Source organism: Nycticebus coucang, chromosome 10 (assembly GCF_027406575.1).
Source record: "Nycticebus coucang isolate mNycCou1 chromosome 10, mNycCou1.pri, whole genome shotgun sequence".
Taxonomy (NCBI): domain Eukaryota; kingdom Metazoa; phylum Chordata; class Mammalia; order Primates; family Lorisidae; genus Nycticebus; species Nycticebus coucang.
Window position 1 is genome coordinate 119,810,604 of NC_069789.1, and position 53,032 is coordinate 119,863,635.

The 53,032-nt window shown below is 51.6% G+C and overlaps 3 protein-coding genes and 1 non-coding gene across 9 annotated transcripts; 2 read left to right on the plus strand and 2 right to left on the minus strand.

Annotated features, from left to right (window-relative positions):
* The first annotated feature begins 5,431 nt into the window (after positions 1 to 5,431).
* Positions 5,432 to 22,348, plus strand: ERCC2 (ERCC excision repair 2, TFIIH core complex helicase subunit). Of its 3 annotated transcripts, none has more exons than XM_053608262.1 (23): positions 5,432 to 5,553; positions 5,845 to 5,944; positions 6,880 to 6,957; positions 7,124 to 7,186; positions 7,375 to 7,488; positions 9,945 to 10,061; positions 10,154 to 10,270; positions 10,540 to 10,663; positions 10,759 to 10,855; positions 10,984 to 11,117; positions 11,191 to 11,359; positions 13,656 to 13,774; positions 15,965 to 16,034; positions 16,125 to 16,194; positions 16,306 to 16,407; positions 17,966 to 18,029; positions 18,500 to 18,621; positions 20,558 to 20,650; positions 20,749 to 20,821; positions 20,993 to 21,132; positions 21,293 to 21,436; positions 21,565 to 21,708; positions 22,211 to 22,348. In XM_053608262.1, the coding sequence occupies exons 1-23, from the start codon at positions 5,549 to 5,551 to the stop codon at positions 22,301 to 22,303; spliced, it is 2,352 nt and encodes a 783-aa protein (XP_053464237.1). In that variant the 5' UTR covers positions 5,432 to 5,548; the 3' UTR covers positions 22,304 to 22,348. The 3 variants fall into 3 exon arrangements, with proteins under 3 accessions (XP_053464237.1, XP_053464238.1, XP_053464236.1); XM_053608263.1 differs by having other exon boundaries at positions 21,062 to 21,132; XM_053608261.1 differs by having other exon boundaries at positions 20,749 to 21,132.
* A 187-nt stretch (positions 22,349 to 22,535) lies between these two features.
* Positions 22,536 to 31,097, minus strand: KLC3 (kinesin light chain 3). 4 transcript variants are annotated; one of them, XM_053608267.1, is made up of 13 exons: positions 31,029 to 31,097; positions 27,232 to 27,497; positions 26,568 to 26,798; positions 26,239 to 26,305; positions 25,611 to 25,830; positions 25,068 to 25,155; positions 24,890 to 24,991; positions 24,226 to 24,399; positions 23,478 to 23,568; positions 23,366 to 23,400; positions 23,172 to 23,278; positions 22,904 to 22,967; positions 22,536 to 22,669 (listed from the first exon to the last, which is right to left on the minus strand). In XM_053608267.1, exons 2-13 carry the CDS (start codon positions 27,487 to 27,489, stop codon positions 22,598 to 22,600), a joined length of 1,509 nt encoding a protein of 502 aa, XP_053464242.1. In that variant the 5' UTR covers positions 27,490 to 27,497; positions 31,029 to 31,097; the 3' UTR covers positions 22,536 to 22,597. The 4 variants fall into 4 exon arrangements, with proteins under 4 accessions (XP_053464242.1, XP_053464239.1, XP_053464240.1 ...); XM_053608264.1 differs by having other exon boundaries at positions 26,239 to 26,308; XM_053608265.1 differs by lacking the exon at positions 31,029 to 31,097 and adding an exon at positions 27,792 to 27,812 and having other exon boundaries at positions 26,239 to 26,308.
* A 3,300-nt stretch (positions 31,098 to 34,397) lies between these two features.
* Positions 34,398 to 34,460, minus strand: LOC128597936 (U7 small nuclear RNA). Its single transcript, XR_008383475.1, has one exon. It is a non-coding gene; the product is annotated as a U7 small nuclear RNA (small nuclear RNA).
* Positions 34,461 to 37,868: 3,408 nt separating this feature from the next.
* On the plus strand, positions 37,869 to 49,582 carry CKM (creatine kinase, M-type). Its single transcript, XM_053608268.1, has 8 exons — positions 37,869 to 38,022; positions 39,957 to 40,167; positions 41,421 to 41,575; positions 42,953 to 43,085; positions 45,871 to 46,042; positions 47,646 to 47,769; positions 48,116 to 48,305; positions 49,057 to 49,582. Exons 2-8 carry the CDS (start codon positions 39,975 to 39,977, stop codon positions 49,233 to 49,235), a joined length of 1,146 nt encoding a protein of 381 aa, XP_053464243.1. The 5' UTR covers positions 37,869 to 38,022; positions 39,957 to 39,974; the 3' UTR covers positions 49,236 to 49,582.
* Positions 49,583 to 53,032: the final 3,450 nt, after the last annotated feature.

Sequence of the window (53,032 nt, forward strand, 5' to 3'; positions counted from 1 at the left end):
ACTTCTGAAGCCTTTCATGTCTCTGGGTGATACAACCCTGGCTTGGGACACAGAAGATCTAGATTTATCACTAAGGGATCTTTTTTTTTTTTTTTTTGAGACAGAGTCTCACTTTGTTTCCCTCGGTAGAGTGTCGTGGCGTCACAGCTCACAGCAACCTCCAACTCTTGGGCTTAAGTGATTCTCTTGCCTCAGCCTCCCAAGTAGCTGGGACTACAGGCACCCGCCACAACACCCAGCTATTTTTTGGTTGTAGTTGTTGTTGTTTGGCAGGCCTGGGCTGGATTCGAACACACCAGCTCTGGTGTATGTGGTTGGCGCCCTAGCTGCTGAGCTACAGGCGCTGAGCCCACTAGGGAAAATTTTTTTTTTTTTTGTAGAGACAGAGTCTCACTTTACTGCCCTCGGTAGAGTGCCGTGGCGTCACATGGCTCACAGCAACCTCCAGCTCTTGGGCTTATGTGATTCTCTTGCCTCAGCTTCCCGAGCAGCTGGGACTACAGGCGCCCGCCACAACGCCCGGCTATTTTTTTGTTGTTGCAGTTTGGCCGGGGCTGGGTTTGAACCCACCACCCACGGCATATGGGGCCGGTGCCCTACTCACTGAGCCACAGGCACCGCCCCACTAGGGGAAATTTTGAAAGGTCCTCTGCTCTCGGGGTCTCAGTTTCCCTGTTTTAAGGAAATGGATCTTGGAAAATATTTTATGGAGTGCCATGAGTATTCTGTCATTCATTCCTATTTGTTGAGCAGGGACTGTGTACCAGGCTGGGGACACAGCAGTGAAAAGGAGACAAAAGTCCCTGCTCTCACGTTCAAACACTATCTGGGAGACCGAGTGCAGTGGCTCATGCCTGTAATCCTAGCACTCCAGAAAACAGTGGCAGAAAACTGCTCCTGAGCTCAGCAGTTCAAGACCAGCATGAGCAAGAGTGAGACCCCCTCTCTAAAAAATAGTTAGGTGTTGTGGCGGGTGCCTGTAGTCCCAGCTACTCAGGAGGTGGAGGCAAGGGAATCTCTTGAACCCAGGAATTTGAGGTTGCTGTGAGCTAGGATGCCACAGCACTCTACCCAGGGGGGAAAAGTGAGACTCTGTCTCAAAAAAAAAAAAAAAAAGAAAGAAATACGCTCTGAAACACTTCTGGATGAAATGATATCATGTCGGGGATAGGCTTCAACATAATCAACTAGTGGGAAGGAAGTGGTTGGTGGGTTGGGGAAGTGGGGATATAGACAAAGCCAGATCTACCCTGAGTAGACAATTGATGAAATTTAGCATGAGGATGTGAGCTTTCATTATACGTTTCTCTCACCTTTGTGTTTGTTGGAAATAGTTCATAATTCACAGTTACTGCTTTTGAAGAGCTGACTTACAGCGGAAAAGACAGGCAGTAAACTGCGTAATGAGCAAAACACCTAACAGATCAAATGGTCATCACGATTACTGAAAAAACTAAAGCAGGAGGGGGGCTGCTATCATTGCAGCTTGGGAGATGTATCAGTTGCCTGAGGCTGCTCTAACAAATGACTAGAAACTTGGTGGCTTCAAACACATATTTATTTCCTTACAGTTGTGAGGCCCAGAAGTCTGAAATCAAATGCACTGGGATGAAACCAGGGTATTGGTAGGGATGTGCTCCCTTGGGAGGAACAAAGGGAGAACCATTTCTTGCCTTTTTTAGCTTCTAGAGCTATGTTCTTTGCATTCCTTGCATTCCTTGACTCCTGGTCCCTTCCTCCACCTTTAAAACTGCTAGCTAGCATCTTGCTGGAGTGTCCCATGGCCTCATCTCTGTCCCACTGTCCAATCTCCCTCTTTTTTTTTTTTTTTGTAGAGACAGAGTCTCACTGTACCGCCCTCGGTAGAGTGCCATGACGTCACATGGCTCACAGCAACCTCCAGCTCTTGGGCTTCCACGATTCTCCTGCGTCAGCCTCCCGAGTAGCTGGGACTACAGGCGCCCGCCACAACTCCCGGCTATTTTTTCGTTGCAGTTCGGCCGGGGCTGGGTTTGAACCTGCCACCCTCGGTATATGGGGCCGGCACCCCACTCACTGAGCCACAGGTGCCACCCCAATCTCCCTCTTATAAGAACATTTGCATTTACATGTAGGCCTTGTCTAGAACCTTGAGGATAATCTTCCCATCTCAAGATCCTTAACTTCATCACACCTACAAAGTCCCTTTGCCATATAAGGCCACATTCAGAGGTTCCAGATATCAGGACCTAGATATTTTGGAGGATGATGATTCAATCCACCCACAGAGTGTTGCAATTTAAATAGGGTGGCCAGACCGGGCGTGGTGGCTCCTGTCTATAATCCTAGCACTGTGGGAGGATGAGGTGGGTGGATCACCTGAGCTCAGGAGTTTGAGACCAGCCTGAGCAACAGTGAGACCCCTGTCTCTACTAAAAGTAGAAAAACTGAGGCAAGAGTTGAAAAACTGGAGCCCAAGAATTTGAGGTTGCTGTGAGTTATGATGCCATAGCACTCTACCCAGAGTGAAAGAATGAGACTCTGTCTCAAAAATAGAAAATAAAAAACAAAAAAAGATATAGTTCATCAGGAAAGGCCTTTCTAAGAAGATGACTTTTGGGGGAACGCTTAAAGGAGGTGAGGGAGGAAGGCATGCAGAAATCTAGGGGAAGAACCTTCCAGATGGAGGAAACAGTCCCTGCAAAGGCCAGAAGGATGTAGTTGTCAATCATTCTTAGATGAGTCCAAATCCTCCCTGCCTCCTGGTATTCATGCCACTAATTCCCTTCCCTAATGGGCTGGATGTAGTCACATCTTCTGCGAAATAAAATATAGCAAAAGCAACAGACTGTCACTTCTTAGTTTATAAAAACTGCAACTTCCATCTTCCTTGCTTCTCTCTCTGGCTCTTCTAGCTTTCTTGCTTAGGTGAATCCAGCTGCCCTTGGGGCGGCGCCTGTGGCTCAAGGAGTAGGGTGCCGGTCCCATATGCCAGAGGTGGTGGGTTCAAACCTAGCCCCGGCCAAAAACCAAAAAAAAAAAAAAAAGAATCCAGCTGCCCTCAGGGAGACCCACGTGGCAGGAACAGTGGGGAACTGAATCCTGCCAGCAACTACTGGTGAGCTTGGCAGCGGATCATTTCCTAGTTGAGTCTTTAGATGACCACAGCCAAGTTCTGATCCCTGAGATAATAAATACTAGTGTTCAGCCATTACATTTTGGGGTAATTTGTTATGCACAAATAGCTGCCTAAGTCAGGCATGGTGCCTAGATGGGAGAGTGAGGGGACCAGGTGGAAAATGCCACACCCAGCTTTTTCTGTTTTTTTTTTTTTTTTTTGTAGAGATGGGTTCTCACTGCTGTTGATCAGGCTGGCATCAAACTTCTAAGCTCAAGGATGCCTTGTCCTCCCAGAGTGCTTGGATTACAGGCATGAACCACTGTGCCTGGCCTAGGGAAGACCTCACTGAGGTGACCTTTGAGCAAAGACTTGAAGGAGGCAGGGGAGGCAGCCTGATAGCCATTAGGCAGAGGGGACTGCAAGGGCAGTTCCTGTGGTGGTATGTGTCTGGTGAGTTTTGGAAAGAGCAAGGAATCTAGTGTGGCTGAAGCAGGATGAGGTGGGGGAGAGAAGAGGAGATTAGAAAGAGAGGTAAGGTGGGTTGGCTCAGGGGTGATAAGGGGAAAGGTAGTCAGAGAAAACTTAGTTGGCCACAGTAAAGAGTTTGGACCTGGCTCTGCCTGCACCTCTAGCTGTACTCTCTCTGCCCTCTGTTGTCGTCTCTGAACTCTAGCCACATAGCTTTTTTTCAGTGCTTGCAAGCTTTAGCTTTCTTCTGGTCCTAGAGCTTTTGTGTACGATGGTCTCTCTCCCTGCAATGCCTCTCTCACTTCTCTCATTCATCCCCTCATCTGGCTAGTTCCTTCTCCTTGTTCCTGGTTCTACTCAAACTTTACTTCCCAGAAGCCTTCATCTGGTTACTCAGCTGATACTCACAACCCACTGTTGACAGCAGGCTTCTTGTTATAAGCTTTTATGGTTTCCTAAAATTCTCATTCGCAGCATTTGTCACACTTATAATCATATTTTTATTTGTCTGTTTAATATCTCTTGTTTGAGGATAGGAACTGGAAATGTGATGGTCACCTTTGTGTTCCCAGAGTTCAGCACAGGGTCAAGGACATACAACTGTAGCAGATGCCCTATAGCTATTTGTTTGAACAAAAATAAATAAATGAATGAATAAAAGCTAGCATTTACTAATTGCTTAGTATGTGCTAAGTAGTTTTAACTGCTTTGTGTGGGTTAATTTAAGTGTCACCCACTTTGTAGATAGTCTCATTGTTACTGCTTTGCAGATAAGGAAGCGGAATCCCAGAATAGTTAAATCACACAGCTAATAGTGGAGCCTGGATTTGGATCTAGGAATTCTGGTTCCAAAGCCCACACCTTAGCCACTGAATTACAATTTTCATTCTATTACTACCTGATTATAAAGCCTAGCACAAGGACAGGCACAGTGGCTTACACCTATAATCCTAGCACTCTGGGAGGCGGAGGTGGGTGAGATGCTTGAGCTCAGGAGTTTGAAACCAGCCTGAGCAAGAGTGAGACCCCATCTCTACTAAAAATAGAAAAAATAGCTAGGTGTTGTGGCGGGCACCTGAAGTCCCAACTACGGGGGAGATTGAGGCAAGAGGATTGCTTGAACTTAGAAATTTGAGGTTGCTGTGAGCTATGATGACACAACGGTACTCTCCCCAAGGCGACAGGCTGAGACTCTATCTAAAAAAACAAAACAGCTGGCCGGCGCCTGTGGCTCAAGGAGTGGGGCGCCGTCCCCATATACTGGAGGTGGCAGGTTCATACCCGGCCCCGGCCAAAAACTGCAAAAAAAAAAAGAAAAAAACGCCTAAAAACAGTATATGGCGGGCGGCGCCTGTGGCTCAAGGAGTAGGGCGCCAGTCCCATATGCCGGAGGTGGCGGGTTCAAACCCAGCCCCGGCCAAAAAACCCACAAAAAACAAAAACAAAACAAACAAAAAAAAACAGTATATGGCAAACAGGCGGTGAATAAATGGGAGTAACTATAAGTTATTTATCCGACAGAAGTCGAGGATACAGCAGGTGTTTTTTAAGTGCATGTTTGTCATGTTTGTCTGCTGCAGTGAGGCCATTCCTAATTTGTAGGTCCCGAAGGTGTCCCCAATTTCTCTGTGATTCTCCACTAAGATTCTCTTTGCCGCTCTTACAATTGGGCAGGCGCAGAAAAACCTAGTCCACTTGAATGGGATGGATTCTCTCGTCTTCGCTTTGCGTTTAGTTCTCGGTTGGCCCTAGGCCATCCTCAGCCACGCCCCCAGAACCGCCTCTCTCTGGAGTCCGCCCTCGCTTCTCCCTGCGCAGGCGCAGAATCCGATTGGCGGTACCCTAACGGAGTGACGGGTGGGATTGGCCAATGGTGTAGTGACAAAGGTGGAGCGGACCCTCGAGGCTGCCCAGGACCCTGCCTCACTAAATATTCACGAGGGAGGCGGGTCGACGCCACCGCACGCCCGGGCCGGCGCCATGAAGTGAGAAGGGGGTCTCGGGTCGCTCCTTGGGAGCGGGCAGGGGGATCCGGAAGATGGGGGAACCTGTGGGGCGAGGGCTGGGTGAAGGGGTGAGGACAGCCGTGGGGACCTGCGAGTTGGTAACCGGGATAGTAGCGAGGAGATACCTAGGGGACCCAGAGGCTCCTGGGGAACTGGGGTGTATCGGGAGGTGCCTGGCGCGTAACCCCTCTGGGCCAGAGGATGGGGGAGCGTGGAGACAGGAGAGGGGCTGAGAGGACTGGGGACTGATCGAGCAACCCCTGCTGTCAGGCTCAACGTGGACGGGCTGCTGGTGTACTTCCCGTACGACTACATCTACCCGGAGCAGTTTTCCTACATGCGGGAGCTCAAACGCACGCTGGACGCCAAGGTAGTGGGTGGGCCCCGCCGCTGTCCTGTCACTTCTCACGCTTGGGCCTAAGACTGAGGTTGCAGGACGTCTAGATTTTAGAAATCCGAGATCCTTGGGAATCTAGGATTCCCAAAATCTTCTGTTACCCAAAGTAATAGTTAATAACTGCAGCAGCTGACGTTTATGCAAGGTTGAGTCGGCCAATGGTTGGGAATGTATCGACTTTGGACTCTACTGCCTGGGTTAGTGTCCTGGACCTGCAGGTTTCCCTCTGTGTGCCCTTGGGCAAATCATTTAGCCTCCTTGTTCCATGGTTTCCCCTTCTATAAAGGGGGGGATAGTATTAGTACCTACTTCATAGGTGTGGGAGGGTTATATGAGTTAATACATCTAAGGCAGCAATTCTCAACCACCCTGGAGGACATTTGGCAATGTCTGAAGACATTTCTAGTTGTCACAGCAGTGGAGGTGAGGTACTGCTATCTTTTAGTAGGTAGAGGCCGGGGATGCTGCCTATCATCCTACTGCACACAGGGCAGCCTCACCGAACCAAAACACCCCAAATGTTAGTAGCGCTGACATTGAGAAACCCTGATGAAGATGCTTAGAAACTTTTAAGAGCAGCATAAGTGTTGTGAAAAGTTTTACTAAACAAAAAGAAGGGTTCATCTATGTTAGATACTATGCTAAATATTTAGCCCACAATTTCTCACTAGTCCTCACAGTTACGCTACCAGGAAGGGCTTTATTATTAGGCCCGTTGTAGAGATGAGGATACCATGGCCCAGAGAACTGAAGGTACTTGAATAAGATTGCTCAGCAAATAAGTAGCAGAAGTGGGATCCAAACCCATTGCCCCTGTTGTGTTTCTAGATAGTGGTATTTATGGGCAGAGTTTGTGTCCCCGAGATTCTGACAGCCTGTGTCTTGTTCCTCCTGCTCCTAACATTCAGGGTCATGGAGTCCTGGAGATGCCCTCAGGCACTGGGAAGACAGTGTCCCTGTTGGCCTTGATCATAGCATACCAGCGGGTGAGGGACCCACTGAGCCTGTAAAGGGGGAAGAGGGTGGGGGCTAGACTAGTGGTTCTCAACCCTCCTAATGCTGCAATGTATTTTCATTGTTAAAAAGGGGTCGCGACCCGCAGGTTGAGAACCACTAGGCTAGACAGAAGTTGAGCCTAATTGTTATTGGCAGGCATATCCGCTGGAGGTGACCAAACTCATCTACTGCTCAAGGACTGTGCCAGAGATTGAGAAGGTGAGCCAGGCTGATACTGGTGCTTTTCCCTACTCTTCCCTTAGCCTCAATGGTCCTCTGGGGTCACCCTCTCCAGTCTTAGGGGGTGTTTAGGAAAACAGGGAAGAGAGACTGGGGCCTAGCAGGGACTTGTGCTTTCAACAATGAGCACAAGCTCCCGCTCACCCCTACCTGCCATTTTGGAGCAGGTGATTGAAGAGCTTCGCAAATTGCTCAACTTCTACGAGAAGCAGGAGGGCGAGAAGCTGCCATTTTTGGGTCTGGCTCTGAGCTCCCGCAAAAACCTGTGTGTTCACCCTGAGGTAAGCCTCCATTCCTTCCCTTTGCTCCAAGCACTAGGGTTGAGGAAACTCTTCCATCTAACCATGGTTCTTAGGTTCCTAGGCTAGACCCAGGATATAAGGGCCACACACAGAATTCTTTTCTCACTTGTTAAATTCTGATTCATTCTTCATGGCCCAGGCAAGCACACCTTCTCCAGGTAGCCTTCCCACTTTCCCCAGGCCTTAGAGAAGTTAAAAAGGCAGCTCTTGGAATCTGGTGCACCTGGTTTCCTGGCTCTGAAACTTAACAAGCTGTGTACTTTTGGCTAGGTGATTTCTGTTGTCTAGGCCTCGGTCTTCCCTTCTGTAAAATGGGAATAATTAAGCACATGTCTCTTGAGGTTGTTGATGATAAGATTAGGTGAGATGATGCAGCTAAAGCCTTTAGCATGCAAAAAAGCTAAAAGAATATTAGAAATCATGATGGGCGGTGCCTGTGGCTCAGTGAGTAGGGCGCTGGCCCCATATACCAAGGGTGGCAAGTTTGAACCTTAAGGTAGGCAGCCTTAAGTCATCCCTTTGGTTAAGGAAAAGGCTTTGTTCTTTGGAAAGACAGTCATGGCCTCTGACAGTGTCATCAGTGAAGCCTTAGAGAATTCAAAGCAGGTCAAGGGTGAATTGAGTTCTCAGACTGTGTGAGTGGAACCTCTGATTCTTTTTTTTTTTTGTAGAGACAGAGTCTCACTGTACCGCCCTCGGGTAGAGTGCCGTGGCATCACACTGCTCACAGCAACCTCTAACTCTTGGGCTTATGCGATTCTCTTGCCTCAGCCTCCTGAGCAGCTGGGACTACAGGCGCCTGCCACAATGCCCAGCTATTTTTTTGTTGTTGTTGTTGCAGTTTGGCCGGGGCTGGGTTTGAATCCGCCACCCTCAGCATATGGGGCCGGCGCCCTAGTCACTGAGCCACAGGCACCGCCCGGAACCTCTGATTCTTTTTTTTTTTTTTTGTAGAGACAGAGTTTCACTTTATTGCCCTCGGTAGAATGCCGTGGTGTCACACAGCTCACAGCAACCTCCAACTCCTGGGCTTAGGCGATTCTCCTGCCTCAGCCTCCCGACTACAGGCGCCCGCCACAATGCCCGGCTATTTTTTTTTTTGTTGTTGCAGTTTGGCCGGGGCCGGGTTTGAACCCGCCACCCTCGGTATATGGGGCCGGCGCCCTGCTCACTGAGCCACAGGCGCCGCCCGGAACCTCTGATTCTTAAACTACACCAAGCTTCTATGTGTTTTCGCATTTCAACTGATAAAGTAGTTATCTTCAACCTACTAAAGATCCTTCAAGAATTAAAGTTTTAAAAATAATAGCGTTTTTGGGCGGCGCCTGTGGCTCAGTGAGTAGGGCGCCGGCCCCATATGCCGAGGGTGGCGGGTTCAAACCCAGCCCCGGCCGAACTGCAACAAAAAAATGGCCGGGCGTTGTGGCGGGCACCTGTGGTCCCAGTTGCTTGGGAGGCTGAGGCAGGAGAATCGCGTAAGCCCAAGAGTTGGAGGTTGCTGTGAGCCGTGTGACGCCATGGCACTCTACCGAGGGCGGTGCAGTGAGACTCTGTCTCTACAAAAAAAATAAAAAAAATAAAAAAATAATAGCGTTTTTTATTGTTGTTGTTGCAGTTTTTTTTTTGGCCAGGGCCAGGTTTGAACCTGCCACCTCCAGCATATGGGGCCGGCGCCTGCCCTACTTGTTGAGCCACAGGCACCGCCCAGCGTTTTGTTTTTTTTTTTTGAGACAGAATCTCACTTTATCACCCTTGGTAGAGTGCTATGGCGTCACAGCTCACAGCAACCTCCAACTCCTGGGCTTAGGTGATTCTCTTGCGTCAGCCTCCTGAGTAGCTGGGACCATAGGTGCCTGCCACAACACTCGGCTATTCTTTTGTTGCAGTTTGGCTGGGGCTGGGTTTGAATCCACCACCCTTGGTATATGGGGCCTGTGTCTTACCCACTGAGCCACAGGCACTGCGCTGCCCAAAAATAATAGTTTTAAGAATGTAACAATTTTACCACTCTTTGATCCTTGCAGTAAGTTCCCAGGTTTCTCTCTTTCTTTTTTTTTTTTTGAGACAGAGCCTCAAGCTATCACCCTGAGTAGAGTGCTGTGGCATCACAGCTCACAGCAACCTCCAATGCCTGGGCTCAAGCGATTCTCCTGCCTCTGCCTCCCAAATGGCTGGGACTACAGGCACCCACCACAATGCCCGGCTATGTTTTGGTTGCAGCCATCATTGTTGGTTGGCAGGCCGAGCTGGATTCGAACCCACCAGCTCAGGTGTATGTGGCTGGTGCCTTAGCCGCTTGAGCCACAGGTGTCTAGCTAGTTCCCACGTTTCTTAATTGCTAATAAAAGGAGATTCACATTGTCCAAAAATGCCAGCCAGCTGGGAGGTGCGGAGGCCCAGGTTCAGAGTGGTCAGGCTTTCTTTGCTCCCCTTAGGTGACACCCTTGCGCTTTGGGAAGGATGTTGATGGGAAATGCCACAGCCTCACAGCCTCCTACGTGCGAGCACAGTACCAGCAGGATGCTAGCCTGCCCCACTGCCGCTTCTATGAGGTGCCTGGGGTACAGGGCTTAGAAAGGGAGAGCTGAGATGCTTGGGGTAGCCAGCTTCCCTGACCGTCTGGCACTCTCTCTCCCTATCCCAGGAATTCGATGCCCATGGGCGTCAGGTGCCCCTCTCTGCTGGCATCTACAACCTGGATGACCTGAAGACCCTGGGGCGACGCCAGGGCTGGTGCCCATACTTTCTGGCCCGATACTCGGTGAGGAGGCAGGTGGTGTGTGGCAGAGGGGTGTGAACGGGGCGGTGGGCTGCCTCAGTCTGGCTGTCTGGTTCTGTGTGTCTCTGTCTGCTTACATCTTTCTGCTGGTCAGTACCTCTATTTGTCTGTCAGTCTATTTCTGTCATCCGTTTGTGACTTGCCTGTGCCTGCCTTTTGTTGCCTCTGTGGGCTTGTGTGGAAGTAGCGGGCAAGTATGGTGCAGGTTGGGGTGGCAGGGCCTGTATAATTCTGCCCCTCTTGTCCCCTAGATCCTGCATGCCAACGTGGTGGTTTATAGCTACCACTACCTCTTGGACCCCAAGATTGCAGACCTGGTGTCCAAGGAACTGGCCCGCAAGGCTGTTGTGGTCTTTGATGAGGCCCACAACATCGGTGAGGAGGGAGCCAGAGTGCTAAAGGGATGCCAGGTACCCAGACCACTGCCCCGTACTGGTCTGCCTTAGCTCTGCCCTCTGCCCCTTCCCCAGACAATGTCTGCATCGACTCCATGAGTGTTAACCTCACACGCAGGATCCTCGATCGGTGCCAGGGCAACCTGGAGACCCTGCAGAAGACAGTACTCAGGTAGGGGCCGGCTGTGTAGTAACTCTTGGGGCCTGTCCTGTTCCCAGCCAGCCTTGCACCTCTCCTGGGCCCCTGATCTCTGCCTGACTTGGCCCCAGAATGCCAGCCCCTACCTGGTCTTCTCCCAGGATCAAGGAGACGGATGAGCAGCGTCTGCGGGACGAGTACCGGCGCCTTGTGGAGGGACTGCGAGAGGCCAGTGCTGCTCGGGAGACCGATGCCCACCTGGCCAACCCTGTGCTACCTGATGAGGTGCTACAGGGTGAGTCACTGCCCCTGTGGTCTCCCACTCCCTGTCCCACATCCCCATAGCTGCTGACCCCTTCTCTCTGCAGAGGCTGTGCCTGGCTCCATTCGCACAGCTGAGCACTTCCTGGGCTTCCTACGGCGGCTACTAGAGTATGTCAAGTGGCGGCTGCGCGTGCAGCACGTGGTGCAGGAGAGCCCACCTGCCTTCCTGAGTGGCCTGGCCCAGCGCGTGTGCATCCAGCGCAAGCCCCTTAGGTACGGCCTGGGATAGCAGGGGACTTGGGTTGGAGCTAGTCCTCAGTCTAGCTGTTGGGCAGGGGCTTGACAGGCTGCACATGGCTGGATCACAGCGGTTACCTGAAGAGAGTTTCGTGGAGGGATCATTGGAAGAGGGTTCAGGCTGGGTGGAGGATCCAAGAAGGGTGAGAGGTCCCTGGGAACTCGGAAGAGCTTGGAACTATTTAAACCCCAGGCCGCAGGGGCCAGGAAGGGAGTGATGTTGAGTCAGCTGGACAGGGCCTGGAGAGGCCCCGGAGAGGAGCTGAGACCATGACACAGCAGGATGGGAGGCTCAGGGGGGATGGGAGCTGGGCACCTTCACCATGTTCTTTCTTGCCAGTGCTTCTCATAGTCCAAGCCTGAGGACAAGGGCATCCCCATAGTGCGGTCTGGGTGCATTTGTTGTGGGTGGGGTGGGGTTTTAAATTTCAGTTTTCTGGGGCACAGAGTAGGCAGGGAATGGACCTAGGCATAGGAGGGGGGCTTCTTATATTTTCCCTTTGCTGTTTGGGATAAGTCATTGGTCTTCTCTGAACCTCAGTTTCCTCCTTGGGTAAAGTGGAGGGGGAATCATTTTTACTCCACAGGTTTCTGTGATGGTTAGGTGAGAAGGCAGCGGAGCCCTTATGAAGACCTATACCCGTTATGTATCTCAGTTGCATCCCCTGTGTAGTGTCCCGAGCTGCAAAGGAGGAGGCTGGGGCTCCAAGAGGGGAAGCCATTGCCCAGTGTCACACAGCATAGTTTCAAGAGTTGTGACTTGAAACCTGTGGCTGCTGTGCCTCTGAGGGGTAGACAGCCATCAGAGTGGCTTTGCCTGTCTCCCCCACATTTGGGAATTGTGAGGGCAGAGAGAGGAACTCAGTCATTCAACACAAGCGCCTGCTCTGTGCAGGGGACACCAGTAAAGACTGAGACAGCCTAGGGCTGCCGACATGGGGCCTGTGGCCCAGTGGAAGAGACAGGCTCGTTCCCAGATAGCAATGACCCAGGATAGGCAGGCTAGGATGGGGGATCCCAGAAGGCTGGGGGAACCCCAAAAAGAGCCCTGTCCTAGCCTGGGCATTAAAGACATGGAAAAACTATAGTTGGGGAGGCAGGTTTTATTTTTTATTTTATTTTTTTATTTTTGAGACAGAGTCTCACTATGTCACCCTTGGTAGAGTGCCTGACATCACAGCTCACAGCAACCTCAAACTCATGGGCTTAAGCGATTCTCTTGACTCAGCCTCCCAGGTTGCTGGGACTACAGGCACCCGCCACAATACCGAGCTATTTTTTTGTTGTACTTGTTGTTGTTTACTTGGCCCGGGCCAGGTTCGAACCCGCCAACCCAGGGATATGTGGCCGACACCCTAACCTCTGAGCTACGGTCACCAAGCTGGTAGGTATGTTTTAAAGTCTGACCGCCCACCTGGCACCAAAGCTGGGTGCTCCTGCTCTATAAACAGCCCCTAAGGGGTGAGAGTCCCAGGCCTACCTATTTGCAGGTATGGCTGGGTGGCCCTGCACATGCACCCCTGCTGTTGACCTGGTCTGTGAGCATGTGGGATTCGTACCTAAGAGACAGCGCGAAAAGTTCTGCATGTCTTTGTGTAACTGTGAAGTAACGCAGGATTAATGCAGTTGACTGTGGCCCCGTGCAGTGGCTCACAACTGTAATCCTAGCACTGTGGGAGGCTAAGGCAGGTGGATTACTTTAGCTCAAGAGTTGGAGACCAGCCTGAGCAAGAGTAAGACCCCATCTCTACTAAAAACAGAAAAGAAAAACTAGCTGGGTTCAGTGGCGGGTGCCTATAGTCCCAGCTATTCAGGAGACTGAGGCAGGAGGATCACTTAAGCCTATGAGACTGAGGTTGCTGTGAGTGATGATGACACCTTAGTACTCTACTCAAGGCAACAGAGTGAGACTGTCTCAAAAAAAAAAAAACAAAAATGCAGTGACTGTGGGCTTTTGGGTGTAGTTGTGGGTCTCTTGACAAGAACTTATATATGAGGTCATGTGAGTACATGTGACAAGTGACCACCTGACTCTGTAGTATATGATTATTGCTCTATATGTGCCATCATGCAGTGGTAGCTTCGCATGACATGCACATGTGCAGTGTGGGGACATGGAAGTTTTTAGAGCAGTCCCAGTCCCTGCCCTCAGGGAGCACCCAGTTACCAGGGAAGACAGACATGTGACCACATGCTCTGATGGCAGAGGAGGGGCTGCTTGCTGGTCTCATTTCTGCATCCCTGTATCCCTGACCTATCAACTCCTCACCAGATTCTGTGCTGAACGCCTCCGCTCCCTCCTGCACACCTTGGAGATCACCGACCTTGCTGACTTCTCCCCCCTCACCCTCCTTGCTAACTTTGCCACCCTTGTCAGCACCTACGCTAAGGGTAAGCCCTCCTCTTTCTGCCCCGGATGGGCCTCCTGGCAGAGTCTAGAGGGTTGTCAGCAGTAACTTGGTCTTGAGTTCTAGTTTGAAGTCACTGGCAAGCAGCAGACAGTTGTTGAGTGAGCCTTATGCTCAGATTTGTATTTCCAAAGGCTCCCCCTGTCTGCAGAGCAGGGAGGGATAGTGGTGGGCAGGGGTCTGGGATGGGGTCAGAGAAGTTCTGTAGTTTCAGGTCATGCTATAGGCATGATAAGCAGTTGGCCCAAGGGCTCTGCAGAGCTATAGCAGGTTCTGAGGTGCTGTGACAGATTTTTACTTTAGGAAGGTTCTGAGCTGGGCATGGCAGCTCACGCCTGCAATCCTCAGGAGGCTGAGGCAGGAGGATTACTTGAGGCCAGGAGTTTGAAATAAGCCCAGGCAATAGCAAGGCCTCATCTCTGCAAAAAATTTTTAAAAATTCAAAAAATGAAGATTCTTCTTTCAGGGAAGGGGTCAGGGACCTGAGCAGGAGAGGAGGACCCTGGGCCAAGGCAAGGCTGTGGGGACAAAGGGATGGTTTGGTGAGAGATGTGAGTGGACAAGGCTGTGATGTGGGGATCAGAGTGCCTGGGTTTGAGCACCCAGGGGAGAGGAGCTGAGGACAGTGCTCAGATTTTCAGCTGTAGGGAGAGAGGAAATATTCCAGAGGCTTCATCAGTCAGTGTTCCCACCCCTTCCTCAGCTTTAAGCTGGCCAAGGGCTCAGTCTGATCCCTGGGGATTACTATTCTATCCAGGAAACCAGGTCAGGCCTGCCATCCTACAGCTGGGCCTGGGCAGAGGGCCAGAGACCTGGTCCCCCTCACCCCCAGGGTGGATGAGCAGTGAATCCTGAAGGATGCTGCTTTTGTGTCCATCCCTCTGTCCCGCTCCATCTTCCCTCTCAGCCTTTGTTGTTCTCTCGCCCCCATTTTCCCATCTGTGAACTCCCTATGTTCTTTTACCTGGGATGTCCTTCTCCTTCTTCCTCATCCCTTCACTACCTCCCCCTCATCCTTCAGTTCTATGCTCAGTAGAGATGTCTCCTCCTCCAAGAAGCCCTCCCTGACCCCCAGGCTGGGTCACGGCCCTCCTCTGGGCTCTTCCGTCCCAGCCCTGCCCATTCTGAATCATCACTGTCTGGGGACAGGTCTGGCTTTCCTCCTGGATTGCGAGTCCATGTAGTGCAGGGTCAAGGCTGTCTTGGCCACCAATTATGTCTTCAGCATAGAAAACTTGATTTTTTTCTACTGAGTGAAACTGAATGTATTCATTCATTCATTTGTTCAACAAACAAGACAGCCCCAGCATGGTAGAAGCAGAAGGAACCAAAAAAGACCTCATTCCTAATCTCTTGGAACTTATATTCTGGGGGGAAAACCAGTAGCAAAGATGCATATAAGTAAATAAAAAGATAATTCCAGAAGGTGATAGTTGTCATGAAAAAAATACATTACAGTGTCGAAACATGGCTACAGTAGAAAAGTGGCCAGGGAAGGCCTCTGTGATGTATTGACTTTTGAGCAAAGTCTCAACCAAATGGAGCCACCTTGAGAAGTTTTCCTGGCAATGAATGGGACCAGCAAGTGCGAAGGCCCTGGGCGGGGGAGTAAGGCTGCTGATGCTTGAAGATCCGGCAGGAGGCCAGTAAGCAAGGAGGGAGTGGGGTCTGTGACTGGTCCCACAGGTGATTGTGGATGCTAGGAGAAGCAGAGGCCTTGGGAGGCTTCTGCGCAGCAAGGACATGACCTGACTCAGGATTCTGTGCAGCAAGCAGGGGATGGGCCCAGTGAGAAGGGGATGGCCCAGGTGGCATTGTGGGGAGGTGGTCAGATCACAGTAGGAGGCAGAGCTGCCCAGCTTGCTGGTGGCTTAGGTTAGGAAGGAGACTCTGGCTCCTGGCTTTAGCTTGGGTGCTGGGCAGGCCTTTTTGGCGCTGGAAGAGTGTGAAGAATAAAGCTTTGGTGTTCTTTGTTTGAGATCCTCCATGAATGTTGGCATAAATCTGGGTCTTGTAGAGAAATGGGCAAGTTGGGGTGTATCTTGGGTGCCTGGACTTTGGGCTTGGGCAGCTGGTGTTTGGTTCCATTTACTTGTGGGGTAATGAAGGGAACGGGTCAGTGTGCAGTGTGACCATCGTGAGGGATTCTCACTCGCCTTTGTCTGTCCCGTAGGCTTTACCATCATCATCGAGCCCTTTGACGATAGGACTCCAACCATTGCCAACCCCATATTGCACTTCAGGTGGGACTCTACCTTGGTGGGAGTATGAACATACCACGGGTCAGGGGCCCCAGCCTGCCTGGCCCTCACCACCCTCTTCTCTCTGTCCAGCTGCATGGACGCCTCACTGGCCATCAAACCTGTGTTTGAGCGCTTCCAGTCTGTCATCATCACATCGGGGGTGAGGACCCTTCTTCCTCGCCTCCCAGTTCCCAACCCTCTGTCGTGTGGCTCCTGGTTCCTCCTCAGGCCTGCTAAGATCCCTCCCACTATTCTGCTATCCCTGTTATAGACACTGTCCCCACTGGACATCTACCCCAAGATCTTGGACTTCCACCCTGTCACCATGGCAACTTTTACCATGACGCTGGCCCGTGTCTGCCTCTGCCCCATGGTGAGTGAGTGGGGGTAGGGCTGCCTCCCCACACCCCACCCCCAGCTGTTTAGGCAGGAAGGCTTTACAGCTCTGAGCTGGGGTTCAGGATTCAGACAGACTGGGGCTTGATTCTGCTTTTCCCTGTGGGCATGATTCCCCAAGCTTGTTTTCTCATCTGTAAAATGAGAATGTGTCCTCCCTGATCTCCTGGGGCTGTTTAGAGGATTTACAGAGATAACAGATGTAAAAGTCTTGTGTAGTTCAAGGCCTGGTACAAGGTAGGTAGGTACTTATTCCACATCTTCATTAATGTGGCTGTGCCCGGTATGTCATCTGGCTGTGACCTGGGTAAATGATCCTCCTTCTCTGCCTGTCTTCTCTATAACATGGGCATCTTAACATGGGCCTTATCTGAAGTCCTGGAGTGCAAAGTGTTTGGGTAGAGTACCCTGGCATCCATCATAGCTCACAGCAACCTCCAACTCTTGGGCTCAAGAGATCCTCTTGCCTCAGTTTTTCTATTTTCAGTAGAGACAGGGTTTCACTTTTGCTCAGGCTGATCTCAAACCCTTGAGCTCAGGCAATCCACCCACCTCAGCCTCCCAAAGTGCTAGGATTACAGGCATAAGCCACTGCGCCCAGCCTTTGGCCTGTAGTTTTTTGAGACAGAATCTCACTCTGTGCCCTAGGTACAGTGCTATGGCATCATAGCTCACAGCAACCTCAAACTTTTGGGCTCAAGAGATCCTTTTGCCTCCGCCTCCTGAGTGATTGGGACTGCAGGCACCTGCCACAATGCCCACCTAGTTTTTCTATTTTTTCATTAGAGACAGGGTTTCACTCTTGCTCAGGCTGGTCTCAAACTCTTGAGCTCAACAATCTGCCTGCCTCAGCCTCTCAGAGTGCTAGCCGTGACCCACCATGCCCAGGCCCCAATGTATTATGGAATTCAAAACTTTCCAGACTTTAGAAATGAGGCATATGCTGTGTAGTGTATAACTGCCCCAGCAGTACTGGGCAATTGTCTCCAAACTGCTTTTATTTCAGCAGCAAAAGGTTTTGAGGTGTCACATAAGGGAATAAGTCAAGCATTTGAATAGGCTCAGGTCAGGACAGGTTTTGCTAATTAATGAGTTTGTGCCAGACTTTAAAAAAAATTGGAGCTTTCAGAGGTTTTTTGGCTTTTGGAATTTCCTTCAGAGGTTGTGAACTGGTAATGACCACATAGTGGTTTTGTGAGTGTCATGGGGGGATACACTGTGGTAGGGAGAAGTGTCCTCCTGCAGTTGACTGGTCTGGAGGCTGGGGCTGGAGGGTAGCTGCTGGTCAGACTCAATTCCTTCTCTGCCGTTTATTTGCTTTGGGCAAGTGACTCACCTTCTTTGAGCCCAAGTCATTTGTCCTTGCAATGCAGATAACTGAGTAGCTGAGGGGTCATTAATGACATTGTGTTTATAAAAAGCTTAGTACAGCACCAAGAGGTGATTGGCACTCACACATCAGCAGTTGTAGCTGCTCTGCCTTTTTTTTTTGCTCTGCTTATTATACTTATAATGACTTCTGTTGCTCACTTCAGATCATCGGCCGTGGCAATGACCAGGTGGCTATCAGCTCCAAATTTGAGACCAGGGAAGATATTGGTATGCTGCCTGTGGGGTTGGTTTCCATGGGTTTGGGGAGAGAAGGTGTATCAGTCAGATGGGCTGAGTCCTGCTGCTGTAACAAATATCCCCCAATCTCAGTCCCTTAACACAGAGGTTACTTTTTGCCCATGGCATATGTCCATGGGGCTGACCCTGTGTCTCCTCACTTGGGCACCTCCACCTTCGGGTGCATCAGTATGATGACAGGCGAGATCACAGCGATCGTGGTGAATTGTGCACATGGCCACTTTGACACTAACTTCATTGGTCATGGAAAATCATATGACCTTGCCTGACTTCAGGGGATTGGAGGGACAGTCCTCCCAGGGGCCTGGAAGGAGGAGAAGTGGAGTTATGTGAATAGCTCTACAGATGACTTCAGTGGGGCTTCTGGGAACCCCAAGTTAAAGATGGTGAGGGGAGGAGGACCCAGGCCAAGAGAGGATCGAACCTCTGACCCCTCACAGCGGTGATCCGGAACTACGGAAACCTTCTTCTGGAGATGTCTGCAGTGGTCCCTGATGGCATTGTGGCCTTCTTCACCAGTTACCAGTACATGGAGAGCACTGTGGCCTCTTGGTATGAGCAGGTAGGCCCAGCCACCCAGGCCACCCATTCTCTGGAAAGGTCTTTCAGCTCTTGGAGCTGCACCTGTGTGCTGGCTTCATTCCTCTTGTGTTTGCAGTGGTGTCATTTGTCACATCAGTATGTCTGAGCAGTGTGTGGCATAAACAGCATGCAGCCCAGAGCCCTGCCTCCATCACATCAGGTTAAGAACTCGGACCTGTTATTAAATTTTAAGCCTTTTTAATTCTGTGAAGGCAAAAAGTGGAAACCTAATAAACACATGTATATGTTAAAAAAAAAAAACTTCTAAATAATTAGGATTATAGTAGCAATATTCGTAACTGGACTGCGTAATGAGTGGAAGTGTAGAATATGAAAGAAAGGCGTAATGTTGATAATTATTGAAGCTGTATGATGGTTACATGGAGGTTCATTATAATATTCTGTTTACTTTTTAGCTTGAAATTTATATAATAAAAAAGGTTTTGAATTATATATATATATATATATATATATATATATAAAGAACTCAGACTTGAGCAGCCTCTTGGGCTCCACCCTCAAAGGCAGACCCCATTGCAGAGGTTACCACACTCACACTTTCTGGGCTTCTTGCCCACCCCTCCCTGTATCCCTCTATCTATAGGCCCAGTGGGCATATATGGCTGTTAGAGGAAGGTTCTGGAAAATTAAGGCTAGGCTGAAGCCTGGGCAAAGCCTCAAGAGTCTGTAGGAGCTCCTTCTGGGAAGTGGGTGCAGAGGTCTTGGGACATTCTGGAAACAGGGCTGACCACCGCAGCTAGGCACTGGGTGACAGGCAGGATGTGGTTGGGAGAGAGGACTGCTCTGTGCTTTTTGCCTCTGAGCACAGCCCAGCTCTCAGGAATGGGTTAAAGCAAGGCCTTCTCTGGGGTGAGATGAATTTCAATTTGGCTAATCCAAGTTATCAGGGAATGGTGGGGGCATTCCACCAAGACAGCCAAGATGTTGGTCTTTTCCACATAGTGGAAAGATGGCTGCTGGCCACTTGATCCTCACACCCTGGGTGTCTTTTGTGTCCTATTTAAGAGAGCCTTGCCTATCCCAATGTCACAGATAGGCTCCTATGTTCTTTTCTTTTCTTTTTTTTGAGACAGAGCCTCAAGCTCTCGCCCTGGGGAGAGTGCCGTGGCATCATAGCTCACAGCAACCTCCAACTTCTGGGCTCAAGTGATTCTCCTGCCTCTACCTCCCAAGTAGCTGGGACTATAGGCGCCCGCCACAATGCCCGGCTATTTTTTGGTTGCAGCTGTCATTGTCGTTTGGCAGGCTCAAGCTGGATTCGAACCCACCAGCTCAGGTGTATGTAGCTGGTGCCTTAGCCGCTTGAGCCACAGGCGCTGAGCCCTATGTTCTTTTCTTGAAGCTTTGTGGTTTTAGTTTTCATGTCTAAATTTATGAGGTACCTCAAATTCATCTTTTCATGGTGTGAAGTAGGGGTCAAGGTTCCTTTTATTTTCCCCAATATAGAATTCACTTACTCCAGTAGCATTTACTGAAAAGAGCTCTCTCCACTGAATTGCACATGTAACTATGTGTGGAGGGTGTTTCTGGTGTCCCACCGGTCTCTGTGTCTGTCCTAACACCTCAGCACCACACTGTTTCTATTACAGTGTCCTAGCTGAAATCTCAGGGCAGCTGCTCCCTAGGCCGCAGTCATTCTCTCTACCAGTCGCTGTCCTGATTGGCCACATGCCTGCCTTACTTGTCCAGTAGTGATTGGCTTCCCACCTGAATCACAAAAGAAGTGAACTTGGCCAATCCACCTCTTCCCTCCCATGTCTCAAGGAGGACAAGCTGAGGCCCAGAGAGAGACTTCTTGTTTAGGAGTCTGTGGCAGGATTGTGTAACCAGGACAGTTGTCCCCTGGATCCACCTTCAGCCAATTCCAACCCTGACCCCCTGGTGTCTGTCCCTAGGGCATCCTTGAAAATATCCAAAGGAACAAGCTGTTGTTTATTGAGACCCAAGATGGGGCTGAGACCAGCGTCGCCCTGGAGAAGTACCAGGAAGTGAGTGTGGGGGTTGCTGGGAGACCAGTGTGGAGAGGGGCAGGGCTGAGGGGGCAGCTCTGAGTGACACAGCATGTATCTTGGCCTACCCTCCCCAGGCCTGTGAGAATGGACGTGGGGCCATCCTGCTGTCAGTGGCCCGGGGCAAAGTGTCTGAGGGAATTGACTTTGGTGAGTGGACCAGGCTCTCCCCTCCCCAAGCACCGACATGGAACTCTGTGGAGCAATGCCCACCATGCTGCCTGCTCCCTTGGGGGACCACCCACCCACAGCTGGGCATGCTGAGGCTTCCCCTGCCCTCTGCCTGTGGGCACCCGGTGGGCACCCTCTCTCCCTATTCAGCATGTGAGGTCTCAGGCCTTCCCTCTCTGACCAGCCAGACCTCCCCTTCTCCCTCCTCTGCCCACCCAGTGCACCACTACGGGCGGGCTGTCATCATGTTTGGCGTCCCCTATGTCTACACACAGAGCCGCATTCTAAAGGTGAGTAGTGCCTCAGCTCAGGGAGTCCGAGAAACAGACTGTGAAGTTAGGGTGTTGGGGCCGTCTCCCTTTTGTGGTATGTGGAAGGGTTGTTTCTGGAAGGGGCAGGCACACCAGGAAGGGAAGCTCCCCCATCTTCCTGACTCCTCTTCCCCTGCAGGCCCGGCTGGAGTACCTGCGGGACCAGTTCCAGATCCGAGAGAATGACTTCCTCACCTTTGACGCCATGCGCCACGCAGCCCAGTGTGTGGGTCGTGCCATCAGGGGCAAGACAGACTATGGCCTTATGGTCTTTGCTGACAAGGTATGTCTTTAGGGGGCCCCTGTGCCCCTACCTCAGCCTCTGAGAACTAGTCTGTTTCCCCGTTTTCCAGATGGGGCGGTGGCCTGGGCTCCCTCAAGTGACACCTTCTCCCTCCATTCTGCTCAAAGCGTTTTGCCCGGGTGGACAAGCGGGGGAAGCTGCCCCGCTGGATCCAGGAGCACCTCACAGATGCCAACCTCAACCTGACTGTCGACGAGGGGGTCCAGGTCGCCAAGTACTTTCTGAGGCAGATGGCACAGCCATTCCATCGGGTGAGCCCTGCACTTACTTCCCTTCACCCTCCCAGTCTAAGCGCCTCCTCTAGGAAGAACCCTTGGATTTCTCTCCACTCTCCAGCCAGCCTCCCCTTAACCATGAGTCAGACCCTGGAGTGGGGCGTGAAAGGGGCCACGGATGCCAGTGGTGGTTACAGTTATCCACGTGGTTGCTTGGGCAGCCCAGAGGAGGAAGGGTGAGAGAATTTGGGGTGAGGAGGCATCGGACACTTTCTGAAGAGGCTTTTGCTGGCTTTGGGAAAGCTGATCCTTCTTGGGCACGACACTCTGGCTCCCTCCCTCCCTCAGGCTTGTTCAAGGACAGCACACTCTAGATCATACTGATGTTTCCAGATTCAAACATCCTGTCCCAAAGTCCTCTTGTCCCTACTGGCCCTCGAGTCTTGGACCCCACGTCTCTGTCAGGGGCACTAGGGGAAGTGTAGCAGCTGTCTTGCCCTTGTGACTCCTCCTTCTTTCTGTCTCCTCTTTCCCCTAGGAGGATCAGCTGGGCCTATCCCTGCTCAGCCTGGAGCAGCTGGAGTCAGAGGAGACTCTGCAGAGGATAGAGCAGATTGCTCAGCAGCTATGAGCATGGGGGCAGGGCAGGGCCATAAAAGGTGTTCTGTTAACTCCTAAGTTGTGCCTGGCCCTGGGTCCCAAGGGCTAGAGTTGTCTGAGGTCCATGAAGGTCTTCACAGGAAACCTCAGGCAGTTGTTACTCAGTGTCAAACCTACAGCCTTTAATCACAGGGGAGAGTGACAGGAAGCCCCATCCACTTGTACCCCCGAGAGGTTGGGGGAGTCAAGGAGACGAGCAGAACCCCCCTGCCCACCCCTCCCCTGCTCTTCCTGAGAAGCTGTGGCCTACACAGTCCAGGCGACTTTAGTGGGGGCTCAGGTCCTGGGTGCTGGTGCTGAGGGTCCGAGGGGCCTCTCCCAGGCGTCGGTTGGGAAACTGGGGATGTTGGAGGGTAGGTGAGAAGCAGGCACAGCTCTGTCACAGTTGCCACTGTGGCCCAACCTGACATTAATTTCTCTATCCCCCTGCCTCTACCCTAAGTGGAACCCATCCATTATCCTGTCTTAGGATCCCTTCCGACACCAGCTCCTTCTCCTGACTTCCGATGCCAGCCTGGCTGCCCTGCCTTCATGGGCCCCACTCCATCCTTGACCAAGGTGTCCCTCTTACCCGAGTCCCGATGACCCTTGTGCCATCTGTGTTCAGCATGTTGAGTGACATGGCTCTTTTCATTCTGCAAAAGAGGTGGGCAGGGAGGGAATGAATGAATCCAGGAATGTCTGGCTCCCACTCTGGAAAGGATCTTTCCAGCACAGAATTTGATCTCTATGTGCCATGGGAGATGGGAGCCAAGGAAGGTTCTTGATCAAGGCAGGGAGTGGTGGGCTGTGGAATCTGCCCATGTCAGGGTTCTTTGCTGACCAGATCTGACACTCACCCGGCTGCCCCTGACACCCCCTCGCCTCGGAAACGGGAGACTAGCTTCTCACTTCCACGCCGGATAGACTCACGGAGCTTGGAGAATGAGCTGCTGCGACGAAGGGTCTGGGGAGAACATGGGGACACTGATCAGTCCTGAACCCATCCAGTCCCCATCTCTGCCCCAAGAGCTGAAGCAACACCCCTTCTCACCTGTTGTTCTACACGACTACCTGTGTTGGGGCCTCCTAGGAGAATAGATGGGGACAGTGAGGTGGGGACATTGAGAAGGCACTTAGAAGGGAGGGCAGGGGCTGGGGCTCACCAAGAGGGGCAGGCAGGTCCTCTCTGCTGAGGATTTCCTTGTACAGCTCTTCTGCTTGCTGGTACTTGTTCTGCTTCAGGTAGGCTGAGGCCTGTGGGGAGGGCACGTCTTGAGTGATCCCGCCCTGGTCTAGGAACTTTTTAGGACCCCAAGTTCCTCCAGTCCCCAACACAGCACTCTATCCTCTTTTCTAAAGTACAGACCTGACTCTCTCCTGTGTAAAGCCTTATCCTAGAGCAGAGTAGGTTGGGAGCCCAGCCCTACTTCTGCTTATCCCTGAGCCTGTTTCCTATTCCTGCCTTAGGCCAGTGACACCACCTTTTTGTGCCTCAGTCTCCTCATGTGCACAATGGGGTGACAGCAGTTCCTACCTCACCGGGTCATTGTAAAAACTAGGTGGCATAGAACAAGGCTAAGCAGGGACTTGCCCATCATAAGCTCAATAAATAGCTGATACTGCTATGTGGCCCTGGCCAGTCTTGCCCCTTTCCTTTCAGTGGAACTGCTCTCCAGCTGCCATGGACTTGTGTATTTTCTGATGTTTCCACGTTCTCTGTGCTCAGTGACCTCCTCATGGGTAGGACAGCTGGGAGGTGGGGTGTGGTGAGACATCTTCCCCAGGGGCCTGGCAGAGGGGGGCTCTTGGCCTTGAAATGCCCCACCCTCAGCATTCATCCTGTCCCCAGCCAATGGGGGTCCCCCAAGGGCAGAAGTCTGTCAGCCTTCCCTGAGCCCTGCAGGGCCTTACCAGGTTATTCTTAGTCTTGGCCACATTGGGGTCATGGGGCCCTCCTAGGGCCTCATAAATGCTCAGGGCACGGGCATAATACCGTTCCACATCCTCGAACTTGCCCTGGTTCTGGCACAGCAGGGCCAGGTTGTTGAGCTGCTTGGCTACGTCTGGGTGGTCAGCGCCTAGGACCTGGGGGTCAGGGGTCACAAGTCAGTGAGGTCATAGAATTGATGGGCCACATGACATCACTGCCGTAGTGAGGGTCACAAGAGATTATAGGATCAGAGTGGAGGGGTCTATGATATCAGGGGCTGGAGGGCCCAAATTGTACACTTAAACTGGGGGATTACCAAGGTTAGAGGTCTTGGTTCAGAAACTTGGAGGGTATGGGGCCAAATGGATAGATCAAGTGTGGGGATTGTGCTGGTGGCCATGTGGGGTTGGAGGACATACAAGAAGTCAGTCAAGAGTTAGGATCAGACTAGAAGGTCACAGAGGGCCACAGTGGTAGGTCATGGGATTAGTGATCTAGTCTCAAACTGGAGCCTCATGATATCAAATGCAAGGGGCACCAGAAGACACAGGAATGTATGAAGGCACTCCAGGCTTAGGGCGAAATATAGGTGCTCCAGAATCAATGGGAAAGGCAACACAGGACAAGGAGGGGTGGGGTCAGGACCTTCTCACGGATCTCCAGGGCCCGCTGGCACAGGGGCTCTGCCTCCCGGTAACGCCCACGCTTCCCATAGAGGACCGCCAAGTTGTTGAGGGTGGCAGCCACCTGTGGGGGAGGGAAGGTCCACGTTAGGGGCAGGCACAGCCCCACAGTGCCTTCTTCCTCCCTGGGGCCCACTCACCGCGGGGTGCTCTGGACCCAGCGTCTGCTCCCGGATCTGCAGGGCATCATGAAGAAGATCTGTGGCCTCTTTGTACTTGTTCTGGTCCCTGTGGGGCAGCCACAGGGATGGAGTGGGTTGGGGCAGCGGAGGCCAAAGGCCCTGGGCTGATCCTGACAGGCCCAGGGGTCTAGGTGAACTCAGCATGGGTGGCACCTTTGGGGGTGCTTTGGGGATCTCCCACACTTCCAAAGTTTAGCAGTAGGTCCTTACACCCCCAGATCTCTGCCAACCTTCTGGCAGGTCTCATCCTTCCTCTATGCTTGGGGTCTGTTCCTCTTTGTCTGGTTCTCAGTGACCTCCCCAGATCTCTGTCCCCCTGGCTCTCTCCCTAGTTCTGTCCTCTCACAGGAGGATCCCTCCCTCCCTCATCCATTCTGGCCCCGCCCTACTGCTACCCCAGGTGCTCCATGTTGGCAGAGGGGGGCACCAGTCTTTCCACTTGTATCCAAAACAAGTTCCTGCCCTTCCTGCCCCCTTCAGCCATGGCTGGCTGCAGCCTACCGATACACCAGTGCCAGGATGTTGAGCATGGTGGCCACATCAGGGTGGCAGTGGCCTGAGCTCCGTTCCAGATCCTCTAAAGCCTGACGGCACAGAGGCACAGCAACCTCATAGCGGCCCTGCCCTGCATACTGGATCACAAGGTTGTGTAGGGTTCGGAGGCGGGCAGGGATCTCATAGCCGCCCTGCTGAGCCGCTGCTGCCCCTGCTACCTCAGGACCTAGGGAGGCAGGGTCTGGGTCACTGTGGTCCTCCTTCCCCTCCAGTCCCACAAAGGGACACATACACCCCAGAACTGCCTTGCTGTTCAGCTGGCCCCTGGGACTATGGACCTATGCATTGACTTCTGAGATTGGGATTGGGCATCTAACTGGCTGGTGGGATGTGTCCTGGCTTGGGGACATGAATGGGGCTGCCTTCTGCCCCACAGGATTGTGAGTACTGGAGACTGTCTGGCTCTGGGGGGTGTGGCCATTATGGCTTGCCTGCTTTCATGGCCACCTCCTTCATCCTCCGGACCCTTCTCCGACCTTCCCACCCTCTGCTCGGAGACCCTGGGGTCCAGCAAATCAAAGCCCTTTCCCCAGACTAGGCTTTCGTCCTCAGGGGCTGTACTCCCCACACCCACCTCTCCTCTCCTCGTCCTCGCTGGGGAACAGGGAGGCCAGGCTGTCTCGGCGAGGGGGCGACTCAGGCTGCTGTGGGGAGGGCAGGAAAGTGGGGAGTCATGAGGCTTGGGGGCTTTGAATCTATCTCAGGGTTTGAGGGGTGACCAGGAGCTTCAAGGGCCTCCTAGGGAACTGAGGAGGATCTGGGAGCTTTGTGGAGCAGCTGGGGAGGCTTCTGCATAAGTTCTGGTGGGTTTGGGGAATTAGGACTCCACAGAGGGATGGGTCTGGTGTACTTCAAAGCTCTGTGCAGGGCCCAGTGGCCAGGCCTCGCCCTGTCCCATGGCACCTGGCTCTCTGTGGGTGGGTCATACTGCCGCAGCTGCCCCAGGAACTCAAGATGGCTCTTCTCCTCCTCCAGCTGGGCCACAGCCTCCTCACTGGCCCGCAGCCTGCGCTGTGTCTCCTCCAGCTCCTCCCGCAGCCACACATTCTCCTGTGCCAGCCGCCGGGCCTGTGCTCGCAACCGCTGCTTCTCAGCCTCTAGTGCACCCACATGCGCCGACAGGGCCAGCAGCACCTGTCCAGGTGGCCCAAGTCAGTGGGGGTGGTTTCTACCTGCCACACAGCCCCTGATCCAACCCAGGCCTCCAACCAGGCCAGAGTGCCCCCATTCTATCCTTGATACTCCAGATTCCCCCTGTCAATGTGGCTCCAGGGACACTCAGAAGCTCCCAGGGACTCCTGATTTTACCTAAGCTCAGGGACACTTCATATTCTGTCTGTGCAACCCGAAAGTCTCCTCAGACTCCTTGTTTACTGAAGGAGCCTACCAGGCTCAGGGGTCCTTGTCACACACAAAGACCCCCTAATGCTGTCCAGAGCCCCCCTTCCCAGGGCCTCCCCATCTGCAATATGGGACCCCTATGCCTGCCCCCTGCACATCTGTCTCTCTCATACCCGCCCCTCAACATCTGAGCCTCACCCCCCAATCCCGGTCAGCCCCCTCATACCTGGGCCTCACCCAGCCCCAGCTCGATGGCCTCCAGCGAGTGCCTCACCACCTGCTGTTTTTCTTCCAGCAGCTCCCAGCCAGCCACTGGGCCCTGTCCTGCCAGGGCCTCTGCCAGGTGCCCAGCCAAGCCACGGTGCTCTGCCCGCAGGGCCTCCAGCCCCTGCACCACTTGCCGAGTCTGCTGCACCAGCTCCTCAGGGCTCAGGCGCTCTGGGCCCAGCCCTGCGCTCCCTGGGGCTGCCACCTGCACAGACATCACTGCTCCTGTAGGGAGCAGGGGTTGGGGAATCACTGCCAGTTCAGGTTAACCAGCCCCCAGCCTCTACACCCATTCTGGCCATCTGCAGGACCCCCACCTTTTCCCTATGCACCTATCCCAGCCAGCCCTAATAGAGAACCCTAGACTACCTTTGTCTGTCCTCTGGACCCAGGGCTCTACCCTGAGGTCAACTCCAAAATCTTACTATGTAATTAACAAAGAGAAGAGAAACAGCTGGCTGTGGTCCCCCATCTGCTCTTAGCTCACTTGGCCACCCCCCTCACCCCTGGCTACCCTACCCCAGAGCTCCTGGTTGGGCGTGTGACCTGGGACCAGAGGCCCTCCTCTACTGGGTGTGTGGGGCGGGGCATGTGGAGGCGTCAGCCTCTCTGTGAGCTCATTCTTAGGGTGTTTTGTTGGGAACCAGTCAGACCACTAGGGGTGGGGTGAGGCGGGAGGAGAGCGCTGAGGGGCTGGGGCCCGGGAAGCAGATGAGGCCTCTTGAGGAGGGGGCTCATATGTCAGCTCCTGGGCCAATAGACCCCGAGGGAACAGGGGCTCCACCCTGTATTACAGACAGGCTCAGCCAGCACAAGGCCTGTTGGGGCACATGTGTGACAGGAGTGGCCCAGGGATGTTACACTGGCCATGTGACAGCTGAGGGTCTGAAACCCAGCTCATAATGGTGGGGATCCCACATATGGGACTTCATATGGGTTGTATATATTGATGACAAGGTCACAGAACTTAGCTGTTTTTACATGTCTCTGGGTTCTGACAAATACACACAAACCCACTCCTCAGAAACATACCTCGCACACACACCCTCCCTTCTTTTTTTTTTTTTTTTTGTAGAGACAGAGTTTCACTTTATTGCCCTCGGTAGAGTGCCGTGGCGTCACACAGCTCACAGCAACCTCCAACTCCTGGGCTTAGGTGATTCTCCTGCCTCAGCCTCCCCAGCATCTGGGACTACAGGCGCCCGCCACAACACCCGGCTTTTTTTTTTGTTGCAGTTTGGCAGTGGCTGGGCTTGAACCCGCCACCCTCGGTATATGGGGCCAGCGCCCTGCTCACTGAGCCACAGGCGCCGCCCCACACCCTCCCTTCTTAAAGATACAATGCAACACACATATTGTCTCAGAAATACAATTCATCATACACACAAACCCTTCTTTCCAATACAACATGACACACACAAACTCAAAAATACAGCTCAACATATGTGCACACTTCCTCATCAGAAATACAACTTTCTCCCTTTAGAAATACAACACACACACACAAACAGAAATACAACACACACACACTCTCCTACTAAAAACAGAACTCAGCACACACACACACCCTACATTTTGTTTTCAGCAATACAACCAAACTTAACACAGTAACTCAGGTGCACACACACACACACACACAACTTTTCTTTTAGAAACAACACATAGACACTCGCTTCTCGGAAAACCAATGCAGCACACAGGTACATTCCCTCAGATAAAAAGCCAAAATGAGCGGCACCTGTGGCTCAGTGGGTAGGGCACCGGCCCCATACGCCGAGGGTGGCGGGTTTGAACTGGCCCTGGCCAAACTGCAACAAAAACATAGTTGTGGCGGACACTTATAGTCCCAGTTACTCAGGAGGCTGAATCAAGAAAATCGCCTAAACCCAGGAGTTGGAGGTTGCTGTGAGCTATGACGTCACAGCACTCTATGGAGGGCAATAAAGTGAGACTCTGTCTCTAAAAAAAACAAAGAAAGAAAGAAAAGAAAAGCCAACAGATGGAGAAACTAACACTGTCTATCTCTCTCACCCCCCAAATCCCATTCAGACTGTCCCCTTGCACTTATCTATGACACTCGATCTCTCTCCCATCTCCCAAGTAGCCAGCTCCCCATTACATGCCCAGCACCCCTCAAAATCCACACATTTCCAAGATTCACTGTGGACCACCCCCAGCTTCCCCACTTCCTCTGGCACCCTTCACCTCCTGGCCTGGCCCGTAGGCACTCAGGTGCTTACACACCAACCACACACAAATGCACAGAGAGGGCTGCACAGACATATGTGCAAAGGGCCCTGAACTCAGTTATCCTGTTGGCAGTGGGTGCCCACTGGACAGCTGTGGATACATGCAGAGGGAGTCCTGGGTTTCCACACACACCCTCTCAGGTCTACTTTACTGTGTCCACCATACACATATCACATCTCACATAAATGGTCCAACTTACAACCGCACATTTCATCAAGAGCCATCTTGACAACCACAACCATATCCACACAATTTTGCCAGCGTAACGAAGTCTTGTCCCACCAAAGCTTCAGACACAACCTCATACATCCCGCCCCAAAGCCAGACTGACAACCACATTCATCATTCAACCTATTTCCTAGACACACACTGGCCCACGTGCACAGCCATACATCTGACAGATGGTGTTATGATCAGTCACAGCCCATTATCAGTCCCTAACATAGACCCCTCTGTTACCCTGGAGAGAATCCCAACCACACATTAAATTGCCCTGGAGAGAATCCCAACCACACATTACTTAAATTGCCCCCTTCCCCACCAGCATGTCCCACTCTTAGCCCCACAAGCTCTGTATCATACACTACAGCCAGCTCTCAGTAGCTATGGGCCACACCCCCACTGTCTCCCCTCACACACCTCCACAACTCTCCTGCAGCCCCACAGCACACCCCACAGCACAGTCTCCATGCACCATCACAGTGACACACAAACAGAAAGTCAGCCACAGTCACACTGTCACTGACCTCAGTCCCACACAATGCCCACCTCCCTGCCATACACACATACCACCCCTATCCTACAGCCACGCAGTCTCTTGGGCCACGCTCGCACCTAGTCCTACGAACACTTCCACTCCCTGCCATATACACAGCCACACACACACATCAGCCACAAGCAGAAAGCTAACCACAGTCCCACAATCGCTCGTTCACATACATGAAGTACTACTGACAATCCAATTAACACACACACAGCATTACAGACGCTCAACATTTTCACATTATTGAACAGTCCCATGTCATTCACAAAGTCCCTGCGTCCCATCACAGGGCTACACGGAGAACCAGTCCATCTCTATCTCATCACCTCCTTACCCACAATCTGACAAGATCCTCATACATCACCTCCCTTACACGAAAGCAGTCAGAAGGTTTCCAGCGTGGTCCAGCACCCCAAATCACACCACCTTACCCCAGGTCAGCTCCGCGCACCCGCACTGGCACCTGGCTTCGCCGCCGTCACAAGGACCCCCTCCTTCCTCCTAGGCCCCGCCCCATCCTTGCTCCTGTTTACCTGCGCCCGGGGGAGGGGGCGCGGCCCTAGCCGGGCCTCCGGACCCTGGAGAGCCCCAGGGATTGGCAGGGGCCGTCCCGGGGCCCCAAGGCCGATCCCTCTCGCCAGGCGAGCAGGCCTCGGGGTGCGCCATCCCCGGTCCTCACCTTCCACCCCTTGTCCCATCATCATGGCTCCCCGGGACTCCCGCGCCCCACTCCCAGCGCCCACCTGGCCGCGAAGAACTCCAGGACCCGCTTCGCAACGCTGCGCACTGTCGCGTCCCGCAAGCCCAGCCTCGCCCCGGGTCTCGGGCCGAGGGCGTCTCCTTCGAGGGGGCGGGGCTGGAGGTGCCCCGCCCCCGCAGGTGAGCCGGCTCCGCCCACCGCCCGCGAGAAGTTCTGCCCAGCAGCTCAGCCGGGCTGGAATCACAGAACCTCGCTAGTGGATCCCGTAACTTCTAAAGCACGACGAACCCGAGGATGATTTCGGCACGCTGGAAGCCCATAAGGGAAGCCTCGACGAAGCAAAAATCTTGGAAACTTTGGATACCAGACCGACGGCTTTCTTGCAGTGCCTGCCGCCAAGCTTTTGCCTTGGTTGTGCTGCCTGCTTTGACCGCTCTTCCCACGTATCTCGTTGTTGGTCAGGTCTCTTCTCAAAGACAGCCTCCTTCAATAGAACTTCCTTGATCACCCCTTCTTTTTTGAGAGAGGGTCCAGCTCTGTCTTTCAGGCTAGAGTGCAGTGACGTCAGCATAGCTCACAGCAACCTCAAACTCCTGGGCTCAAGCGATCCTCCTGCCTCAGCCTCCCAAAGTGCTGGGACTACTGGTGTGAACCACCCAACTGTCCTTGACAGCCCCTTCTAAATAGCACCCTCCCACCAAAACATTATCTCATTTTCCCTCTTAATTTTGTTCACAAAATTTTTCAGAGCCTAAAATTATTTTACATATCATATCATTATATTACATATCATACATTACATTATTGGCAAGGGAATGCGATGGCTAAGAATTGGGATCTGGGTTCAGATTTGATCCACCACTTACTGGTTATGTTGGCCTTGATCAAGTAACTTATCCTCTCTGTGCCTCGGTTTTCCTAATCCATAAAATGGGCATACTAAAAGACTTTGAGTGTTGAATAAGTTAATATATATGGACAGTACTCTTATCAGGGCCTGGCATATAGAAAGGACTTAGCAAATGTTAGCTACTGATTGTATAATGTGTATATATAACTGGTTCTTTTTTTTTCTTCTAGAATGTCAGTTCTTAGGGCAGGGCTCTGCATTGTTAGCACTGTATTTTTAGCACTAGAACGGAATCTGGCGCATACAAGATGCTCAATAAATATCTGTTGGGTGACTGACTTAATGAATCAAGTCCTAGAATAGTAAAATGGCCAAAGCTGGGCACATTCTAGCATTCTACAATTTGGTTCCGCTAGAGCTATTCCAACCCCCTTCTCTACCCCGGCCACTGCGCTAGTAGATGCTTCCAGCAGAGGGCGCTGCCGGCCCGCGGATCAGGCCCCAGACTTCAGCATAACTCTGCATCCCAATTCAGAACCTCAACAAACCTAGCTTCTATTTCTCTGTTTTCTGGGCCCCAGTGCAGATACTTCTTCCTCCAGGAAGCCCTCTCTGACTGCTCTCCCCCATACACACACCAGGCTTGCGGCCTTTTGTATCCAGCGCATTCTAGCTCTGTCAACTCGGAGTCATCACTGTCGGGTAAGGCGTCTGTCTCTCACACTGGACTGTGAGCCCCAGGAGGAAAGGACAGGGCCAGAGCTATGCCAGTCAGTCACTATTGTGTCCCCAGTACCAGCCAGCATGAGCTCAATACACAGAGAAGGCATTTGGGAGAATGGGTCAACGTTGATTGAGTCATGGAAAAGAAAACTCAAACTCACATCCTAACTCCCCCAGGTATTTCTAGGGAACAGGATTGAAGGGGGCAGGTGAGCCCTCCCCCTCATTGTTTTGGCCCCCGGACACTGGACATTGATTCTGGATCTTCCACACACTTGCCATGAGGCAGGGTAAGGACTGGAGTCAGGCGGCTCAGGTGCAAATCCTAGCTCAGCCATGTAACTGGCTGTGTGACCTGGAGTCAAAAAGTCACCTTTTGGGGCCTCAGGTTTCTGGTGTGTAGAATGAGACTCACAGGGTACCCTACTTTGTGAGCTATTGTGAGGATTAATGAGTAATCCCCATAAAAGGCTTAGAACATGGTAGCACAAGGTAGACAGGGGGAAGGGAACAGGAGGTGCAGAGGGAGGGAGAGGGAGAGGGAGGAGGAGGGAGAGGGACAGGGAGTGGGATCAACACACAGATCTGGGTTTATATCCTGGTCTTTCCATCTCCTTTTCACATAACCAGGGGCAAACAATGATCTCTTGCTAAGCTTCTGTTTTCTCATCTGTAAAACAGGGATGACCACACTCACCACACATCATTGTGGTGAGGATCAAGTGAGATAAAGATTGAAAGAAGAAATTATTAACTAAGCTAAACATTTCTTTAAGCTGGCCCTTTTCCAAATACCTTTGCACAACCCCAACAAGGACTGGTATTTCTGAGTTCTTACTGGGGCAAAACCTATATGCAAATTAACTTGGTTAATCCTCACCACAGTGCTATGATTTTCTACAGGTGAAAAACATGAGGCACAGAGTGGTTGAGTGACTAAGTCTAAGGTTAAGGCGTAGCAGAGACCCTGAATCCTTATAGCTGCCTGCTGAGGTAACCACTATTACCAGCTCCATCTAAAAATGAGGAAAACGAGGCTCAGAGAGGGGAAATTGCTTGCCCAAGACCACAGCCAAGAAGGCCTTCAGCAAACACCCCCTCCTATTCCTTAAGCCCCGCCCTCCCCCGTTTGCCTTGTCCGGAGAGTGTAGAAGTTGGGAGCTTTTCTTTTCTAACCTCTTGACCATGGTTTGTTTTTTTTTTTAATTTAAAAAGTAATGCATGATCAGAAAAAATGTTCACAGAGAATAAAAGACTACAGAGTGAAAAGTAGGTCTTGTTGTCCTTGAGACCCAGACACTCTTCTCACAAGTACACGTGACTACCAGTTTCCAACATCCATCCAGAGATATTCCGTGGACATGGATCATGTGTGGATGTACCGGTATGAGTGCCCATTTAAAAAAACAAGCAAATGAATAATCCTTAGCTGTGGAGGTAGACGGAATGATTGGTCTTGACTTTGGGTGTGGCCGTGTGACTTGCTTTGGCCAATGGCAGAGGGGCACCAATGACAGTCATCATGCCAGTTCTGACCTTGGATCTGAAGAGATCTTCAGCATTTCCTTTGCATCTCAGCACTGCCCAGTGAAGGGTTTCACCGGAGCAGTTCCTTCGCCTTCAGCCTGCATATGGAACAGGATCAGTCAGCCCCACAATCCAATTTTAAGCTATTGCATTTTGGGGAAGTGTGTTTCACAGCATTTTTTTTTTGGCACTAGGTATAGCTTTATTATTTTTTTCTATTTAGCAATATATCTTGGCAATTGTTCCAAAGCAGTCAAAGCAGTGTATATAAATTAGCCTGATTTATTTTATTTTGTTTTATATTTGCACAGGGTGGGTGTTTCTGGTAGAGACTGGAAAAGCTGCTAGACAAATTCTAAAAGAGCTGTAACATTAGCTTGTGTTAGTAACATTAGATGCAGTGTATTCATTAGGTGATATCTTTATCTATGAATAAAAAAATATATTTTTGAGACTGAGTCTCACTCTGTCACTGTGGGTAGAGTGCCATGGCATCATAGCTCACAGCAACCTCAAACTTGGGCAGATGTGCTCCTCTTGCCTCAGCCTCCTAGGTAGCTGGGGCTATAGGCATCCCCCATAACACCCGGCCAGTTCTTCCATTTTTAGTAAAGACAGTGTTTTGCTCTTGCTTATGCTGGTCTTGAACTCCTGAGCTCAAGGAATCCACCTGCCTCAGCCTCCTAAAGTGCTAGTATTACAAGGCATGAGCCACCACACTTGGCTATGAAAAAAAAAATTTTTTTTGTTTTTGAGACAGACTCTCACTTTGTTGCCCTCGGTAAAGTGCAGTGGCGTCACAGCTCACAGCAACCTCAAACTCTTGGGCTTAAGCAATTCTCTTGCCTCAGCCTTCCAAGTAGCTGGGACTACAGCCGCCCACCAAAACACTTGGCTAATTTTTGTTGCAGCTGTCATTGTTGTTCAGCAGGCCTGGGTAGGGTTCGAACCCACCACCCTTGGTGTATGTGGCTGGCGATATTTTTAAAAGGCCAGGCGAGGTGGCTCACACTTGTAATCCTAGCACTCTGGGAGGCAGAGACCAATGGATTATAACCAGCCTGAGCAAAAATGAGACCCCTGTCTCTACTAAAATAGAAAAACTGAGGCAAGAGGATCGCTTGAGCCCAAGAGTTGGAGGTTGCTGTGAGCTATGACGCCATAGCACTCTACCCAGAGCAACAGCTTGAGACTCTGTCTCAAAAACAAAACAAACAAACAAAAAAGATATTTTTAAAAAACATAAGACAAAGAAATTATAACAGTAATTAGAAAATATTTAGAAGTGACTGATAATCAGAATACCACATAATGAAATCTGTTAAGAATAATCTATTGCTGCATGTGATGATATGGATGAATCTCAACAGACGGAATGCTGAGCAAAAGAAATCAGACCAAGAACATCCTATATTTATATGAAGTCCAACAACAGGAGTCAGGAGACATTGACTGGGTGGCGGTGTGAGAAACCCTTTTGGGGTGCTGGAAATAGTTTCTAGCTTGAAATTGGTGGTGGCCACTCAGGTGTACAATATAAAAAAGTTCATTGCAAGGATTCTGAGAAACTGAATTTCTGGCATTTTTGGCCTCTCCAAAGCAGGAAGGCTTAGGGTGGGGGATTCCCCAAACATAAAAAGGGTATCTGGCACTGTGTGGCTAAAAAGAATGTCAAGGCCAGGTGAGGTGGCTCATGCCTGGAATCCCAGCACAAGGGGAGGCTGAGGTGGGTGGATCCCTTGAGCTCAGGAGTCTCTACTAAAAACAGAAAGACTAGCCAGGCACAAGTGAGCACAGGTATGTAGGCCCAGCTACTTGGGAGACTGAGGCAAGAGGATCACTTGAGCTATGATGCCCTGGTACTCTACCCAGTGTGACAGAGTGACATTCTGTCTCACCAATAAATAAAAATAAAAGTCAAATGTTCCCACAAGGGGTGGCTCAGGTGTGCCACCCACCAGCTGTGTGAGGTAGATGCTGCCTCTTCCCTGCTCATAACCCTCAGTGGCTCCCATCTAACTCACAGTGGGATTGAAACTCCTCCCACTGCCCAGGGACCTATGGATCTGCTCCTGTCCCCCCACCCCCACCTTATCATCTTCCTCCCACTCTCTCCTTGGCCCCATCTGCTCCAGACTCCTGGCCTCCTGCCTGGGTGCCAATGTAGCCAGCCACTCCCCACCTCAGGGCCTTCACACCTGCTCTTCCCCCCACATCCCCCCACAACTGGCTCACTCTTCCTCTCAGGTTTCTGCTCAGATGTCACCTCCTCCGAGAGGACTTCCTCGACCTCCCCTGCTGTGCCACTGCTCTAATCTGTTATCCTTTTTTATTTTCCTTCAAAGCCCTTACTGAATATCACCTCCATGAGGTCAGGGGTTTTGGTTGTTTTCTGCTATGTCCTCCATAAGTGCTCCATAGATAATTGTTTCTAGACCAGTTCCTTTTTAGTTCTCTGGGCTTCAGTTTCCCTTTCCGTGAAGGAGACCTTTGCCAATCTGACCTTGCCTGGAAGAGGTTGGGCCCCAAGGAAAAGTATTTTAAGCAACCCTCTCGCCCTAAGGGATCAGGAGTTTGGGGAGAAGCAAAGAGACTCCCTTCTCCCTAAGACAGTCTGCACCTTCCTGGGAAGAAATAGGGGAAGGTCAGAAAAGGTGGCGACCCGGGAGGAGGGAGGAACCCGGCCGAAAGAATGGCTCCTCTTTGTTGCAATCCTGGGAGTTCCCTGGAGGAGGCGCCTCCATCGGCTCGCAGCCTTGGCGCCTCCTAGGAAAGTAGCTTCCTCTATGCGGTCCTCATTCCACAGAATCCCCTCCTCAGCCCTTGAGGTCCGGGGTCACAGCGGAGGCGCCATAGAGCTCCTCCGGGGTCTGGCGTCCGTGCTCTGAACCGTGTCGCTGCCCAGCCCCCTTCCTCTGGGCGTGGATGCGGGCCTGCGGCTGCCCTTGTAAGGAGGCGAGGCTTGGGGATACCCGAGATGCCTGGTTATAATTAACTCGGACACGTGGCGACCCCCCCCAGCACCTGCCCCCACTCCCCCCCTCATCCAGTGCCTCCCGTCTCGGCCTTCACAGAGAGCGCAGCGCCCTCTAAAAATAACTCTTCCTGGCTGCAGAGACCCTCCCTGTCCCCTCCACAGCGGAAATCTCCCAGTGACACGGAGCAGGCTGCGGGGCTAGGTGGAGGGAGAGTGACCGCCGCCTCCAACGCCAGCCCTGAATTTGAATATTCCCAATTCAGCCAGCCTCAGTTTCCCTCCCACTCTGTCCCAAGGAGGAAGGAGGGTCCAATGGCAGGTTTCTGGGTTTAGACTGCCTAAGTTTCCCAGCTGGGCTTTGGTTATAATTTCCCTATAGCTGGGTGGCAGCAGGCAAGTCACACAGCCTCTCTGGGCCTCTGTTTCTTCCTCTGGCTAACTGGATACCTGACCTTCTGGGAGTCATTGCACGTTTCCTCAGGTGCTGGTACAGACAGTAATGAGGGCCCAGGATCCACTGGGGTCAAGGGCTGTGGAGGGGCTAAGGATCACAGGAGGGAGCTGGTGGCTGCAGCAGGCTGAGGCCAGGGGAGGGTGGCCGGAGACATTCCCAGCCACTGTCCCGTGTTCCTGGCGGGGGGCCAGCTGTCCCCACTGTCAGCTCACTCAGCATTTGGTCAGGGGATCAGCTTGGTAGGGGGGCCCAGGCCCAGCCCCTGGGGCAGCCCATACAAGGCCATGGGGCTGGGTGCAAGGCATGCCTGGGTTCAGGGTGGGCATGGTGCCCTGGCGGTAAGGTGAGAGGCTCAGCTGCCCTCCAGTCCTCCTCCCTGGGGACAGCCCCTCCCAGCCAATAGCACAGCTTAGGTCCCCCTATATAAGGCCAGGACTGCGGATTCTTCCTTTGGGTCAGTGTCGCCTCCAGGATACAGACAGCCCCTTTCAGCACAGCCCTGCCAGGTACTGCCTGGGGTGGGAATCTGGTGGGGTCCAGATAGGGGTCTCCAAGGGTGTCACAGGATGACCTGACTCTGGAAGGGACCTTGTCAACCCCAACATCTTCCGGCACACAAGGCAGGTCAGCGTGTGGGAAGGTTGACCTTGTGTGTCTGGGAGTCTCCTCCACCCTAGAGCCGGCCTGGTCCCCCTTTGTGACTTTTTATTTCTGCAGCACGAGTCTTGGGTCATGAGGAGGGATCCCAGAGGCAAAAGGGGTCTTGACAGTTACCAACTGTCACCTTGCAAGGGGCTGTTGGGTCAGGCCTGTGTTCATTACAGATTATTACCAGCCCTGGGTGCCCCAAGCAGTGGGAAGTATGTCTATGTGTCACCTGTCAGTCTGCAAGAGCAGGTGTTTGGGGCTCTGTGTTTGCTATCGTGTGGGCCCCTGTGACCTTGTGTCTGTGCTGTGGCTCCCACGAGAGAACCCCTATCTTGGGTATGTCCCTGAGCTTGGACGTGTGACTGTGTGACTCAGTTTACAATGTGATCTGGGCAGTCTGTGGTGATATAGGTGTGTGGCTCTGGGCAATTTCTGGTGTGTCTCTTGGGATCACTCACCTTGCCTCGGTACCCTCTACGAGGGTGTCCTTGGCAGGGGTGGGGGGCATCCTCTGAAGGGAGGGGGTTGGGACTAGAAGCCCAGGATGTCCTTGAGAGCCAGGGCCTGGATGCATGTCCTCCTGGCCACCCTGGCCCACCTGTCCTGGGGCTGCTGACACGGTGCAAGCCGAGCCCGGAATGTGGGGGTGGAGAAGCAGGAGTCTGCCAGATTCTAAAAATAACCACCCTGGACAGCAGCTCTAAAGGTTTTTGGCGGGTCTTCTCTCCTCCTCCCCCAGCCCTCAGCTCATCATGGTCCAGATTTCCTTCCCATAATTCCATCAGGTTCCCAGCCTTGGAGCTGGGCATGGGTGTCATCCACAGGCCAACCATGGGAGGGTCCCTCCTCCTTTCTGGCTGTAGTGAATAAAGAAATAATAACAATAATAACAGCCACCAAGTTTCCAGGTCCTGGGCCTATGGCAACCTTATGGGGAAGTTTCACTTTATAGGAGATAGAGATTCAGAGAGTGCTGGTGACTGGCCTGGGGTCACACAGCAGAGAAATGGCATAGGTAGGATTTGAACCTGGCTCCACCACAGAGGCTGAGCTTTTTTTCCTCAACTGAGTCGTACAGCAGAGTTGTCAGCAGGCAGAGGTGGGGGCAGCTACCCCCTGCCCCTCATCCTGTGATTGAACATACAAGAACCTTTGTAGAGAGAATGTCCCTTCCCTGCGCACATGCTCACTCCCAGCAACACCCTCACCTACACCTTTATACCAGCTCCTCACACGGACCTTTATAACAACACTGCCAACAATGATAATAATAGCTAAGTAAAACAATGCTTACTGTGTGCCAGGCACTGTTCCAAGTGTGTACCTGCATTAACCCATTTAATCCTTTCACCCCTCCCATGTGGTGTGTACTGTTAAGTTTCCCATTTTAAGATGAGTAAACTGAGGCAAGAGAGGTCAGGCAACTTGCCCAAAGCCACACAACTAGTTGTAAGTACCAGAGCTGGGACTCAAACTCAGGCTGATTCCTGAACCTACACCCTTACCAGACCACAATACTTGTCCAACCTGGGAGTTCCCCTCCATTTTCCAGCTGGAGAAAGTGAGCCTGCACCTAGGTGTCCTGGTCCAGGCTTATTCAGCCATAACATGGCAAAGCCAGGACCCTGACTCAAGACGCCTGATGCTTCCTGTCAAGACGCAGGGGCTCAGAGAGGCGTGTTCTCTTGCTCCAAGTCACACAGCCTGCCTGAACCCAAAGCCTCGCTAGGTTCCCTTGCTGCTCTTTGCTGGATATAAGCTAACTTTCCCCCACTCTCCTGCTTCTCATCAGGTCCCCCACACCGCCATCATGCCGTTCGGCAACACCCACAACAAGTTCAAGATGAACTACAAAGCTGAGGAGGAATTCCCTGACCTCAGCAAACATAACAACCACATGGCCAAGGTGCTGACTCCTGACATCTACAAGAAGCTGAGGGACAAAGAGACTCCATCTGGCTTCACCCTGGATGACGTTATCCAGACAGGTGTGGACAACCCAGGTAAGCCTCCATGATGGGGCATCACAGGAACTGCATGGGGGGACTCCGGAGGCTGCCTGCCAGGTCCCACTCCCACCTCCCCTGAGGAGCCTCAGTTTCCTCATCTGCAAAATGGAAACTACTCGTCTGGCTGTTGTGAAAAAAAAATACAGAGTTTGGGACAATGCCAGGCCCTTGGGAAATTACTCAGTAAACATGTACAATTATACTGTGAGGCCCTTAGGGAGGTGAGTTCATCTCCTGTACCTCAGTCTCCTCACCTGAAAAATGGGCACCATCTTGTGGAAACATGAGTGTACCGGTAGGTGTATGTGTGTACCGGTAGGTGCTTAGAGAAGCACCTGGCACAGACTGAGCATTCAGAATCTCACAGGGGTGCTAGGAGTGATCTGGTTCTTTCTCAGAGGACACCCACAGGGAGAGCAGGGTCCCGGGGAGGTTGTGGGGGCGTTAGGGCGTCAATGCCATCTCAGCGTCCAACTCATCGTGGATGGAGGGAGAGGCCTTCTCTCTCCAGACCCCTGTTTTCCCATCTGGGAAATAAGAGGGTTTTCAAGTTTCTTATTGTCCTGACCCTCTGTAGAAGCTGATAGTATGAGATTCTAAAAAAGATTTTAGGCTAAGATTCCATGATTTGGGGACTCTGAGATTCTAATGTATTCAGCTACTTGTACCAGGTCCCCTCAGACTCTTTCTCCTTTGTCCCAACCCCTTACACCCTTTCCTCATCCTGTATGGCACCTTGACCTCTCCCAGCCTTCCCTTCCCATTGCCATGAACCTCCAGTCTTCTTTTTTTTTGTAGAGACAGAGTTTCACTTTATGGCCCTCGGTAGAGTGCCGTGGCATCACATAGCTCACAGCAACCTCCAACTCCTGGGCTTCAGCGATTCTCTTGCCTCAGCCTCCCAAGCAGCTGGGACTACAGGCGCCCGCCACAACGCCCAGCTATTTTTTGTTACAGTTTGGCTGGGACCGGGTTTGAACCTGCCACCCTCGGTATATGGGGCCGGCACCTTACCGACTGAGCCACAGGTGCTGCCCCTGAACCTCCAGTCTTCTCATGTCTGACCCAGAGGTCTTGAATGTACCCCTGACACACATGCATAATGTGTGCACACACACACAGTCACATGTATACACATGCTCTCACATGCACACATCTGTACACACATGCACAGTCTCCACTGGGCCCATGAGCCCAGGACTTGCTTACTGGGGTCTTCTACCTCTGAATTCACCTGACCTCGCTAGGTCACCCCTTCATCATGACCGTGGGCTGCGTGGCTGGTGATGAGGAGTCCTATGATGTTTTCAAGGACCTGTTCGACCCCGTCATCCATGATCGGCACGGCGGCTACAAGCCCACCGACAAACACAAGACTGACCTCAACCATGAGAACCTCAAGGTTAGCTGTCCCCAGGGGAGGGGGTGGCTGGGGGGGGGCAGACAGGTCAGAGGAGAGATGGGAAGAGAGGGAGAAGGACAGAGATGCAGAGAGATAGAAAGAGACAGAGATAGTCAATGAGACAGAGAGACAGAGGAGAGGGAGAGCTAGAAGACAGGCACAGAAACAGGAGAGGCCAGGTGCCATGGCTCACACCTATAATCCCAGCACTCTGGGAGACCGAGGTGGATTACCTGAGCTCAGGAGTTCGAGACCAGCCTGAGCCAGAGTGAGACTGTCTCTACTAAAAGCTAGCTGGGCATTGTAGCAGGCGGCTATAGTCCCAGCTACTTGGGAGGCTGAGACAAGAGGATCCCTTGAGCCCAGGAGTTTGAGGTTGCTGTGAGCTATGATGCCATGGCACTCTATCCAGGGCCACAGAGTGAGACCTGTCTCAAAAAAAAAAAAAAAAAGGGCGGCACCTGTGGCTCAGTGTGCAGGGAGCAGGCCCCATATACCAAGGGTGGTGGGTTCAAACCCCGCCCCGGCCTAACTGCAACAAAAAAATAGCCAGGCATTGTGGTGGTGACTGTAGTCCCAGCTACTCAGGACGCTGAGGCAAGGGAATTGCCTAGGCCCAAGAGTTGGAGGTTGCTATGAGCTATGTAATGCCACAGCACTCTACCGAGGGCAATAAAGTGAAACTCTGTCTCTACAAAAAAAAAAAAAAAGAAAGAAAGACAGGGGTGGCGCCTGTGGCTCAGTGAGTAGGGCACCGGCCCCATATACCGAGGCTGGTGGGTTCAAACCCAGCCCCGGCTGAACTGCAACCAAAAAATAGCCGGGCGTTGTGGCGGGTGCCTGTAGTCCCAGCTACTCAGGAGGCTGAGGCAGGAGAATCACTTAAGCCCAAGAGCTAGAGGTTGCTGTGAGTCCTGTGACATTATGGCACTCTACTGAAGGTGGTAAAGTGAGACCCTGTCTCTACAAAAAAAAAAAAAAGAAACAGAAGGAGAAAAAGGTGAGACTGAGATGTGGAAAGGGAGGGGGGAGTCAGAGATGAGAGGAGAGAAAGGAAGAGAGAGATGGAGAGGGTGGGAGATGGGGAGAGAGGAAGAGCAACAGAAATGGGAGACAAAGATGGGGAGAGGAGTGTGGAGAAGAACACAGGGCAGATGAGGAGTTGGGAGAGACAGGGCCGGGGAGAAGGAGACAGAGACAGAGCCCAGAGGGGTCAGTGGAGAGGGAGGCGTGGCCCTGGCCAGAAGACAGAGGGGCGAAGGAAGCAGTGGAGATTGGGGACAATCTGGGTGATGTGAGCTTGCCAGGGAGAGGGGAGGCTGGGACAGTGGTCTCCTTGGGAGCATCTGCCAGGCCCTGACCCCGCCTGCCCTCCAGGGTGGAGCGGACCTGGACCCCAATTACGTGCTCAGCAGCCGCGTGCGCACTGGCCGCAGCATCAAGGGCTACAGCTTGCCCCCTCACTGCTCCCGAGGCGAGCGTCGGGCTGTGGAGAAGCTCTCCGTGGAAGGTGAGAGTCCCATCCTACCCAGCTCTGGCTCTGCTCCTCCATAGGCAGGTCCTCGGCCCTCCAGGATCTCCATTTTCCAAAACATGGGAGGAGCTTGGTAAATTATAGGAACTTGATGAATGGTGGCTGTTTGCTTTACCTGAGTCAGGGACCTGGGGGGGCTGTCAAGGCTGGAAGGCCCCTAAGAACATCCACTCAGACACTCAGCTGCCCCAGTTCCTGACACCCAGGCACCCAGAAACACTTACGGTTGTTCTTAGCCTGTGTGAGGAGCTGGGTTTCCACAATGAATAAGGTGGACAAGGCCACCGCTCTCACAGAGCTCTCAGCCTGGTGGAGAGAAGACAGGAAACACGAAACCCACAAATGAACAAGATAATTCCATGAGGCCAAGCAACCAGGATAGCAGCAGCGACTGAGGGGAGGGGAGTTACCTTAGAAAGGCTCACCCCCGTAATCCTAGCAGTCTGGGAGGCTGAGATGGGTGGATGGCTTGAGCTCAGGAGTTTGAGACCAGCCTGAGAAAGAGTGAGACCCCATCTCTACTAAAAATAGAAAAATTAGCTAGACATTCTGGTGGGCCCTTGTAACCCCAGCTACCTGGGAGACTGAGGCAAGAGGATAGCTTGAGCCCGGAAGTTTGAGGTTGCTGTGAGCTATGATGACACCACGGCACTCTACCCAGGGCAAAACAGTGGGACACTGTCTCAAAAAAAAAAAAGTCTGAGATATGATTGGAAAGCATCCCAGGCAAGTGGAACAGCAAGTGCAGCGGCCCTGAGGTGGGAGCTTATGTTGGAGGAACAGTGAGGAGACCAATGTGGCTGGAGTTTCATCATGAGGTTGCACCAATTTGGTGTATCTTCAGACTCCACTTCAGTTCTAGTTCTCTTCTGTTTCCACCACATCTGCAGTTCCTTCCTCTGCTGAAGTCTTGAACTTCTCAAAGTCATCCATGAAGACTGGAATCAACTTCCAAATTCCTGGGGTTTTGTTGTTGTTGTTGCTGCTGCTGTTGTTTTTGAGACAGAGTCTCACTCTGGCCCTGGGTAGAGTACTGTGGCGTCACAGCTCACAGCAACCTCAAACTTGGGCTCAAGCAATCCCTTTGCCTCAGCCTCCTGAGAGACTACAGGTGCCCACCTCAACTCCTGGCTAGTTTTTCTATTTTTAGTAGAGATGGGATCTGGCTTTTGCTCAGGGTAGTCTCGAACTCCTGAGCTCATGTGTTTCACCTTCCTCAGCCTCCCAGAGTGTTAGGATTACTGACATAAGCTACCTTACCCAGACTCTAACTTTTGATTTAAAGTGAGAGATGTGTAACTCTTCCTTTCATCTGAACATTTAAAGACCTCCATAGGGTTATTAACTTAGCTAATTTCAGTATCGTTGCATCTCAGTGAATAGGGAAGACTCAGTATGGGAAGAGAGATGCGGGGATGGCTGGTTGGTAGAACAGTCAGAACACACACATTTGGCTCAGCGCCTGTAGCTTGAGCAGCTAGGGCGCCAGCCACATACACTGGAGCTGGTGGGTTTGAATGCAGCCTGGGCCCGCCAAACAACGATGACAACTACAACCAAAAAAAAAAAAAAAATAGCCAGGCGTTCTGGTAGGCACCTATACTCCCAGCTACTTGGGAGGCTGACACAAGAGAACCCCTTAAGTCCTAGAGTTGGAGGTTGCTGTGAGCTGTGATGCCACAGCACTCTACCCAGGGTGACGGCTTGAGACTGTGTCTCAAAACAAACAAACAAACAAACAAACAAAAGGGCCGTGCCTGTGGCTCAAAGGAATGGGGTGCCAGCCCTATATGCCGGAAGTGGTGGGTTCAAACCCAGCCCCGGCCAAAAACCACAAAAAAAGAAAAACAATACAAAACACATTTATTGGTTAAGTTCACCCTCTTACCTGGATGTGGCTTGTGGAGCCTTAAAAATAATTACAAGAGAAATATTAGGGTCACTGATTGCAGATCACCTTAACAGATATAGTAAGAGTGAAAAAATTGGAAGCATTGCAAGAATTTCCAGAATGCATGGGCGGTGCCTGTGGCTCAAGGAGTAGGGCACCGGTCCCACATACTGGAGGTGGTGGGTTCAAACCCGGCCCCGGCCAAAACTGAAAAAAAAAAAAGAATTTCCAGGATGTTACATAGAGACATGAAGCGAGCATGTGCTTTTAGCAAAATGGCACCAGCAGACTTGGACACAGGGTTTCACGGGCCTTCAATTTGTAAAAAATGTAGTATCTGAAAAGCACAGTAAAATGAAGTATGCCTTTATATTACATAAATAATGCTTAAAATATATAATGTATGGTATATAAATGAATATGTTATATATGTACAAATGTACAAATATATTCATTATACACACATTTTATACATATGAATATATGAAAATAACCTAATACTATTTACAATATTTTCTACTAATGGCTTCCCCAATTCCTGAGACTTTGGCTATCCGCCTTTCAGCCAGCAGGAGCACGTACCAGCATACTGTGGCCTGCAGGTGCATTGGATTTTTGGGTCCCTCACGAAAGGGAAGAGACTGTTTTCTGGCTTGAGCAAGTGATCTGGTTGTTTTCTGGGGCCTGGGCAGACGGGAGGAACAGGTTTTGGGCTAGGGTCATGAATTTGGGCTTGGGCAGTGTTTAGGTACCTTGAGGCCATCCAGGCCCAGTCCTGTTTGGGCCAGCAATGTGAGGTCCCTGGGCCTTCATGCTCAGCTTAAATTGGGACAGGCTGCTGACTACTTTCTCTCTCATGTGGTCCCTTAGCCCTCAATAGCCTGACAGGGGAGTTCAAGGGGAAATACTACCCTCTGAAGAGCATGACAGAGCAGGAGCAGCAGCAGCTGATTGATGACCACTTCCTTTTCGACAAGCCGGTGTCCCCGCTGTTACTGGCCTCAGGCATGGCCCGAGACTGGCCTGATGCCCGAGGCATCTGGTGAGAGGCCCATCCAGGCCTTTAGCTTCCCCTTCCCTCAGCATTTTCTAGGGCCCCCATGATCTTCCTCACACCTCCACCAAAGTCAAGACCATAAGAATAATTATGGTCTTCCAAGTGCAATGGAAAATAATCTTGCTCTCCATCCCTGCCTATCCTGTGGTCTATGTGTTATATTTGGGGAAATTTAGACTAGAGAAGTGGCAGCTATGAACTTAGTCTTGAACCATATGTCCTAGATTCAAATCCCAGCTCTGCCATTTACTAGCTTTGTGACCTTGGGTAAATTATTTAACTTTTCTCTACCCCAGTTTCAACATTTGTAAAAAGAGGAGCACAATTATTTGTAGCTCTTGGAGTTCTTTTTTGCTTTTTTTTTTTTTTTTTTTATTGTAGAGACAGAGTCTTATTTTATTACCCTTGGCAGAGTGCCATGGCATCACACAGCTCACAGCAACCTCCGACTCCTGGGCTTAGTCAATTCTCTCGACTCAGCCTCCCAAGTAGCTGGGACTACAGGCACCCGCCACAACGCCTGGCTATTTTTTTGTTGCAATTTGGCTGGGGCCAGGTTTGAACGCACCACCCTTGGTATATGGGGCTGGTGCCCTAACCACTGAGCACAGGCACCACCTGCTCTTGGAGTTCTTGTGAGGATTCAATGAGCTAAAGTGTCAAAAGCAGTGCTTGGTATACCATAAGTGCTCGTATATGCTGGCTATTAGTATTATCTTTATTATCAACTATTTTTGTTAGACTTTCTATGAATCTGTGAATTCTTGATCCTGACAATTTAAAAATAGAGAACCTAGCTGGGCACAAATGGCTCACACCTATAATCCTAGCACTCTGGGAAGCTGAGGCAGGTGGACTGCTTGAGCTCACGAGTTTGAGACCAGCCTGAGCAAAAAGCAAGACCCCCGTCTCTACTAAAAATAGAAAAACTGAGGCAAGAGGATTGCTTGAGCCCAAGAGTGGAGGTTGCTGTGAGCTATGATGCCACAGCACTCTACCCAAAGCAACAGCTTGAGACTCTGTCTCAAAAAAAAAAAAAAAATCTAGGTTTCAAATGATTAGAGGACTTGGGGTTCTACGGATTGGATAACTATAAGGTTTCAAGATTTTAAATATTTTTAGGTTTTAAAACTCCACTAGTTTCAAATTCTGTGACTGCATTATTCCAAATATTTCCAGATCTTAATGTTTTATGGTTTAAATACCCTATTTCTGAGATGTTAAAATTGGAAGATATCCCAGTGAGATGGGAAGATTCTCTGGTCCCAGACCAGATATAGAATTTCCTGGATTTATCCAAGTTTCTGTTTGGCAAAGACTGAGATTCCATATCTGTAATTTAATGTTATTCAAAGTCTTTTAAGTCCCTGAAAGTCCTTGATCCCAGGATTTGAGGTTTTATAGATCCTGTGACGGTAAAATCTATAGGTTTAAGCTTCTGCGTTTTGAGAAAGCAGATGCCTCCCCACCTTCCCCCCGCCGCCCTCTTACACCCCAGTTTCCCCAGCAGGGGGTGCGTTTTGGAAGAGGAGGGGGGTGGGGTTCCTGCGGAGCTGACTTTGGCTTCTTTTACTGCACCCCACCCTAGGCACAACGACAACAAGAGCTTCCTGGTGTGGGTGAACGAGGAGGACCACCTCCGAGTCATCTCTATGGAGAAGGGGGGTAACATGAAGGAAGTTTTCCGCCGTTTCTGCGTGGGGCTGCAGAAGGTGGGCTTCCGCCCCTAGCTGTTGACTTCTGATTTCACCCTGAATGCCCCGCCCCTCTTCCTCAGGGACCCCCATTACCCCCCCCACACACCTCCAGGCCCCACCCCAGGATCCGACCCCGCCCCTGAGAACCGCCTTCCAAGAATCCTCCAGCCGGGTCCCCTCAGAATCCTGCCTAGGTCTTCGAATCTCCTCCTTCCTAGTTCTCCAGCCTCGCCTCCTGGGAACTCTGACTCCACTTACGCCTTCACGCTCTGTCTCTCCCTTGTCTCTTCGAGCCCTGTCCAAGGTGTATTTGGAGCTGCCTGCTGGCATTGACTCCTTGGTCCTCTTTTCCCGACTTCAGATCGAGGAGATCTTTAAGAAAGCCGGCCACCCCTTCATGTGGAATGAGCATCTGGGCTACGTGCTCACCTGCCCGTCCAACCTGGGCACTGGGTTGCGTGGAGGCGTGCACGTGAAGCTGGCGCACCTGAGCAAGCACCCCAAGTTCGAGGAGATTCTCACTCGTCTGCGCCTGCAGAAGCGGGGCACAGGTGCTGCTCCCACATTCCCTGCACCACGCTATCTGGGGCCGGCCCTTTGCAGCGGTGGAAGGGGAGGTGGGGAGTTCTGGGGGTAGGCAAGGACTGCCCTGTTGTGAGCTTCCGTTTCTTCTGTAAAATGGGTGTCACCACGTCTGTCTCATAGAATAGATATCTTCATGCTTGTATAACATGCGTTGCATATGCCCCATACCAAATGGGCCTTAGTTTCCCCATTTGTAAAGTGGGGTGGTCAGGATTGGACCTGGAAAGCACTGGTCCCCAGAGCCAACTCTCTTACCCACTATGCTATGTTCTTTTTGTTTGAGAGAGTCTCACTATGTCGCCATGGGTAGAGTGCTGTGGGGTCACAGCTCACAGCAACCTCAAACTCTTGGGGGCTGCTTTGAGCGATTCTCTTACCTCAGCCTCCCAAGTAGCTGGGACTACAGGCACCTGCCAAAACACCCGGCTATTTTTTTGTTACAGTTGTCGTCGTTTAGCTGGCCAGGGCTGGATTTGAACCTGCCAGCCTTGGTGTATGTGTTTGGCACCGTAACCACTGTGCTACAGGCGTCAAGCCTGTGCTATGTTTCATGTGGGATGGTTGAGGGGTGAGCCCACAAATAGACATTCTCAAGGCTCTGTGTCAGGTAACCTGTTACACAGTAGGCACTCAGTACATGCAGCTGTTGCATTTGGCACGGGGACCAAGCCCCTGTGCCTCTGCTCCTTCCTCACGCCTCATCCCTGGCTCCTGCAGGTGGTGTGGACACAGCTGCTGTGGGCTCTGTGTTCGATGTGTCAAATGCTGATCGGCTGGGCTCATCCGAGGTAGAACAGGTGCAGCTGGTGGTGGATGGCGTGAAGCTCATGGTGGAGATGGAGAAGAAGCTGGAAAAAGGCCAGTCCATCGATGACATGATCCCTGCCCAGAAGTAGGCGCCCTGGCCTCCTGCCACCGACTGCTGCGGCCTCAGCCAATGGGAGGACCTGGCCCACCGGAGGCTACTTCACCTCTGGCCTCAACCCTTTCCTTGGAGTCCACCTATAATGATTCTGTCACCTGTGGCCCCTAACCACCCCTCTCAGAGTTCCAGCTCTGACCTTACTTCTGATGGACTCCATCCTCTGGGTTCTGGCCAATGAAAACCCTCCTCACAGGGTCCTCTGCTGTTCCCAGAACTCCATCCAGCACTGGGAACGCTAGCTGATGGGAGCTCCCTGAACACCTGGAGCTCGGGCTTTGTTTCAACTCAAAGCAATAAATCAAAGTAATGGTGGCCTTAGCTTTGTGTCTGATAGTTACTGAGGGACAAGCAAGAGGGAGTTTTGCAACTGGCCACAGTATGGCCTCAAAGTTGTGGTCTCGAAGTGGTTCGACCTATCTAGGCATGTACTAAGCATGTTTTATCCCATCTCTAAAATGAAGAAAAGTTAAGGAATAGAGTCTAATCCAAGAATTATAAAGTACTATAGGGAATCTGAGACCCAAAGAGGTGTGGCCAGCCCAGTGTCACAGCCAAGCATGAGTAGGCGATTTCCAACCCCACCATCAATCATTCATGCTCAGATCTCAAACAGGGTCCATGCTGGGGAGAAATGTGAGGCAAATAAAATGTGTGAGGCTTGCAGTTAGCCCATGGGCCTCCAGTTTGAGAACTCCCAGGCATCTCCTCACATCTCTCTCTGTTATGCTTCTCACTGGCCTCCTGCCTGATCTGACTTTCCCATGGAGATATGGGGAGCCATTACTAATTGCAATAAATTACATTAAGTCCTATTATTTGCAATTCTTCAAGTTCACATTGAAATACATACCATTTGCTGAAGGCTCATCTTTCCAGGTCTCTCTCCATTATTCCTTTTCCTTTTTTGGAGACAGAGTCTTACTCTGTCCCCCTGGGCAGAGTACCATGGCATTATAGCTCACAGCAGCCTCGAACTCTTGGGTTCAAGCGATCCTCTTGCCTCAGCCTCCTGAGTAGCTGGGAATACAGGCACTCATCATAACACCTGGCTAGTTTTTCCATTTTCAGTAGGGAGTGGGTCTGGCCCTTGCTCAGGATGGTCTTTGCCTCTCTTCGCAGCCTCCCAGAGTGCTAGGATTCCAGGCATGAGTCACTGCATCCAGCCTCTTCATCATTCTTTTGACTCTTTTGCTCCTTTTACCTTCTGATGTCTTTGCCCAGGCTGTCTCCTTTTCCAGTGGGTCTGAGCCTCCCCATGGTCTTTAGTGATAGGCCTTTTGGAGAAGTTGGTCCCAGCAAGGAACAGAAAAGGGACATCATAGAGCAATTGGGGGAAGGAGAAGAGTAGGTATTAGAAGACAAGAAGCAGGGCAGCGCCTGTGGCTCAGTCGGTAAGGCGCCGGCCCCATATACCAAGGGTGGCGGGTTCAAGCCCGGCTCCGGCTGAACTGCAACCAAAAAATAGCCGGGTGTTGTGGCGGGCGCCTGTAGTCCCAGCTACTTGGGAGGCTGAGGCAGGAGAGTCGCTTAAGCCCAGGAGTTGGAGGTTGCTGTGAGCTGTGAGAGGCCACGGCACTCTACCGAGGGCAATAAAGTGAGACTCTGTCTCTACAAAAAAAAAAAAAAAAAGAAGACAAGAAGCGTCTGAACAGATATTGGGGGCTGGGCCTGTCAATCACCTCCACTCAGCCAGGCATGGTGGCTCAAGCCTGTAAGCCTAGCACTCTGGGAAGCCAAGGTGGGTGGACTTCTTGAGCTCACAGGTTCAAGACTAGCCTCAGCAAAAACTGAAACCCCTGCCTCCACTAAAAATAGGAAAACTGGGGCAAAAGGATCGCTTGAGCCCAAGAGTTGGAGGTTGCTGTGAGCTACGATGCCACAGCACTCTACCCAGGGTGACAGCTTGAGACTGTCTCACAGAACAAACAAACAAAAAAACTCCACTCAAACATACCATGGCCTCCATTAGCAAGGACACACCAAGTGAGCACTAAAGAAAGCAAAGATCTCAGAAAAAAATGTGAGGCAGAGCAAATGGAAGACAGAGCCCTCAGCAACCTGGAAGAGGCATTTTTTTCAAATCTTAAGAGTCACAGAAGTTAAGAGCCCTTAAGAGTTCAACATATCCACTCTGTTTTAGAGGGGAAACTGAGGCCCAGAGATATCTCCAAGCATTCCCAGGGAGAGTATGAAAACAGGAAGGTTAGAAAAGACCCCAAAGATAAAGACATGCAGGACCTGTGTGATACTGGGATGTCTTTACAGTATTGTCCCCAAATGAAGATTCCATTGATAATTCCAGCTTCACACCCAGAAGCCACACAAACCACAAACCCTCCAGTGATGACGGTCTGAGCCTGGCAGATAAGCAGTCCAGGCACCTGACAGTTACCACGTCTGGACCACTTGGCCTAATAAGACTTTTAAATCCACCATCTCTCTCCCCACCTCTCCTTCCTCTTCTAACCTGTCACCTTCCCTCCCTTCCTGCCATCTACTCTGCATGCAGACTGCCTCTTTCTTTCCCCTGTCCACAACCTCACCATGGCTCCCCAGTGCCCTGAAAAGCCCGAGGTCCTCTCCACAACCTTCAAGGTCCTGCAAATGTCTAGCCTCGTCATACACAGCGACTCTACACTCGCCCTGAACCACATGCCACTTGCTGAAGGCCCTATACTCTCTTGCTTCCCAGCTATTGCATGTGCCAGTCCCTCTATCTAGAATGTATGCCCCCAAGGTTTAGCTAGCTGCTTCCCCTCCTGGCCGGAGCAGGCACCCTCTGGACTTACCTATGCTATCCCTGCCCACTCTGGTCACTGAGGATGCCTCTGCCTCCTCCACTGGACTGTGAGCTTCATGACAGCTGGGACTGTCTTGGTTACCACTGAGTTCCTGATACAGAGGATGACCTCAGTGATTGACTAAGCCTCAATCCTGCACAGAACCCTCCATGTCTCCCTGATACCTTAGGACAAAGCCCAGATTTCTCATTTCGGCCCTGAAGGCTCTATGTGAACAAGCTCTGCCTTTTTTTTTTTTTTTTGGAGACAGTCTCACTTTGCCACTCTCCATAGAGGGCTGTGGCACCACAGCTCACAGCAACCTCAAACTCTTGGGCTTAAGTGATTCTCTTGTCTCAACCTCCCAAGTAGCTGAGACTACAGTTGCCCACAACTCCTATGTTTTTAGAGACAAGACTCAAACTGACATCAAATTCATGAGCTCAGGCAATCTAACTACGTCAGCCTCCCAGAGTGCTAGGATTACAAGTGTGAGCTGCTATGCCTAGCCTTTTTTTTTGAGACAGAGTCTCACTCTGTAACCCTGGATAGAGTGCTGTGGCATCATGATAGCGCACAACTTCCAACTCCTGAATATGAACAATCCTCTTGCCTTACTCTCCCAAGGAGCTATGACTCCAGGCATGTGCCAAATCACCCAGCTAGTTTTTCTATTTTTAGTAGAGACAGGGTCTCACTCTTGCTCCGGGTGGTCTTGAACGTCTGAGCTCAAGCAATTCATCTACCTGGACCTCCCAGAATGCTGAGCCACCCTCCTGGGCCAAGCTCTGCCTTTCTGTATTGCACAGCCTTAACCATGTTAAGTCTGTTGAGCTCCCATTTCCCTTCTTTTGCTCACAACACCTGAATTTCCTGTGATAAACCTGTCTAAGTTCAGTTTCAAACCTGACCACTGTAGACTCAATGATTGGTTGAGAGATAATCACACAACTTACCTGGGCCAGTGAAAGTCTGCCTCAGAACTTTT

Bases quoted from the DNA above. Each gene is read 5' to 3' on its own strand.
- CKM (XM_053608268.1), top strand. From the start codon at position 39,975: ATGCCGTTCGGCAACACCCACAACAAGTTCAAGATGAACTACAAAGCT. The intron at 40,168-41,420 runs GTAAGCCTCCAT...TGACCTCGCTAG, and splicing joins GACAGGTGTGGACAACCCAG to GTCACCCCTTCATCATGACC. The intron at 46,043-47,645 runs GTGAGAGGCCCA...ACCCCACCCTAG, and splicing joins CCTGATGCCCGAGGCATCTG to GCACAACGACAACAAGAGCT.
- KLC3 (XM_053608264.1), bottom strand. From the start codon at position 27,489: ATGTCTGTGCAGGTGGCAGCCCCAGGGAGCGCAGGGCTGGGCCCAGAG. The intron at 25,156-25,610 runs GTAGGCTGCAGC...GCTGCCCCACAG, and splicing joins ATCCTGGCACTGGTGTATCG to GGACCAGAACAAGTACAAAG. The intron at 24,992-25,067 runs GTGAGTGGGCCC...CCTCCCCCACAG, and splicing joins TGGGTCCAGAGCACCCCGCG to GTGGCTGCCACCCTCAACAA.
- ERCC2 (XM_053608261.1), top strand. The intron at 10,062-10,153 runs GTGCCTGGGGTA...TCCCTATCCCAG, and splicing joins CCCACTGCCGCTTCTATGAG to GAATTCGATGCCCATGGGCG. The intron at 20,651-20,748 runs GTGAGTGTGGGG...TACCCTCCCCAG, and splicing joins CCCTGGAGAAGTACCAGGAA to GCCTGTGAGAATGGACGTGG.